A 72,089-nucleotide genomic window follows, 5' to 3' on the forward strand; every position below is an offset into this window, starting at 1 on the left:
GAAAGGTGCGGCCATGTTCCATCTCACGGGCGAGCCGATGCTACCGCCGAAACCGCTGGAGGCACTATCAGGGGATCACAGGAGACTGCACGACCATGTGCTGTCGACTGAGAGAAGACTACTAGCCTCGAAGGATCCAGGATATCCGACATACGCGGCTCGTGTGCTTGAGGGGAAGTGCTACATCGACACACGGCCCGCGGAGGTGTTCTTCCTGCGGTTTGTCCATATCTTTGAGATGTTTCTGATAAGGCGGCTTGATTTTACAATTGTCCGCCTTTTTGCGCTACATATGAGCTCCGTCATGAAGAGAGAAGAAGTCTCGCAAATTTGTGTGGCGGATCCGTACTACATGCACGAGTCTTTCTTGAGTCTTGGCGACTTTGAGCGTGAAACTGCTACGGACTACCTCCAAAACTTCATGGTACAAAATAAGGACCAGGAAATTGTCCTCCTGCCTTATCATCCAAAGTAGGTCAGTTCCGTACAACCCTTTCGTACATTTCAATCGTGCGTATGGTATCTTGCATTGCTATGTCATTTGCTTAGTTTAGACATGCTTTGTGTGAATGCCACCTGTTTACTGTGTAATTACCATATATGTGAATTATGCGATGCCATCTTGTTGCAAGACATTATATATGTGAGTTATGCAATGTTATCTTGTTGCAAGGCATTATATATGTGAATTATGCAATGCCATGTTGTTTAGTCAAGCATCATATATGTGAATTATATCATGCCATCCTTTTTTTGTATTTCTCGTTGCATTTGTCGACAATGTTTGTATATTCAACTGCTCTTCTTATGCATCAGCCATTTGAATTGGTGATGGAGAAATCTGGAGTGAAAAGAAGGTCTTCGAAGCAGACAATGCTACCTGAAGAAGCAGATATCTTGCTGGTTGCAGATAGCTCTTTAGATGATGATTCAGAGGCAGATGACCAGTCCTATTATCCCCCTGAGGTGTATGCTCAAACTTGGGAGGGTTATATTACTCATATCGTGCATATGTTGTATTGCAATGCTTAGTTTTTACATCATATACACAATATTGAATGCCATCTCCTTAGTTGACACATCATATATGCGATTGCCCTATGCTCACTTGCTTAGTATATAAATCATATATTTGAATTATATCATGCCAAGATGTTTACATAGACAACCTGTATCTGAATTATGGCATGCCAACCCATTTTCTAAAGAAATAATATAGTTATATCATCTCATCCTGTTTATATTGTCATCATATTTTGAATCATGTCATTCTATCCGTGAACTATATCATGCCATCATGTTCCCATCGACTACATGTTTGTGATTTATGGCATGCCAACTACTTTTATAGACACATCGTATAGTAATATCATGTCATCCTGTTTACATAGTCATCATATTTTGAAGTATGTCATTCTATCCTGTTTAGTTAGCCATCATACATGTGAAATTGTGTCATGCTATCCTGTTTAATTAGCCATTATATATGTGAAATTATGTCCTGCCATTCTGTTTGGTTAGACAACATAAATGTGAATTATTTCATGCCCTGTTTTCTTCCCTACTATCCATTGCAGCTGTATATCTTACAATGTCTGTACATCGAATTACTTTTATTGTTTATCAGCCATTTCAATTGGAGGGGGTGATGGCAGTATCTGTGGGAGTAAAAACACGGTCTTCAGAAAAGATCATGCTACCGGTCGATGCAGATAGAACCACGGTTGTACTTGCCAAGAACCAGCCCCACCACACATAATCCAGACTGACGCAGATTGTACCCCTACCCAGTTGGACCGAGAACCAGCTGCACCCCTTCTAACAGTTAACCAGTTCCAGTTGACACAACACCGTCTCCACCATAGTGCACCCAAACACGAATAGTTAGTAAGGCAACTGCAGTGCCCAAAGCACAAGGACCACCTCTCTGAACCCCAAGTCAACGCTTAAAGCAGAAGAAGAATTGTTCTTAGGTCAGGTTCCGTAGCTATGGTTCATACTACTTTGCTCTTGCATCACTGTTACTCATACTAACTAATTTCAAATTTGAAGGATGCAATTGAAACTCCAATGGCGCAACAGGTATGTTTTAACCTGTTTCTTTAACGTGTTTGCTGTTGTAACTTGCTCTATGTTGATTTCAGTTTCAATTGGATAAACAGCTATGTTCTCATGCCATGCACATTACAAGTGTTGTTATTGCTCTGTAGTTTCCCACACTTATATTCTGTCTATGCTGTTTTATCTTAAATAGATATGATTCGAACTGTATCTATCTTGATTTGGCAACATAAACTAGAATGATATAGACCATACAGTGACCATACTACATAGATATATGTTTCTTTCATGCTGTTATCCTGTCCACCTTACTACTGAACTTGTTTACCAAAATGAGTTTCATATACTACATTGTAAAACTATGATGTGTTTGTTTGTTTCTCTTTTAGAACGTGGATAAAATATTGCAGAAGAGAACCCCGTTATTCAATGGTAAAGGAAGTAATGCAGATAAGGTTCAAGATAGTGAGACATCCCTGTTGGTCTCCAAGAAAGCTGATAAAAACTATATTGAAGACACTAAGACAACCCCAAAGTCATGTCTTGATGTAGTGTTTGAGTTACTGGCTACTACTGCTGGCACCAGCTCTTCGAACTCACTGCCTGAATCAGTTCGGCTTCTTGAGTCTCAACTTCAAGTTGAATGACATCGATCAGATGTTATGCGACAGGAAGTCGAATGACTGAGGAAGTCCCTGCAGAATTCAGATGCATACTTTCTGGTGCAACAGCAAGTGCTGGAGGATTTAAGCGCCAAACAAGAGAAAGTTAATAAGCTTGCTAAGCATCTTGCCAGCATTATGGGTACCCAGGATATTGTTTCTTGAGCTCTTTTGAAGTGGTTTCAGTTCTGGACTTGTTTTGCTGTGGCGTTTATTTGCACTGGTTGCCAACTTTGTCAACCAGTGTATATGATATGTTGCTTTGTTCCCTATATTTGCACTGGTGGCGAACTTTGATGCCCAGTAGATGTAATATGTGTAATAGTCGTGATAGCCTAGCATAAGTTGCTTGCTTATTTATTTCCATGTTGTATTGTTTATTTGTTTTCTTGTATTCAGTGCAGTTCTTTTTCTGCGGTTTGCTAGTGGCCGCAATAATCTATTTTTTAAAACTAGGCCACAATAACCATGGGCTACATATTTACTGTAGTTACCATGGGCCTCCTACGGGCCATAGAAATAATGGAGCTTCTAAGGGCCGTAGAAACAATGGGCCTTCTACGGGCCGTAGCATCAATGGGCCTTCTATGTGTCGTATGATCGATAGGCCAAACATGGGCCAATAATAGACCGCATTATGGGCCGTACGGGCTAGATTTGGGATCGTCCGTTCATGGGCCGACAAAAACGGGCCATCGTTAATCGGCCGTATTTGATGACGCTATGAAAACTGCCCAACGGATTAACGGGCCGCAAACGGGCCAATTGTAACCGCGGGCAGAATTTGGCCCACAAGCAGAAAAGGCCAATAACTGGCCGTAAGTAACCGAATGCTGGAAATGAGCCTACGAATAAATGGGCCCTGAGAAGGTCGAAGGATAACACGGGTTGGAAACGGCTCAATGGAATAATGGGCAGTTAACGGGTATAAAGGGGTACACTGTTCATTGCGGGCCAGATTCACCACGGGCCGTTAATTGGACAAGAGTTACAAATGGCCTCATATGGGTCGAAAGACATCATGGGCCATACATGGGCCGGAAGTTACAACGGGCTGGAATCATATTGGACGGCCGAGATGAAGCTACTTGGCTTAATTCCGATAGGCCGTGTCATGCCGTGCCACGTATCGACGTATCATAGGCGCCTCCTGTCCAATGAATGGATTACATCTGTCCCAACGGTGAGCCAACACGTGTTTCCTCTGGCCAATGAGAATTTTACACGTGGAAAATCCTCACTGGTCCGGCCTGTTAGCGGGTTATCAGATCCAAAACCGGACCCGGTAGCTTAACGGCGACCCGTTATAGTGGATGCCACATGTCGGTCACCATTGATGAAAGCACATCCATGACGTGCGATTTATTGTCATGGAACTGGACACTTCCGTGATGATAATTTTGGTAATGTCATGGAACACTTCTAGACAGCACATGTATGACTATCTTGATTCTATCATAAAATCGTCATGGACGTACATGCATGACAGAAAACGTGACCTACTGTGACAAACACGTATCATCACGGAAGTGTCTTTTTTTGTAGTGTATGGGGCCATGAACCCCTTTTGGTTCGGCGGGGGGATGGGCACGTTGCACAAAGAGCGGAGAAGCACAACATAGCATGCTCCAGCTTCGTTCGGCCTACCGCATCCTGCTGGCCCTGGTGGCGGTGGCCAGGGGGTCGTCTTCGCCGCTCTCTTCACCATCACCTTCGCGCGCGCCCTCCCAATCTTGTCAGGCTCCTCGCCAAGGGGCCTGACGGGGTCAGGCTGAGCTTCTGCCCAGGTGCTCCTTTTGCCCTCTTCACCTCCCACCGTGCTGCCTAGGAGGAGAGGGACAAGAAAGGGATTATGGCGCACTTATATTTTTTTCATTCTAACATATGTAGGCATTTGACAAACTTTAGTCTAAATTATGTAATCTTCCATATCCATGCTTGTGTTCTGTAAGATATGTACTTGATTATCAGCATATTAATGAAAAAGACAAGCCTTGCCGGGTACTTGTGCACGTATCATATCCATGCAGAGTTGGAATGCCTCTATTCATTCATTTAAAAAAGTTTTCCCAGGTAGGCTATCTTGCCGGTGCCCTCAGTTTTTTGCCGTGGGGCTAGGCCTGCCAGGCACAAAACCAAAAAAAGGGACCAGCCCCCCGTCGAAACTTTTTCGTCAAAGGCCACTATGACCACCTTGCCGAAGCAACGTTCGGGAGCACCTATGTTTCGAAGGTGGCGAGGTCTTCATATGCACAAGTTTTCATTTCACAGAACATGTACGTATAAGAATGGACTTATCTGTTTGGCTTGCCAGGGACTGCTATGTAGGCTCATCTTCGTTCCTTCTCTTCGGGACCAAGTCTGCGGCAAGAACCCTGTAGCTTAGTGTAGATGAAAACAGAGCTACATGTGTCGTGGGATATCCATGGCCACCTATGGGACCAGGAGGCCCCTTGCTAGTTCGGCAGGGGGACGTCGCATTGGACAGAGAGCAGACCAGCGCACGGCAGCATGGCAGAGAGCACACAAGCAATTTACCCAGGGGACGTGGCGTATGGGGGTTTGGGTTCGTCAACTTTCCAACCCTTCCTACGGGTGCCATTGGCCTCCTTTTATAGATTAAGGGGTCACCACAATGGCAAAGTGGTCATTATACATTGATACGATAGCAAACAATGCTATCATACCGAACTTTGCGGGCTGACAGAGTGCATTAAATGCATAGCTTAGTGTCACATCACTGGTTGCCCAGCAAGGCTTGTCGGGTTATCTTGCCAGCTCTGCGCTTGTTCTCTTGACACGTCGTAGGACGGGTGTCATCTGTGGGTTTCTTCTATAGGAAATGGCTGCCATGTGGCAAATGGCACTACAAAAAAAAGACACATCCGTGACATTTTGGGCCGAACGAAATTTTTTCTGTCATACTAATGACACTTCTACGAAGATAATTGTGACAAAAGGCGGTATCATCATAGATGTTGTGGGCTCCTACTTCTATGACAGAAAATCATGACAGAAAAATGGGCTTTTCTTCCTAAGCGGGCCGGAGACGCAGCTGGATGACATTCTTTGGGCCGTCCATGACAGAAAAAACCGTGTTAGAAGCGAGGGCGAGGAAAATATCAGGGAGTTCCCGGTTACGGTGGCTAGTCGGGGGCCGAGCGATACACGTTTCTCTCGTACGTACGTGCGTGGGTGAGAGGCGTTGCGCTGTAACTGAACCCGAGCGAGGCGTTGGGCTCTAACTGAACCCGAGTGATTGCACTGCAGGCAACTTGTTACTGAACCTGAGCGATCGATCGATGGCTGTTAACTGAACCCGATCGAGCGATTCCTTCGCTACTGCTGCTAACTGAAGCCGATCGATGCTGCCTCTGGATGAACAGTGAGCGTTGTTGGGGGGTTTGGATGAACAGTTCTTGGTGGGGGTTGGATGAACAGGAGCCCGTGGTACTAGAGGCCGTTGCCGCTGGATGAACAGTACCCCCGATCAATCGAGCCGGTGGATGAACAGGACCCCGTGCAGTGCTGGATCAATAGGACCCCTATGGAGGGTGGTTGACCAGTAGCCTGTGGAGGGCTGGATGAACAGGAGCCCGTGGAGGGGTTGTTGAACAGGACCCCGTGGAGAGGGCTGGTTGAACAGTAGCCGGTGAGGAGTGCGCGGTGGAGGCTGGATGAATAGGAGCCCGTGGATGAATAGTCGCAGGTGGAGGCTGGAGGGGGTCGACGGTGGATGAACAGTAGCCCGTGGAGGCTGGAGGAGGTCGACGGTGGAGATGAACAGTATCCCGTGGAGTCCCGTTTTGCTGTACGCCACACCCCTCCCGATGAATAGGACCCCCGTTTCGACCGTAGCGCTCCAACACAAGTCCGTTTCCTCCATTTTGCGGTACGCCACACCCCTCTCGATCAATAGGACCCCATTTCAACCGTAGGAGGTCCGTTTCCTCCGTTTAGCGGTACGGCAGACCCCTCCCGATGAACAGGATCCCTTTTCACCGTGGCCGGTCGAACACAAGTCCGTTTCCTCCGTTCTCCGGTACGCCAGGCCTCGTTACCATCGGCTGTTCCGTCCAAGACGGTTGGCTCCCGATGAACAGCACACAATCCGTTGCCTCCCGATGAACACGACGACGATGCAGTTTGTCAGGAACCCGATCCTAAGTCACACCGATCTATCATGTAACACATCATATCACTTTGCGGCCTCACACACGGTATTCCCACGGGTTCCACCTTACCTGGCCCGGGACCATTTGCGTCTTTTGAATCACGTATATGATAGTGTCGCTTGCATCCATATGACAGAGAACCAGGGCCGACATGACTAGTCGTAAACCGAAAGTGGCACTAACTTACAGGGACAGGCATACATGACCCAACAACGAACGTGTCGGTCATCAGCGAGTGAATCCGGGTTGTAGCAGCTGGGCTAACAGCACTCCGGTAGACACCGCGTGACATTTCCCCGAAGGGACAGACACAGGAAAGAAGAAGGACACATGCCGGCCAGCCTAAGTGTTCCGGAGAAGTGGCAAGCTACCATGGCTCAGTGGAAGCACTAGGAGACATTTCCCGGTAAGAGAGGCTACCAAGGATAAACAACTAGGTTGTCGGATCCCACACATACCAAGCATTTCAAATCATACACAAAATATGCTCGATATGTGCAAATACACCATGGCATCACAACAAAACTCTACAACTCAAAGTATTTATTCATTAGGCTCTGAAGAGCCAGATATTACAAACATGGGTCTGATGACCCAGCATTCAAGTCATACAAGCAACAAGCACAAGCGGAAGCTTAACTTTTCTGAGTACAGACAACTACAAATGAAAAGGCTGAGAAGCCTGACTATCTACAACACCCTGCTGACGGCACATGATCGTAGCTGAGGTAACAAGCTAAACGTCGAAGTCCACGTGGAACTACTAGCGAGACTGAAGTCCCTCTGCAAAAACATAAATTAAGCAAACATGAGTACAAATGTACCCAGCAAGACTTACATCAGAACTAACTACATATGCATCGGTATCAACAAAGGGGGATGTGGAGTTTAACTGCAGCAAGCCAGCTTTGACTCGGTGGCTATCCTAAACTACGACTTCAAGTAACTCTTTTGAGGTGGTGCACACGAGTCCACATATTCACCAAAACAATAGACCACTATGGATCCGCTCCCGTCTCCCTACGATAACGCCATCCATAGCACTCATGCTTATCTTGCGCATTTTAGAGTATCCACCTTCACTTGTCTATGAACTGAATAGGCAACCCAGAGGTCCTTTACCGCAGACGCGGCTATTAGAATAGATGATGTTAACCCTGGAGGGGTGTACTTTTGCACACATGCTCTCGCCACTTACCGCCATGTACACGTCATGTATCTCGGCAACCTTCAAGCAGAAGCCTAGCGAGGGTGTCGGCCACGACCTGACTAACCACACAAGTCCCTAGTACAGGTTTATCGCCTATTCAGGTTCCATCTGCAGGGAGTCCGGCCGAGGTTTCCACATACGGCCCCGAACGATGTGTGCAGGGTTCTCGAGACACCAAACGGGCGCCCGGTACACCATGGCACGTGCCTACCGCATCATAGACCACCCCTTGGGTCAGCGCTGCGCATGGCCCCCAACATACTACAAACACCAGAAACTAGTTGCAACTCCTGGACAGAGGACAAGGGCGGTTAATAAGTCGAGAGAGTCAATTAAGGATCCCAATGTGTGGTAGTAGCTGTTCATGGATCACAAACACAGAACTCAGTTCCTAAGGACGGTTTCAATGAGACTACCCACCATGTACTCCTACATGGCCTCTCACCGCTACCTTTACGAAATCGTGTTCACACACTTAGCTCTCAACAGTAAGACATGTTCACCACATTCCAATTCATTCCCGATGAATCAGACCTGACTCAACTCTAAGAAGTAGTAGGCATGACAATAAGCATGAATGAGTAGGCACATCATGGCTCAAACAACTCGTACTCATGCTAGTGGGTTTCATGTATTTACTGTGGCAATGACAGGTCATGCAAAGGAAAGGGATTCAACTACCGCACCATGTAACAGTTGAATCGTTGTTGTCCTAATGTAGTAAAAGAGAGCAGGACCGAGAGAGTGGGATTGTATCGGAATGAACAAGGGGGTTTTGCTTGCCTGACACTTCCGAAGATGATAAAGCTCTTCATCGGTGTCATCGAACTCATCGTCGGAACCACGTCTACTGAGAGGGGGCAAGCACCGACAAACAAAGAAGAAACACTATCAATGCAATGCACAAATATGATGCATGATCATGACATGTTAATATGATGTGATTTGAGCTAATGCAACTAGCAACACGTTAAATGGAGTTGGTTTGAACCCAAGGTTCAAATTCAAACTCCATATGTGCTTATTTAAATGTTAATTATGCAAATTGGAATATACAGCAACCTTAGGTTGTTCAAACATGCATGCAAATGCCATAAAGAGATTCCTTGAATATTTCTGATAAATTTTCATATATAAATATTTTCAATCTGAGTTATAAATTATTTTCTATGATTTTTAGAAGTTTTAAGCATTTTTTGGAATTTCCTGGATTATTTTTAATCAAGAAAATTGTTAACTGCGTCAGCATTGTGTAAGGATGACGTCAGGAGGTCAACCGGGTCACCTAGAATCAAACGTGACAAGTGGGGTCCACTGGTCAGTGACTCATGGCTGCTTTGTGTCACAGACAGGTGAGGCTGGTCAACGGCCACGTCAGCGTAGTCAAAATTGACGCGTGGGTACCGCTGGGTTATAAGCTAATCTAAAAAGAAATAAAGCCGGGGTTAATTAGGCGTGGGGCCGATCCGTCATTGACACATGATTAGCAAATGGCATCATTAGAGCTAATTATACCGGGGTTAGGCCGGCGGCTAATCGCCCACGATGTCAGGCGCTGCGGAGGGCGTTGGAATCGTCGCTCCGGTGACCAAATGGATGGGCGAGACAATCCACGCGGAGCTGGCAGTGCCCCGCGTCTTTCTGTGCGATCGGGACGGGCTGAGACGGCCCGAGCTCGCCGGAACAAAGCCCGCGGCGGTGGCCAGAGTTCGGGTGAGGTCGGGGTTGGTGCTACGGTGCACGGGAGGGCGAGTGAGTGTGTGCATTAGGCTCCTTGTCACACCCTGATTTTCATGCCACAACACTTAAGCTAATAAATCATGATAAAATGTGGTTTGACAAAAACTTTTGAGTGTTTTGGACTTTCCTTGATTGGATTTTTGTTTGTTGTTTGCAAGTGCTCTAAAAATCAAATAAATTCTCCAACTCTTATCTACATCTCCTTGATCCAAAACCTTGCCCAATGATCATGCCATGTGTATAGGACATAAAAATAATTTCTTACAAAAATAATTTGGCCAAATAGTATTTTCAAAAATTAGTTTTCCAAAAATCCCTGAATTGAGATTTGCAAAGCAAGTACTTAATTAAGGGCAGTAAAAATCTTCCCAAAAATATATTTGACTACTATTAGATATAGGACACCCAGAAATGACAAAAATATAATTTTAAAAGTTATTTTCCTATTTTATTTAAAGGCTTTTTCTTTAGGCCAGAAATGGTCTTTAATAGGTAAGAATTATTTTAATGCTTTAAAAATATTGGGAAAAACCTAGGGAAACTCAGTGGACATATATTTTCCATATATAAGAGTTTCAACACATGGTCATGTTCAAAATATTGGTCAAATCCCTCGAAAACCCTTTCTGGATATTTCAAGCTTTTGAAATATTTACAAAGAAAATCTTCCTCAAAAATTCCATGAAAATTCTAGCATGTCACATATGACATGTTTGATGATCTTGCCAAGTCTCATGTCATGGAGAATAGTATAACTCCATGGAATCCCCTAAAAACGATTTCTGTCCATTTTGAAGTTTGAGCAACTTTACATTGCCAAACATGTCCAAATGCTCTCAAACTTAGTGCACATGCTAAAATGGTGTAGTTATGCATCTATACCAAATAGCACAAGTTGGAGAGCAGGATATCTTGATCAAATTGCCCCAAAACCCTTTCTGTCCAGAACCAAATTTGAACAACCCTACATTGCCAAGTGTGTCCTTTTGATCTGAATTTTTGTGGACCTGTTCAAATCCTCAAATGATGACACTACACCAAGTGGTGCATCAAGGAGAACAAATTTGCATGACTAAATCTTGGTATAGCCATTTCTGCTGATTTCTAGGGTTTACAAAAGTTACATTGGCCACTTTCTCCATCTGACCTCAAAACTGGTGGTCACAACTATTATGTGATGCCACTCACTCCTGGTAAATATGATGGCAAGGAGAATGCATTTGCTTGCCCAAACCACCATCAACCACCTTATGGCACAAACTTAAAATGCATGTTTTGGCCATTTCCACAAATCTCCATGAGCTGAACTTTTTCACACAGCCTCACCTGCTCCTCCTCTACCTCCTGCATGCTTTGCTGCCCAAGGAGAAATGATTAAGGGGGCCAGAGACCCATTTTTCTTCCCTAGACAGCAGTTTTCCCTCTCTCTCTCAACCCCATCGCTCCTCCAGTGGCTTCCCAGGGCATCCAATGCCACTTTCCCATTGTTTACTCCCCCATGCAGCTGCCAGACACAAGTGGACGCGCTGGTGCGCGCGAAAAGCCACGGACGCCATCCAAAGACGTGCTCTGGAGTGCGCTACCATGCTCCCGACCGTTGACACGGCGCTCCCATCCACCTCGAGCCTCCCCCTCGCGCCAGTCGACGTCCTCGACGTCCGCAACACGACAAACGTGCAGGCCCCCTCCTCTCCCCCCTCTCTCACCCCCTAATGCCCGTGGCCAATGGGCGCACGAGTTCGGGACCCTCCTGGAGCATTCCCCGCTCCCCCTTTCCTACTCCCCTGACTTGGACCACGCCCACGAGCGCCGCAGACAACCCCGAGCCTCCTCCCGTGGCCACCACTGCCATTTCCGCGGGTGCCCGTAGGCCGCGTCCATGGTGAGCCGTGGCCTCGCCATATAAGGCCGCCCCTGACCTCCCTCTAGAGCTCCTTTGCTCTCTCTCTCCCGTGCACCCCCTGGACCAACCTGCACCTCCTCTCGTGCCCTCCGTCGCTCCCCATGGCCGGAGCCGAGCCGCCGGACTCCGCCTCAATTTGCACCCACCGCTCCTCCTCCTCCCCTCTAGACCACACCAGAGCACCTCCAACATACCGAAGGGACCCTCCCGCACTTCTTTCTCTCCTCCCCGTGGTCGTGGCATCGAGCTCCATCACCACCGCCAGCCTCGCCCACCACGGCCGATGGTGCGCTCGCATCCGACCACCCCTGCGGGCATGGCGCACCTCGGCAGATGCGGGGCGGCCCCCTGAACCTGCCGGTGTGCTGGGCATCGCCGGAGGTGGACGGTGCTGCTGGGGACAACGCCGGCACCCGCTCGGCCTCGCCTCCCCTACCTCTGCTCTCTTCGAGCAGGAGGTAGGAGACATCCTGAGCACCGGGCCTCGCTCGTTAGCGACCCGGTGGGCGGGCGGGCCCGATTAAGTGGAGACGGGCCGGGAGTAAATCCGCTTCACACGCAGCGAAGGCGTACTCCGCCCTGGACGCCTTCGACGTCGCCCTGCCACCCGCGCAGCTGAGCCACTGGGCCGGCCCACTCCTATCTCCCGCCCAGTGCGCAGGATAAGGGTAAAACCCTTTCCCCTTTTCTTTTTCTTTTTCTGTAAACTTGTAAAATTCACAAATAAATCTTATGAACTCGAAATCTAGAAATTCAAATTTCTAGTGACTCCATAAATCATGATCTACCTTTTGGTGCAACATGCACATTTTTTCAGAACAACTTTCCTCACACAAATTAAATAAAATCCCATTTTCCATTTCTGTGATGAACTCTAGAAAATCACCTAGAGATCATCTTTGATCCAAATGCCATGATTCAAATTTCTAGATGCTCCTGAGTTTATAACTTAAGTTATGAATTTTTTTTATTAATACTTTCTGTGCCACACAACATAATGAGCCATTTCTTCATATTTGTCAACTTTGCCAATTCATAGGGAATTCATATGAACTCCAAATCCAGTGAAACCAACTCCTAGATGCTTATAAAATCATGATCTGTTAAATGGGTGCCTTTGCTCATTTTCCAAAAATATATTTCTATACACTTCTTGCAAATCCATAAACCCCTTGATTCCATCATATCAAAATGTTTAGAAATATCCACTGACCCAATTCCAATGATACCACTCTGGTTAATTTTCATATAACCAGAGATGTCCTAAAAAAGTCAAATTAATATTTTTAGAGCACTTTTATTTTCTGCCTTGTTGTGTTGCTTATTATGGTTGCTTTCGACGATAGTTGACGAACTAGACGAAATGCTCGGAGTTGGACCCGAGATATTGAAGACCTCGAAGACTTTGTAAAACAGGCAGGCAGCCCTTTGACCATAATGAACCATTTTACATCATAATAGCATTTTCGTTGCTTCACTGAGTGCATGATATACCTTGAGTGGCAACCTTGCTAGGCTTGCCTCCATTGCATACCCCGTTGATACTTGCATTGTTCATGACTCTATCCTTGTCTAGAGTTGTGTTGATGGGTTGTAGAAATATGCTATAGTAGTTGGCTACGCAAAATGGGTCAGGGTTATGCATGGAAAGAAGCAAGTGTGGCTTGACATACTTGCAAACAGCCCAAGTGGGTGCCACTGATGCCCTTGGAGATGATGATGAACTAGGTCACTACTTGGTGGAGAAGTAGTGTACCGAGGCTTGATAAAAGTGTTGTTTACAAAGACGGATTAGATTTAAGATTTGTCGACTGTCCCAACCTTACATGCGCTACTACTCTACCCTTATATGGGAAAGGGCATTATTGATTACCTAGGCCGATACTAGCTTGGAGCCCGCATTACTAGTGACGGGAGAGTCATTGTTGCGCTCTCTCGGGACGGGGTCGTGCCAGGTAGGGCGGCCATGACTATTTTTACAGGGCACCGGACACACCGTTGGTACCCCGTGCTTGTGGTATGTGATGAATATGGGAGCGAGGCTCCACAATTTTTAAGATGTGAAAGGTTGGGCACGGGGGTTACTACCAATCGAGTGGACTCTAAGTTAGTGTCGTCTAGGGAAAGATAGTGATCGGGTGCTTACCCCGGGTACTTGAGGTACCGCGGGTCGTGGCTGACACGGAAGTTCCCTGGATCTTCTGGGTAAAGTGTGCAACCTCTACAGAGTGTAAAACTATTCGAATAGCTGTGTCCACGGTCAAGGACAGTGGGGTGGTGCTGCTTAGACTATGTCCATATGTTTCTGACAAACAACACGGTTTGGTAATCTTGTTGATATGATTCGTGAGGAAGTGACGATGAGCTTGATAATGAGTTGTTCATAACTCTTTCTCGATGTTGATGTCTGTAACCTCCTGATACTTGTTGCAGGCATATTCATAACATTGACAAATGATGATCATACTTGCATGAGAAAAACTAGCTTTTCGCAAAAATGCCAAATTAGAAGTAGAGCCTTGCATAATTATTCTGTTATCACTCTTGGGTTGCTTGCGAGTACATTCAAAGTAATCATTGGCTTGCCACTGGTTATTTTATTGGCCAGGCATGAAAGAACATGATATAATGAAGAGTACCTTGGTGACGAACATGCGAGCTAGGACGCTTCCCAGTCAGAATGCCTGTAGGGTTAAGGCAGATGACATGGGTCCAAGTTGTCGACGAAGATTTCTGCTGCAAATTTATACTCAAGACTTGACCATAATGGTCATAATTTATACAGCTTCTGTGTGTTCATTGAGCATTGATCTCTGGGATCACTATACACGTGCATTGGGTGATCACGACTTATGAGTCGGGGTCCCCACAGAGCTGGTATCAGAGCCATCCTGACTATAGGAAGCCTTAGTTAGCATGGTCGTTAGTTAGGGTTAAAACTATTTCCAAAACAATTACCAGTTTTCAAAACTATCTATACTTCTCTTCCCTTCTAAGTTTTTCGAAAACTAAGGTATACTTTCCTTATTGATCTCTTCCCCTTCAAAACTTATGGTCGCTAGAACCCTTATGCCCCTGACCACTGGATTCCTTGTAATCCTTGTGAATAATCTAGAAGGAAGATGCCTTGTCAGACATTCACCCACATCTTCTGAACACAAGATTAGCGACACCTCGACAAGACGATACCAACAAAAGATACATCCTCAAGGAATGAGGACATGAATACCCAAAAGATGGTGACACCCTTGACACTGCCCCAAGATGATGCGACCTTAGCCTGCAATGATCAGGGCATAGGATATGCAAGATCATGATATACATCGCTAAAAGAGTAACCCTGCCACTACCGTTGTTGTATCGGCAACCACCAGTGGATGAGAACCTCGCCATTTGGTCCGCCTCACTATAGTGAGCAGGAAAATGGTTCTCTTCATCCCCCGCTCCCGGTGACGATATTGTCAACAATGTGTCTGACAGATTGGACCTCTACTATGCCTTGTTAAAGTCATTGCATAAAGGATTGCCACCTGGAACCGCCGATGCCTTAGAATGCAAAAAAGATCATCATGAATAAAAAGACAAGAGGAGACCAAGTCAACGCCAGCTACGAGGAGCCACCTTCACCCCATCACTTCAACGTGCGAGAAGTTGTTGAAGATTCTTTGGGCTCAACCCAGATCATTTCGTCAAAATAAGAGACGTAGCAACTCCTGAGGAAAACTCAGAAGACTGCACGAGGCACTAGGCACGACTACTGAGTCCGAGAAACCCTAGGGTAGGATGAGTCGTGTACCCCCTATGCGCAGTCGAGTCCGTATGATGGTTCGAATAGAACCATGATTGTGTGTTGCTTGTTTTTATTTGTTTGGGTTTTGATATAGGTCGCACTTTTTCCCTAGGCAACAAGTACGCGACTATATCACCTTCCTTACCTCGTTTCTTTTGTTTGGCCCTTTTTGGCACCCGTTTGTTTGCCCCTGCACTATAGAACCCCCTTTAGGCATTCCCCTCCTCTATGCTACTTCTCCCTCTCATCTTTGAAGACCAGCAAGACCAAATTCACCAAGGATTCCACCTTGGCAAGCAATTGGCACTGAAGACTTTTGCTACAACCTCCTTGACCAAGTACAATCCCGTATGTTTACCCATCAAGCCTAGAAACCTACCCCTAAACCCTTCGAGACTTCACGAGATACCCCAGCTCGAATTCTTAACCATGTGCTTAACCTACAAATTGCAAGGGAACTAGTGAAGCCTCAGTAACCCTTGCTTCCCACTGGGTTCATGATGGAACTAGTGGACATAGTGAACGAGCACATTATCATCCTAGGATAGCACCAGAACCGACGATGCCATTGGGAAGACCAATTTGAGGATATAGGAATAGAGGACAAGTGACTTGATGAGTTTGTATCAAGGACCTTGAGGAATTATCTGAGACTATTTGGTGGATTATGAGGCTTCCATGTTGGTAGATGAACTTGGTGGGATCATGATTATAGAGTAGCATAGCTTTCATTACCCCTGGATAAATTGGATTTAGTGGGACAATTAAGACCGCAAGCTGAATTCTTGGAAGTATGAGGATTTGACTTAGCTAGGGGATATTGATAGGAGATAGTTGGCGTTACGATAATGACTTTGGGGAAGCATGTAGGAATTCTCATTGGACATGAGATTTGGATTTAAGTAGGTGATTCTAGTTGAGTATAGATGCTGAGTATATCTACATGGTTCGGAGTAAATTGGATTTAGACTGATGATCTCGATCATGATACCATGTTTCTCGGTGGACGATAAACGAGGAGAGTGGACTAATTGTCGAAGTTGATTTAGGATTCTATATAAGCTTGACCTTGGAGTTTATCATATCACAATAACGGGAATTGGTGGACTGACTATAGTAAGGGCAACCCTTTCAAGTATTTGGGGATTATAGTGAAGGAAATATGCCCTAGAGGCAATAATAAAGTTATTATTTATTTCCTTATATCATGATAAATGTTTATTATTCATGCTAGAATTGTATTAACCGGAAACATAATACTTGTGTGAATACATAGACAAACAGAGTGTCACTAGTATGCCTGTACTTGACTAGCTCGTTGATCAAAGATGGTTATGTTTCCTAGCCATAGACATGAGTTGTCATTTGATTAACGGGATCACATCATTAGGAGAATGATGTGATTGACTTGACCCATTCCGTTAGCTTAGCACTCGATCGTTTAGTATGTTGCTATTGCTTTCTTCATGACTTATACATGTTCCTATGACTATGAGATTATGCAACCCCCGTTTACCGGAGGAACACTTTGCGTGCTACCAAACGTCACAACGTAACTGGGTGATTATAAAGGTGCTCTACAGGTGTCTCCAAAGGTACTTGTTGGGTTGTCGTATTTCAAGATTAGGATTTGTCACTCCGATTGTCGGAGAGGTATCTCTGGGCCCACTCAGTAATACACATCACTATAAGCCTTGCAAGCATTGTAACTAATGAGTTAGTTGCGGGATGATGTATTACGGAACGAGTAAAGAGACTTGCCGGTAACGAGATTGAACTAGGTATTAAGATACCGACGATCGAATCTCGGGCAAGTAACATACCGATGACAAAGGGAATAACGTATGTTGTTATGCGGTTTGACCGATAAAGATCTTCATAGAATATGTGGGAACCAATATGAGCATCCAGGTTCCGCTATTGGTTATTGACCGGAGAGGTGTCTCAGTCATGTCTACATAGTTCTCGAACCCGTAGGGTCCGCACACTTAACGTTACGATGATAGTTATATTATGAGTTTATATGTTCTGATGTACCGAAGGTTGTTTGGAGTCCCGGATGTGATCACGGACATAACGAGGAGTCTCGAAATGGTCGAGACATAAAGATTGATATATTGGAAGCCTATGTTTGGATATCGGAAGTGTTCCGGGTGAAATCGGGATTTTTCCGTAGTACCGGGAGGTTACCGGAACCCCCCAGTAACTTAATGGGCCTTAGTGGGCCTAGGTGGAAGAGAGGAGAGGAGGCCAGGGCAGGGCCGCATGCCCCTCCCCCCAGTCCGAATAGGACAATGAGAGGGGGGCGGCGCCCCCCATTTCCTTCCTCCCCTCCGCCTCTGCCCCCTCTCTCTCCTAGTCCAACATGGAAAAGGGGGGAGTCCTACTCCCGGTAGGAGTAGGACTCCTCCTGGCGCGCCTCTCCCCTTGGCCGGCCGAACCCCCCCTTGCTCCTTTATATACGGGGGCAGGGTGGCACCTCTATACACACAACTGATCATTGATCTCTTAGCCGTGTGCGGTGCCCCCCTCCACCATATTACACCTCGATAATATCATAGCGGTGCTTAGGCGAAGCCCTGCGTCGGTAGAACATCATCATTGTCACCACGCCATCGTGCTGACGAAACTCTCCCTCAACACTCGGCTGGATCGGAGTTCGAAGGACGTCATCGAGCTGAACGTGTGCTGAACTCGGAGGTGCCGTGCGTTCGGTACTTGATCGGTCGGATCGTGAAGACGTACGACTACATCAACCGCATTGTGTTAAATGCTTCCGCTTCCGGTCTACGAGGGTACGTGGACAACACTCTCCCCTCTCGTTGCTATACATCACTATGATCTTGCGTGTGCGTAGGAAATTTTTTGAAATTACTACGTTCCCCAACAGTGGTATCAGAGCCTGGTTTTATGCGTTGATGTTATATGCACGAGTAGAACACAAGTGAGTTGTGGGCGATATAAGTCATATTGCTTACCAGCATGTCATATTTTGGTTCAACGGTATTGTGAGATGAAGCGGCCCGGACCGACATTACGCGTACGCTTACGCGAGACTGGTTTCACCGTTGTGAGCACTCGTTGCTTAAAGGTGACTGGCGGGTGTCTGTCTCTCTCACTTTAGTTGAACCGAGTGTGGCTACGCCCGGTCCTTGCGAAGGTTAAAACAGCACCAACTTGACAAACTATCGTTGTGGTTTTGATGCGTAGGTAACAACGGTTCTTGCTAAGCCCGTAGCAGCCACGTAAAACTTGCAACAACAAAGTAGAGGACGTCTAACTTGTTTTTGCAGGGCATGTTGTGATGTGATATGGTCAAGACATGATGCTGAATTTTATTGTATGAGATGATCATGTTTTGTAACCGAGTTATCGGCAACTGGCAGGAGCCATATGGTTGTCGCTTTATTGTATGCAATGCAATCGCCATGTAATTGTTTTACTCTATCACTAAGCAGTAGCGATAGTCGTAGAAGCGATAGTTGGCGAGACGACAATGATGCTACGATGGAGATCAAGGTGTCGCGCCGGTGACGATGGTGATCATGACGGTGCTTCGGAGATGGAGATCACAAGCACAAGATGATGATGGCCATATCATATCACTTATATTGATTGCATGTGATGTTTATCTTTTATGCATCTTATCTTGCTTTGATTGACGGTAGCATTATAAGATGATCTCTCACGAAATTTCAAGATAAAAGTGTTCTCCCTGAGTATGCACCATTGCCAAAGTTCGTCATGCCCAGACACCAGGTGATGATCGGGTGTGATAAGCTCTACGTCCATCTACAACGGGTGCAAGCCAGTTTTGCACACGCAGAATACTCAGGTTAAACTTGACGAGCCTAGCATATGCAGATATGGCCTCGGAACACTGAGACCGAAAGGTCGAGCATGAATCATATAGTAGATATGATCAACATAGTGATGTTCACCACTGAAAACTACTCCATTTCACGTGATGATCGGTTATGGTTTAGTTGATTTGGATCACGTAATCACTTAGATGATTAGAGGGATGTCTATCTAAGTGGGAGTTCTTAAGTAATATGATTAATAGAACTTAAATTTATCATGAACTTAGTACCTGATAGTATCTTGCTAGTCTATGTCAATTGTAGATAGATGGCCCGTGCTGTTGTTCCGTTGAATTTTAATGCGTTCCTTGAGAAAGCAAAGTTGAAAGATGATGGTAGCAATTATACGGACTGGGTCCGTAACTTGAGGATTATCCTCATTGCTGCATAGAAGAATTACGTCCTGGAAGCACCGCTGGGTGCCAGGCCTGCTGCAAGAGCAACACCAGAGGTTATGAACGTCTGGTAGAGCAAAGCTGATGACTACTCGATAGTTCAGTGTGCCATGCTTTATGGCTTAGAACCGGGTCTTCAACGACGTTTTGAACGTCATGGAGCATATGAGATGTTCCAGGAGTTCAAGTTAATATTTCAAGCAAATGCCCGGATTGAGAGATATGAAGTCTCCAATAAGTTCTACAGCTGCAAGATGGAAGAGAATAGTTCCGTCAGTGAGCATATACTCAAAATGTCTGGGTATAACAATCACTTGATTCAACTGGGAGTTAGTCTTCCGGATGATAGCGTCATTGAAAGAATTCTTCAATCACTGCCACCAAGCTACAAGAGCTTCGTGATGAACTATAACATGCAAGGGATGAATAAGACAATTCCCGAGCTCTTCGTAATGCTAAAGGCAGCGGAGGTAGAAATCAAAAACGAGCATCAAGTGTTGATGGTCAATAAGACCACTAGTTTCAAGAAAAAGGGCAAAGGGAAGAAGAAGGGGAACTTCAAGAAGCACAGCAAGCAAGTTGCTGTTCAGGAGAACAAACCCAAATCTGGACCTAAGCCTGAAACTGAGTGCTTCTACTGCAAGCAGACTGGTCACTGGAAGCGGAACTGCCCCAAGTATTTGGTGGATAAGAAGGATGGCAAGGTCAACAAAGGTATATGTGATATACATGTTATTGATGTGTACCTTACCAGAGCTCGTAGTAGCACCTGGGTATTTGATACTGGTTCTGCTGCTAATATTTGCAACTCGAAACAGGGACTACGGATTAAGCGAACACTGGCCAAGGACGAGGTGACGATGCGCGTGGGAAACGGTTCCAAAGTCGATGTGATCGCCGTTGGCACGCTACCTCTACATCTACCTTCGGGATTAGTATTAGACCTAAATAATTGTTATTTGGTGCCAGCGTTAAGCATGAACATTATATCTGGATCTTGTTTGATGTGAGACGGTTATTCATTTAAATCAGAGAATAATGGTTGTTCTATTTATATGAGTAATATCTTTTATGGTCATGCACCCTTGAAGAGTGGTCTATTTTTAATGAATCTCGGTAGTAGTGACACACATATTCATAATGTCGAAGCCAAAAGATGCAGAGTTGATAATGATAGTGCAACTTATTTGTGGCACTGCCGTTTAGGTCATATCGGTGTAAAGCGCATGAAGAAACTCCATAATGATGGACTTTTGGAATCACTTGGTACTTGCGAACCGTGTCTCATGGGCAAGATGACTAAAACACCGTTCTCCGGAACTATGGAGAGAGCAACTAATTTGTTGGAAATCATACATACAGATGTATGTGGTCCGATGAATATTGAGGCTCGTGGCGAATATCGTTATTTTCTCACCGTCACAAATGATTTGAGCAGATATGGGTATATCTACTTGATGAAACATAAGTCTGAAACATTTGAAAAGTTCAAAGAATTTCAGAGCGAAGTTGAAAATCATCGTAACAAGAAAATAAAGTTTCTACGATCAGATCGTGGAGGAGAATATTTGAGTTACGAGTTTGGCCTACATTTGAAACAATGCGGAATAGTTTCGCAACTCACGCCACCCGGAACACCACAACGTAATGGTGTGTCCGAATGTCGTAATCATAATTTACTAGATATGGTGCGATCTATGATGTCTCTTACTGATTTACCGCTATCGTTTTGGGGTTATGCTTTAGAGACGGCTGCATTCACTCTAAATAGGGCACCATCGAAATCCGTTGAGACGACGCCTTATGAACTATGGTTTGGCAAGAAACCAAAGTTGTCGTTTCTTAAAGTTTGGGGTTGCGATGCTTATGTGAAGAAACTTCAACCCGATAAGCTCGAACCTATATCGGAGAAATGTGTCTTCATAGGATACCCAAAGGAGACTATTGGGTACACCTTCTATCACAGATCCGAAGGCAAGATATTTGTTGCTAAGAATGGATCCTTTCTAGAGAAGGAGTTTCTCCCGAAAGAAGTGAGTGGGAGGAAAGTAGAACTTGATGAGGTAACTGTACCTGCTCCCTTATTGGAAAGTAGATCATCACAGAAACCAGTTTCTGCGACACCTACGCCAATTATCGGGGAAGTTAATGATAATGATCATGAAACTTCAGATCAAGTTATTACTGAACCTCGTAGGTCAACCAGATTAGCATCCGCACCAGAGTGGTACGGTAATCCTGTTCTGGAGGTTATGTTACTTGACCATGACGAACCTACGAACTATGAAGAAGCGATGGTGAGCCCAGATTCCGCAAAATGGCTTGAAGCCATGAAATCCGAGATGGGATCCATGTATGAGAACAAAGTATGGACTTTGGTTGACTTGCCTGATGATCGGCAAGCCATTGAAAATAAATGGATCTTCAAGAAGAAGAATGACGCTGACGGTAAAGGTTTTCGACAAGTTCAAGGGATTGACTACGATGAGACTTTCTCACCCGTAGCGATGCTCAAGTCTGTCCGAATCATGTTAGCAATTGCCGCATTTTATGATTATGAAATTTGGGAAATGGATGTCAAAACTGCATTCCTGAATGGATTTCTGGAAGAAGAGTTGTATATGATGCAACCGGAAGGTTTTGTCGATCCAAAGGGAGCTAACAAAGTGTGCAAGCTCCAGCGATCCATTTATGGACTGGTGCAAGCCTCTCGGAGTTGGAATAAACGCTTTGATAGTGTGATCAAAGCATTTGGTTTTATAAAGACTTTTGGAGAAGCCTGTATTTACAAGAAAGTGAGTGGGAGCTCAGTAGCATTTCTGATATTATATGTGGATGACATATTGCTAATTGGAAATGATATAGAATTTCTGGATAGCATAAAGGGATACTTGAATAAGAGTTTTTCAATGAAAGACCTTGGTGAAGCTGCATATATATTGGGCATCAAGATCTATAGAGATAGATCAAGACGCTTAATTGGACTTTCACAAAACACATACCTTGACAATGTTTTGAAGAAGTTCAAAATGCATCAAGCAAAGAAAGGGTTCTTGCCTGTATTACAAGGTGTGAGATTGAGTAAGACTCAATGCCCAACCACTGCAGAAGATAGAGAGAAGATGAAAGATGCTCCCTATGCTTCAGCCATAGGCTCTATCATGTATGCAATGCTGTGTACCAGACCTGATGTGTGCCTTGCTATAAGTTAAGCAGGGAGGTACCAAAGTAATCCAGGAGTGGATCACTGGACAGCGGTCAAGAACATCCTGAAATACCTGAAAAGGACTAAGGATATGTTTCTCGTTTATGGAGCAAGCTTTAACACTGATCCGGACGATTCTAAATCGCAAACCGGATACGTGTTTACATTGAATGGTGGAGCTGCCAGTTGGTGCAGTTCTAAGCAAAGTGTCATGGCGGGATCTATGTGTGAAGCGGAGTACATAGCTGCTTCGGAAGCAGCAAATGAAGGAGTCTGGATGAAGGAGTTCATATCCGATCTAGGTGTCATACCTAGTGCATCGGGTCCAATGAAAATCTTTTGTGACAATACTGGTGCAATTGCCTTAGCAAAGGAATCCAGATTTCACAAAAGAACCAAGCACATCAAAAGACGCTTCAATTCCATCCGGGATTTAGTCCAGGTGGGAGACATAGAAATTTGCAAGATACATACGGATCTGAATGTTGTAGACCCGTTGACTAAGCCTCTTCCACCAGCAAAACATGATCAGCACCAAGACTCCAGGGGTGTAAGAATCATTACTATGTAATCTAGATTATTGACTCTAGTGCAAGTGGGAGACTGAGGAAATATGCCCTAGAGGCAATAATAAAGTTATTATTTATTTCCTTATATCATGATAAATGTTTATTATTCATGCTAGAATTGTATTAACCAGAAACATAATACTTGTGTGAATACATAGGCAAACAGAGTGTCACTAGTATGCCTCTACTTGACTAGCTCGTTGATCAAAGATGGTTATGTTTCCTAGCCATAGACATGAGTTGTCATTTGATTAACGGGATCACATCATTAGTAGAATGATGTGATTGACTTGACCCATTCCGTTAGCTTAGTACTCGATCGTTTAGTATGTTGCTATTGCTTTCTTCATGACTTATACATGTTCCTATGACTATGAGATTATGCAACTCCCGTTTACCGGAGGAACACTTTGTGTGCTACCAAACGTCACAACATAACTGGGTGATTATAAAGGTGCTCTACAGGTGTCTCCAAAGGTATTTGTTGGGTTGGCGTATTTCGAGATTAGGATTTGTCACTCCGATTGTCGGAGAGGTATCTCTGGGCCCACTCAGTAATACACATCACTATAAGCCTTGCAAGCATTGTGACTAATGAGTTAGTTGCAGGATGATGTATTACGGAACGAGTAAAGAGACTTGCCGGTAATGAGATTGAACTAGGTATCGAGATACCGACGATCGAATCTCGGGCAAGTAACATACCGATGACAAAGGGAATAACGTATGTTGTTATGCGGTCTGACCGATAAAGATCTTCGTAGAATATGTGGGAACCAATATGAGCATCCAGGTTCCGCTATTGGTTATTGACCGGAGAGGTGTCTCGGTCATGTCTACATAGTTCTCGAACCCGTAGGGTCCGCACGCTTAACGTTACGATGACAGTTATATTATGAGTTTATATGTTTTGATGTACCGAAGGTTGTTCGGAGTCCCGGATGTGATCACGGACATAACGAGGAGTCTCGAAATGGTCGAGACATAAAGATTGATATATTGGAAGCCTATGTTTGGATATCGGAAGTGTTCCGAGTGAAATCGGGATTTTTCCGGAGTACCGGGAGGTTACCGGAACCCCCCGGTAACTTAGTGGGCCTTAGTGGGCCTAGGTGGAAGAGAGGAGAGCAGGCCAGGGCAGGGCCGCACGCCCCTCCCCCCTAGTCCGAATAGGACAAGGAGAGGGGGGCGGCGCCCCCCCTTTCCTTCCTCCCCTCCACCTCTTCCCCCTCTCTCTCCTAGTCCAACATGGAAAAGGGGGGAGAGTCCTACTCCCGGTAGGAGTAGGACTCCTCCTGGCGCGCCTCTCCCCTTGGCCGGCTGAACCCCCCCTTGCTCCTTTATATACGGGGGCATGGGGGCACCTCTATACACACAATTGATCATTGATCTCTTAGCCGGTGCCCCCCTCCACCATATTACACCTCGATAATATCGTAGCGGTGCTTAGGCGAAGCCCTGCGTCGGTAGAACATCATCATTGTCACCACGTCGTCGTGCTGACGAAACTCTCCCTCAACACTCGGCTGGATCGGAGTTCGAGGGACGTCATCGAGCTGAACGTGTGCTGAACTCGGAGGTGCCGTGCGTTCGGTACTTGATCGGTCGGATTGTGAAGACGTACGACTACATCAACCACGTTGTGTTAAACGCTTCCGCTTCCGGTCTACGAGGGTACGTGGACAACACTCTCCCCTCTCGTTGCTATACATCACGATGATCTTGCGTGTGCGTAGGATTTTTTTTGAAATTACTACGTTCCCCAACATATAGGACATTAGAAGATCGGGTAGAACACCATAGACATTGGATTTATGGAACCAATGGATCATGTAGTTATTGGTCCAGTTAATGGATTGTTGGAGTTGATTCATAGGAAGGAAACAAGGTCTTGGAGTGGTATACGACCTGTTTCCTTAGGATAGACATGCATTACCATTAACCTTGGGAGAATAGGCTGAGCATTTGGATTGTGATGTTTAATTCAAACTTAGCAGCTTGTACGTCTGCCCATGGATTATTTTTGCATAACTATGGGTTTGGGGATAGTTGACATGTATAGTTTTGTGAGACCTCCTCTTGGGAGTCATGAGGATATGAATAGCATGTCTGATGATTGGAGTTGACCTATAGGGGATGATTCTTTCGGTAATATGATGTGATTTTTTGGAAGACTAGATAGGACAGTTGGCGTCTCAAAATCCGTGCTTAAAGATAAGATGATAAATGTTCACTCGCACACTAGAATCCTTGAAACCCTTGAGCCCTACCAAGCCACAACATGGTTGGATCATGACCACGGACTTTGGCTCTAGGTCAAGAAGACCTTGGCCAATACTCAACCACCACCAATACCCCAGCCTACTTTACGTACCCCATAGACTTCATGGAGTACTAGGACAAATTGATTGTCATCTTTTGATGGCAAACTTGTCTACCCGAAGACGGAAGAAGGGCCACAAGTCAGAGAACATCTGAAGACCGCCATGTGAAGGAGGAAGAACTATATCAACCACCATCGTCAAGAAGTAAACTCCTGCGTCGAAGACCATGTGTACCAACGGGTCACTCCTCTCAGAAGAACGAAGCATTTCCATGTCAAAGAGAATCTCACACCAAGATTATCGACCCCATTTTGAGGTCACTATAAGGCGAAGAGAAGGCGGTTGCCAGATGGAGTTGCCACCTGTGTTACCCACTATGCACAACATTTTTCGACACAACACAACTTCGGAAGTGTTTTTGACTTCCTAGCTAGCCCGATCACTAACAAGGACGTCGATCACCAAGCCATCGACCCCCAACCCAACCTGACCTATGTGAGAAACCCCTTAGCAACCGGGAAGAAGAAGAATGTCATACACGAAGCCACACGATCATGACCTTCAAGGATCAATGGAGATCCACACAAAAGCGGAAGCAACATGAGGACATGAGGACTACCCCAGATTTAAGTTTCGTATTCCTTCCCGCGCCTAGTTTGGGAATCTCAAGGGGACGAGATTCTTGTAAGGGGGGTAGGTCTGTCACACCCTGATTTTCATGCCACAACACTTAAGCTAATAAATCATGATAAAATGTGGTTTGACAAAAACTTTTGAGTGTTTTGGACTTTGCTTGATTGGATTTTTGTTTGCTGTTTGCAAGTGCTCTAAAAATCAAATAAATTCTCCAACTCTTATACTACATCTCCTTGATCCAAAACCTTGCCCAATGATCATGCCATGTGTATAGGAAATAAAAATTATTTCTTACAAAAATAATTTAGCCAAATAGTATTTTCAAAAATTAGTTTTCCAAAAACCCCTGAATTGAGATTTGCACTGCAAGTACTTAATTAAGGGCAGTAAAAACCTTTCCAAAAATATATTTAACTCCTATTATATATAGGACACCCAGAAATGACAAAAATATAATTTTAAAAGTTATTTTCCTATTTTATTTAAAGGCTTTTTCTTTAGGCCATAAATGGTCTTTAATAGGTTCAAATTATTTTAATGCTTTAAAAATATTGGGAAAAACCTAAGGAAACTCACTGGACATATATTGTCCATATATAAGAGTTTCAACACATGGTCATGTTCAAAATATTGGTCAAATCCCTCAAAAACCCTTTCTGGATATTTCAAGCTTTTGAAATATTTACAAAGGAAATATTCCTCAAAAATTACAAGAACATTCTAGCATGTCACATATGACATGTTTGATGATCTTGCCAAGTCTCATGTCATGGAGAATAGTATAACCCCATGAAATCCCCTCAAAACCATTTCTGTCCATTTTGAAGTTTGAGCAACTTTACATTAACAAACATGTCCAAATGCTCTCAAACTTGGTGCCCATGCTAAAATGGTGTAATTATGCATCTATACCAAATAGCACAAGTTGGAGAGAAGGATATCTTGATCAAATTGCCCCAAAACCCTTTCTGTCCAGAACCAAATTTGAACAACTCTACATTGCCAAGTGTGTCCTTTTGATCTGAATTTTTGTGGACCTGTTCAAGTCCTCAAATGATGACACTACACCAAGTGGTGCATCAAGGAGAATAGATTTGCATGACTAAATCTTGGTAAAGCCATTTCTGCTGATTTCTAGGGTTTACAAAAGTTGCATTGGCCACTTTCTCCATCTGACCTCAAAACTGGTGGTCACTACTATTATGTGATGCCACTCACTCCTGGTAAATATGATGGCAAGGAGAATGCATTTGCTCCCGAAACCACCATCAAACACCTTCTGGCAGAAACATAAAATGCATGTTTTGGCCATTTCCACAAATCTCCATGAGCTGAAATTTTTCCCACGGCCTCACCTGCTCCTCCTCTACCTCCTGCATGCTTTCCTGCCCAAGGAGAAATGATTAAAGGGGGCAGAGACCCATTTTTCTTCCCTAGACAGCAGTTTTCCCTCTCTCTCTCTCTCAACCCCACCACTCCTCCAGTGGCTTCCCAGGGCATCCAATGCCACTTTCCCATTGTTTACTCCCCCATGCAGCTGCCAGACACAAGTGCACGCGCTGGTGCGCGCGAAAAGCCGTGGACGCCGGCCAAAGACACGCTCTGGAGCGCGCTACCGTGCTCCCAACCATTGACACGGCGCTCCCGTCCACCTCGAGCCCCCCCGACGCCTGTTGAGGTCCTCGTCGTCCGCAACACGACAGACATGCAGGTCCCCTCCTCTCCCCCTCTCTCTCACCCCCGCTGCCGGTGACCTTGACCACGCCCACGAGCGACACAGACAACCCCGAGCCTCCTCCCGTGGCCACCACAGCCATTTCCGCGGGTGCCCATAGGCCGCGTCCATGGTGAGCCTTGGCCTCGCCATATAAGGCCGCCCCTGACCTCCCTCTGGAGCTCCTTTGCTCTCTCTCTCTCTCTCCCGTGCACCCCCTGGACCAACCTGCACCTCATCTTGTGCCCTCCGTCGCACCCCATGGTCGGGGCCGAGCCGCAGGACTCAGCCTAAATTTGCACCCACCGCTCCTCCTCCTCCCCTCTAGACCACACCAGAGCACCTCCAACATCCCGAAGGGACCCTCCCGCACTTCTTTCTCTCCTCCCTGTGGCCATTCCATCGAGCTCCATCACCACCGCCAGCCTCGCCTGCCATGGCCGATGGTGCGCTCGCATCCGACCACCCCTGCGGGCATGGCGCACCTCGGCGGATGCGGGGCGGCCCCTGAACCCGCCGGTGTGCTGGGCATCGCCGGAGGTGGACGGTGCTGCTGGGGAGAATGCCAGCACCCGCTCGGCCTCGCCTCCCCTGCCTCTGCTCTCTTCTAGCGGGAGGTAGGAGACGGCCTGAGCACCGGGCCCCGCTCGTCAGCGACCCAGTGGGCGGGCTCGCGTGTTTAAGTGGAGACGGGCCGAGAGTAAACCCGCTTCACGCGCAGCGAAGGCGTACTTCGCCCTGGACGCCTTCGACATCGCCCTGCCACCCACGCAGCTAAGCCGCTGGGTTGGCCCACTGCTATCTCCCGCCCAGTGCGCAGGATAAGGGTAAAACCCTTTCCCCTTTTCTTGTTCTTTTTCTGTAAACTTGTAAAATTCACAAATAAATATTATGAACTCGAAATCTAGAAATTCAAATTTGTAGTGACTCCATAAATCATGATCTACCTTTTGGTGCAACATGCACATTTTTCCAGAACAACTTTCCTCACACAAATTAAATAAAATCCCATTTTCCATTTCTGTGATGAACTCTAGAAAATCACCTAGAGATCATCTTTGATCCAAATGCCATGATTCAAATTTCTAGATGCTCCTGAGTTTATAACTTAAGTTATGAATTTTTTTTATTAATACTTTCTGTGCCACACAACATAATGAGCCATTTCTTCATATTTGTCAACTTTGCCAATTCATAGGGAATTCATATGAACTCCAAATCCAGTGAAACCAACTCCTAGATGCTTATAAAATCATGATCTGTTAAATGGGTGCCTTTGCTCATTTTCCAAAAATATATTTCCGTACACTTCTTGCAAATCCATAAACCCCTTGATTCCATCATATCAAAATGTTTAGAAATATCCACTGACCCAATTCCAATGAAACCACTCTAGTTAATTTTCATATAACCAGAGATGTCCTAGAAAAGTCAAATTAATATTTTTAGAGCACTTTTATTTTCTGCCTTGTTGTGTTGCTTATTATGGTTGCTTTCGGCGATAGTTGACGAACTAGACGAAATGCTCGGAGTTGGACCAGAGATATTGAAGACCTCGAAGACTTTGTAAAACAGGCAAGCAACCCTTTGACCATAATGAACCATTTTACATCATAATAGCATTTTTGTTGCTTCACTGAGTGCATGATATACCTTGAGTGGCAACCTTGCTAGGCTTGCCTCCATTGCATACCCCGTTGGTACTTGCATTGTTCATGACTCTATCCTTGTCTAGAGTTGTGTTGATGGGTTGTAGAAATATGCTATAGTAGTTGGCTACGCAAAATGGGTCAGGGTTATGCATGGAAAGAAACAAGTGTGGTTTGACATACTTGCAAACAGCCCCAGTGGGTGCCACTGATTCCCTTAGAGATGATGATGAACTAGGTCACTACATGGTGGAGAAGTAGTGTACCGAGGCTTGATAAAAGTGTTATTTACAGAGACGGATTAGATTTAAGATTTGTCGACTTTCCCAACCTTACATGCGCAACCACTCTACCCTTATATGGGAAAGGGCATTATTGATTACCTAGGACGATACTAGCTTCGAGCCCGCATTACTAGTGACGGGAGAGTCATTGTTGCGCTCTCTCGGGACGGGGTCGTGCTAGGTAGGGCGGCCATGACTGTTTTTACAGGGCATCGGACACACATTGGTACCCCGTGCTTGTGGTATGTGATGAATATGGGAGCGAGGCTCCACAATTTTTAAGATGTGAAATGTTGGGCACGGGGGTTACTACCAATCGAGTGGACTCTAAGTTAGTGTCGTCTAGGGAAAGATAGTGATCGGGTGCTTACCCCGGGTACTTGAGGTACTGCAGGTCGTGGCTGACACAGAAGTTCCCCGGATCTTGTGGGTAAAGTGTGCAACCTCTGCAGAGTGTAAAAATATTCGAATAGCCATGTCCACGGTCAAGGACAGTTGGGTGGTGCTGCTTAGACTATGTCCATATGTTTCTGACAAACAACACGGTTTGGTAAGCTTGATAATGAGTTGTTCATAACTCTTTCTCGATGTTGATGTCTGTAACCTCCTGATACTTGTTGCAGACACATTCATGACCTTGACAAATGATGATCATACTTGCATGAGAAAAACTAGCTTTCCGCAAAAATGCCAAATTAGCAGTAGAGCCTTGCATAATTATTCTGTTATCACTCTTGGGTTGCTTGCGAGTACAATCAAAGTACTCATTGGCTTGCCACTGGTTATTTTATTGGCCAGGCATGAAAGAACACGATATAATGAAGAGTACCTTGGTGACGAACATGCGAGCTAGGACGCTTCCCAGTCAGAATGCCTGTAGGGTTAAGGCAGATGACATGGGTCCAAGTTGTCGACGAAGATTTCCGCTGCAAAGTTATACTCAAGACTTGATCATAATGGTCATAATTTATGTAAGACGGTATGTATGGATGTAGGACCCTTGTTATACAGCTTCTGTGTGTTCAGTGAGCATTGATCTCTGGGATCACTCTACACGTGCATTCGGTGATCACGACTTATGAGTCGGGGTCCCCACACTGCTGGGGCTTCCTGAGCATGGTGACGCGCTCCGTAGTGAGCTTGCGCGGCTGTGGCCATGGCTACGCCATGGCCGGCGGCGAGATGCTCTTGGCTGCGGTGGGAAATGGAGCTAGGGGACGAGCGCAAGCACGAGAGAGGAGGGGAAAGGAAGAGGGGATCACGGCGAGTGCAGAGGGCGTCGAAACGGGCTTGGGGAAGGATTGGAGTTGGCGGGACGGCGAAGTCGATCTCGCCGTCGGGAGGTTGAAGACGAGCTCGGTGAGGACGTTTGGGGGCTTTCGGCGAGGCATGGCTCAGTGAGGGGGTAGAGGATGAACTGGCGGAGCTTCTAGGCTGCTCGGGAGGATGAGGGAGAGGCGTTGGCCGCGGTGGTGTTCGTCGGTGGCGGCAGGCGTGCTCGGTGAGGTGGGGGAACGGCGAGGGAGAGAGCAGGGGGAAGAGTGAGCGAGCTGGAGGGATTGGGATGACACCGAGGGAGTCGGCCACGCGTCCAGGGGCTCGTCGGCAAGCAGGAGGAGGCGCGGAGCGTGCTCGCGTGCGGTGGCCACACGCCTCTCATCCTCTTGGCAAGAGGTTGAGGGTGACAGGTACTGCGCTGTGGGCTAGGCCGCACAGTAGCAGGCCGGCCAGGCGGGACAGGTAAGCGCCAGGTCAGTTCTCTCTCTCTTTTTTGCTATTTTAGTTTCTGGTTTTATTTTCTATTTATCTCCCTTTTTTGATTTAGTAAAAGGACTAAACCATTTCTAAACCCAAAATAAATTGTGGGCACTTTTGAAATATTTTCCAACAGCCCTCAACCATTTTTAGAATTATTTGGGCAATTAAAATATTTATAAGAATTAAATGCCCAAATGCAAATAGTTTATGGATTAAATCAAAAATCTAGATTGACCTAGGAAAATGTGCACCATTTTTGGTAGAGGTTCTCGACCAATACAAAAATGATGAAATTTTCTGAAGGGCACTTTGGGTTCATTGAAATGATTTAAACTTGAACCGAGTTGAAATTATTATCTGCTAGGGTTTGAACAATCCCCAATTCAAATTTCAAACAAATATAGACATGATACATGGATGCTTATGCAACTAGTTGCAATCAAGTTTTGGGGTTGTGACAACTCCCCCCCACTAAACAAGAATCTCGTCCCGAGATTCAAGACGTGAGGTAAGAATACAGATTGGACACAAAACTATCACAATCTTCTCGATCCAATTGTCCTCATTGAAGATATTGATTCATTGCATCATCTTGAACTTGACATCCTTGCTTTCGAGATCTTCACCCAACATGAGGACAGAAGAGCGAGATAACTCTACAGGGATGGATCATCTTAATGATCATAGGATCAACTCACGGAACGAGACGTAGAAACATCTCCTGAGCTGAGGGACAAAACACATATGAGGACCGATGGAAAGAAGCAGGTGACGAAGGTTCAGATTAGTAGGGAACAATTCCATGCTTAGAAGATGGTGCATGGTTTCAAAGTAGCGAGGAATAATTGCCATGACTCCATAACGGGGCACCTTAGCAGACGTGACTCGTAGAATTATTCCCTTAAGTGGCAAAAAGAATTACTTTTGATACAGAGGTCATTGAACCTGTCTATACTAGCCTAAGGAAAATCACAAACGATCGTTTGAAGGAGTTCGAAGAAATGGCATACTCAGATCGGAAAGGAAACTATGGTTATAGAATAACTCGGCAAATGGGAGGCACATCCCAATCGATGCCGAGGATATAACCTAGTGACTGATTGTGCTCTCAACAACTTGAGCATTTCCATACACATCAAGGTCTTACCAACATCTGTGCCGAGGATCCTGGCAACACATCATACTACCATGATGAATAGTGATGGACAATGCAGATGCAAAGGAAGACAACACTTTCTCAGATTTCACCTTAGCGAGGCCAAGGGAACGAAATTTGGATGATCGACCTAGAGACATTTAGCACTCCACTTCCAATGTTCCCCTTGATGTACCAGCTTAACCCAATACCATTTGGTGTCTGGAACATCAAGTAAAGGTATGACTTCAGGAGCTCAAAGGATCCATAAGGAACAACTATTGGAGTAAATCCTATGAAATCCTTATGGGGAAGTGGCCAACTTCCACAATCAAGATACTACAATAATAGGTCTTCTGGCTGGGTGTGTTGGCCACCACATCCACTTTACCGATTATAGAGAGACCAATATTATAGTTCTTGGAATATGTTCCAACCATCATATCTTCCTGAGATTCAGATCCGATTGGTGATAGGATACTTTAGACTCAGCATGTCTGAAAAGAGAGTTTGCAACACAAATCAACGAGATGACGTTGCGAGAATCTCGGGAAATGAGCTATGATAGCAAGCTCCAAAACATGAGTTGGTTCTGCTACATACATGTGAGCATGTTGTCCAAGACAAGAATGACCACATAGTAGTCTTATAATAAAACACTATCGAGTTCTGGTTGGGAACCATCATCAAGGATATCAAAGTCTTTATGCAAGTCCATGGATTAGATCCCAAGCATAGACTTCTCTTCCTTGAACAAATCAATTAGTGGCTTGGTGTGCTAGGGATACATATAGAATGAAAGTTGCAAGTCTCCAAACCACAGAATACTTCGCACGTATGCATGACCGATTTGGGATGATTCCAGAGGAAGCAACATTGACTTTCTCGTATTCACGGCAGCAACTTGCATCAAATGCACATGAATTAGAGGAAGTCACTTCTTTCATCCAACATATGCTTCATGAATGAGACATGAAGATAATACTCTTAGAAGTTTCCAACACTAGCTAGATGTTCCACATGAATCATGGAGGAGATAAAAATGTTGCCGATGGGCTCAACAACAATTCTTCCAGGTTTCCATATAAGTGGAATTCCAAAATTATGAACAAGATGATAGCATTGGTCAGACCCAAAAGATATAATGGTGTATTCTCGAGGGACAACCGCGAGTAAGACAACATTATGAGCATCGTTGGTTCTGATTTGATTTGAGGATAGCCCACACCCAAATCAAAGTTTTGACAAGATGATAAACCCAACAACTGATCCCGAGGACCAATCGATAAAGATATCATCTTTCTTCAACAACTATTCAAACACAAGGATATCCCTTTGGGATGAACTAAGTCGGACAAGCTATCATCTTCCAACTCTCCAAGTTGTCATTTAGCTTAACCAACTATTTCAGGGTATCCAACAAAGATTCTTGGAGAAAGAGTGGTTTATAGAAAAATCAACTTGATCACGAACTCAACATAGCGGTCAGGTGACAACCAGGTAATACCTCTGAGAAGATATTCTGAAAATCATGAACCACCGATATGTCACTAAGCTCGAGAACAATCTTTCTTTTCAGGGCAAGACGATATGATCAAATAAGCCAGGATTGACACTATCCTAACTCATTGATTGAAAAGTGCACCGGAAATAAGGACTAGGTAGCACGATCAACCTTAGGGTGATGATTCAATAATCAACACACTAAGGATAAGATTATTGTCCATTAACTACAAAGCAACATAGTTGCTAGGAGTATTGATTTCACACATCACGGTTCACTTGTCGACATTCCGGTTGCGACAACACGGGACCGAGGAATGAATAATGATGGCAAGAGGTATCACTGCATCAAGAATTCATAAGAGGTTGTGCAATTCCCATGACATTCTTGACATAAGACGGTAATACTCCAGGTAGAACAGAACAAAAGCTGGACTGGCATTTTGATCTGTGGAGCACAACTGCTTTGACCCAATCCTAGATATGGATGAGGTGTTGGAGTTTGTTTCTCCTAGTCATTCCGGAATAGAATGGCTCAACGGACCCCAAGAGTAAAAGGCAACGATGAGCATGAATGCACATCTACTCCTGACTATCAATTGATAGACGAGGGTCGGATAACAACTAAAGAGGGACAACTCAAAGGAACATATAACTTTCTGAGTTGTGGATGCATAGACTAGTATGTCGAACCAATTTCAACATGTTGCTTCCGGATAACCCATGCAAAAAAGGAAGGACTGGCAGATTCACAATGTAGAATGGAGAACTCATTAGGAGCGCTCTAGTTGTGATCCTTTGGTTCAAGAGAACTCCTTCCATATTGGTTCATGGTATTGGAAGAACAATGTACCACGGACCTCGAGGACTATCGCAAAGGTTACTAATATCCTAAAGGAACTAGCAAACACTATCAACACGAGGTAAGTAGAGTGAATCTCGGGTTAAAAAACCCAGGAATAGAATTCCTACTAACTAAATGGCATCACGGGATGCTTTCAAGAATAATGGCCAGAATCATCACACTGAGAATACAAAACATTGCTAGATTACTAGGTGATTTTCCAGGATTCCTAGGGTCATAATACTAGCTCCATCTTATATGTCGAGGCAGTAGAGTACCTCAATAGACCGTTTAGTATGCTTAATCTGGCCCCAAAGGACATCGGGAATGGAAAGAAGGGATTTGCAAATGCATCAGACTATTTAGAAACCTTTGATGACTCGGAGAGCATAACGGCTGTAAATGCTCAAAAAAAGATTTGAGACATTCACAAGGATTTGCGCAGTCACTTAACAACATCATATCAAGGTTCTCGTTCAACTGACAACATACTAAAAGTAGTAGAAACTGAACTGAGGCTTGGAACCAACAATCCTAAGATTCTTCAGATTAGTAACAGTGAACCTGATAGAGAGATGAGATCCTAGTCCTTAACCCACGTAGGAAAGAAAAGGATGACTCTGATCAGAAGGCATAAGGTAAAGAAGTAAAAAGAGCCTTACATTCCCTTCCACAATCAATTCCCTTATATAACTAAAGCAGTTCTAGACTCGACTTCGACCAGTTTGGCTTGGTAATCCTACAGGAAGTCAGGCTCTCATACCAAAGCTGTCAGGACCCCGATCCTAAGTCACACTGATCTAGCATGTAACACATCATATCACTTTGCGGCCTCACGCACGGTATTCCCATGGGTGCCACCTTACCTGGCCCGGGACCGTATGCGCCTTTTGGCTCACGTATATGATAGTGTCGCTAGCATCCATATGACAGAGAACCCAGGCTGACATGACTAGTCGTAAACCCAAAGTGGCACTAACTTACAGAGACAAGTATACATGACCCAGCAACAAACGTGTCGGTCATCAGCGAGTGAATCCGGGCTATAACAGCTAGGCTAACAGGACTCCGGTAGACACCGCGTGTCATTTCCTCGAAGGGACAGACACAAGAACAAAGAAGGACACATGCCGGCCAGCCTATGTGTTCCGGAGCAGTAGCAAGCTACCATGGCTCAGTGAAAGCACTAGGAGACATTTCCCGGTAAGAGAGGCTACCAAGGATAAACAACTAGGTTGTCGGACCCCACACATACCAAGCATTTCAAATCATACACACAATATGCTCGATATGTGCAAATACAACATGGCATCACAACAAAACTCTACAACTCAAAGTATTTATTGATTAGGCTCCGAAGAGCCAGATATTACAAACATGGGTCTGATGACCCAACATTCAAGTCATACAAGTAACAAGCACAAGCGGAAGCTTAACTTGTCTGAGTACAGACAACTACAAATGAAAAGGCTGAGAAGCCCGACTATCTACAAGACCTTGCTGAGGGCACATGATCGTAGCTGAGGTAACAAGCTAAATGTTGAAGTCCACGCGGAACTACTAGCGAGACTGATGTCTCTTAGCAAAAATATAAATTAAGCAAACGTGAGTACAAATGTACCCAGCAAGACTTACATCAGAACTAACTACATATGCATCGATATCAACAAAGGGGGAGGTGGAGTTTAACTGCATCAAGCCAGCTTTGACTCGGTGGCTATCCTAAACTACGACTGCAAGTAACTCTTTTGAGGTGGCGCACACGAGTCCACATATTCACCAAAACAATACACCACTAGGGATCCGCTCCCGTCTCCCTACGAGAACGCCATCCATAGCACTCACGCTCATCTTGCGTATTTTAGAGTATCCACCTTCACTTGTCTATGAACTGTATAGGCAACCCAGAGGTCCTCTACCGTAGATGTGGCTATTCGAATAGATGATGTTAACCCTACAGGGGTGTACTTTTGCACACACGCTCTCACCACTTACCGCCATGTACACGTCATGTATATCGGCAACCTTCAAGCGGAAGCCTAGCGAGGGTGTCGGCCACCACCTGACTAACCACACAAGTCCCTAGTCCAGGTTTATCTCCTATTCAGGTTCCATCCGCATGGAGTCCGGCCGAGGTTTCCACATACGGCCCCCAGCATACTACAAACACCAGAAACTACTTGCAACTCCTGGAAAGAGGATAGTGGCGGTTAATAAGTCGATAGAGTCAATTAAGGATCCCAATGTGTGGTAGTAGCTGTTCATGGATCACGAACACAGAACTCAGTTCCTGAGGACGGTTTCAATGAGACAACCCACCATGTACTCCTACATGGCCTCTCACCTCTACCTTTACCAAATCGTGTTCACACACTTAGCTCTCAACAATAAGACATGTTCACCACATTCCAATTCATTCCCGATGAATCAGACCTGACTCAACTCTAGGAAGTAGCAGGCATGACAACAAGCATGAATGAGTAGGTACATCAGGGCTCAACTACCGCAGCATGTAACAGTTGAATCGTTGTTGTCCTAATGCAGTAAAAGAGAGCAGGAGCGAGAGAGTGGGATTGTATCAGAATGAACAAGGGGGTTTTGCTTTCCTGACACTTCCGAAGATGATAAAGCTCTTCATCGGTGTCATCGAACTCATCGTCGGAACCACGTCTACTGAGAGGGGGCAAGCACCGACAAACAAAGAAGAAACACTATCAATGCAATGCACAATATGATGCATGATCGTGACATGTCAATATGATGTCATTTGAGCTAATGCAACTAGCAACAGGTTAAATGGAGTTGGTTTGAACCCAAGGTTCAAATTCAAACTCCATATGTGCTTATTTAAATGTCAATTATGCAAATGCCATAAACAGATTCCTTGAATTTTTCTGATATTTTTCCATATATAAATCTTTTCAATCTAAGTTATAGATTATTTTCAATGATTTTTAGAAGTTTTAACAATTTTCTGGAATTTCCTGGATTATTTTTAATGCAGAAAATTGTTAACTGCGTCAGCATTGTGTAAGCATGACGTCAGGAGGTCAACCGTGTCACCTAGAGTCAAACCTGACCGGTGGGGTCCACTGGTCAGTGACTCATGGCTGGTTTGTGTCATAGATAGGTGGGCCTGGTCAACGGCCACGTCAGCGTAGTCAAAACTGACTCGTGGGTCCCGCTGGGTTATAAGCTAATCTAAAAAGAAATAAAGCCAGGGTTAATTAGGTGTGGGGCCCATCCGTCATTGACACATGATTAGCTAATGGCGTCATTAGTGCTAATTATACCGGGGTTAGGCCTGTAGCTAATCGCCGACGATGCCAGGCACGGAGGGGGGCGCCGGAATCGCCGCTCCGGCGACCAAATGGATGGCCCCGTGTCTTTTTGTGCGATCGGGACGGGCTGAGATGGCCCGAGCTCGCCGGAACGAAGCTCGCAGCGGTGGTCGGAGTTCGGGCAAGGTCGGGGTTGGTGCTACGTTGCACGGGAGGGCGAGTGAGTGTGTGCACTAAGCTCCTGGGGCTTCCTGAGCATGGTGACGCATTCCGTTGTGAGCTTGCACGGCTGTGGCCACGGCTACGCCATGGTCGGCGGCAAGATGCTCTCGGCCGCGGTGGGAAATGGAGCTAGGGGACGAGCGCGAGCATGAGAGAGGAGGGGAAAGGAAGAGGGGCTCACGGCGAGTGTAGAGGGCGTCGAAACGGGCTCGGGGAAGGATTGGAGTTGGCGGGTCGGCGAAGTTGATCTCGCCGTCGGGAGGTTGAAGACGAGCTCGGTGAGGACGTTCGGGGGCTTCCGGCGGGGCGTGGCTCGGTGAGGGGGTCGAGGACAAAGTGGCGGACCTTCTGGGCTGCTCGGGAGGACGAGGGAGAGGCGTTGGCCGCGGTGGTGTTCATCGGCGGCGGCGGGCTTGCTCGATGAGGTTGGGGAACGGCGAGGGAGAGAGCAGGGGGAAGAGTGAGCGAGCTAGAGGGATTGGGACGACATCGAGGGAGTCGGCCACGCGTCCAGGGGCTCGACGACAAGCAGGAGGTGGCGCAGAACGTGCTCGCGTGCGGTGGCCACGCGCCTCTCATCCTCCTGGTGGGAGGTTGAGGGTCACTGGCACTACGCTGTGGGCTGGGCCGCACAGTAGCAGGCCGGCCAGGCGGGACAAGTAAGCGCCAGGTCAGTTCTCTCTCTCTCTTTTTTGCTATTTTAGTTTCTGGTTTTCTTTTCTATTTATGTTCCTTTGTTTTGATTTAGTAAAAAGACTAAACCATTTCTAAAAATCCTGAAATAAATTGTGTGCACTGTTGAAATATTTTCCAACAGCCCTCAAACTTTTTCAGAATTATTTGGCAATTAAAATATTTATAGGAATTAAATACCCAAATGCAAATATTTTATGGATTAAATAAAAAATCCAGATTGACCTAGGAAAATGTGCACCATTTTTGCAGAGGTTCTGGACCAATACAAAAATGATGAACTTTTCTGAAGGGCACTTTGGGTTCATTGAAATGATTTAAACTTGAACCTAGTTGAAATTATTATCTGCTAGGGTTTGAACAATCCCCAATTCAAATTTCAAACAAATATAGACATGATACATGGATGATTATGTAACTAGTTGCAATCAAGTTCTAGGGTTGTGACAAATGATTTATTTAAAATCCAGAAATAGTTTACTATGTCAGTGTGACATTAGCATGGCGTAAGCAGGTCAACACAGTCAGCCAGGGTCAAACCCGACGGCCGGGACCCACATGTCAGCTGTACAGTGAACTAACAGAGCTTAATTAACCTAATTATTTCACTAGCTGACTTAACTAATTAACAGGGCCCACTTGTCATTGACTCTAAGTGTGGGTTAATAGGGTGGTTAGGCCCTAATGACCGGCTACGCCGGTGGTTAGCCGCCGGTGGCCACTGGGCACGGCGGAGACGCACTGGAAGGCCACGGGAGCGGCGGAAAAGGGAACCGGGGTGTAACCCATGGTCCCGCACATCCAGGGGATGCCACAGGAGGGCACGGGGAGGCCTGAGCTCGCCGGATGCGAGCTCGCGGCGGCGGCCAGAGTTCGGCTTCGACGGCGGGCTAGCTGGCGGACGCAAAATACGGCGGGGTTAGGGGAGGAATGTGGCAGAGCTCACAGCGGGCCGGTAGAGAAGCTTAGTGGGCTCGGGGACACGCTTACGACGGCGTACGGTCGCTGGAGATCTTCACGGCCGAGGGTTGAAGAAGCGGGCGAGGACGATGGTACGGGGCTCCCGGCGTCGTGCGTCTCGGCGATGAGGAAGAGGACGGCGAGGTGGATTTCTCACACGAGGTGGGGAGGCGAGGGGAGGCCAGTGACCACGTCGGCGGCGAGCTGCACGCTGTGATGTGCTCAGGCGGCTGCGGAAGAGAGAGCAGAGAAGGGGAGGAGGTCCAGAGAGAGGGGAGTGGACGAGGGAGGATCGAGGGCGTGTCCCAGGCACTTCGGGTAGGCTCGAGGAAAAGGGGGAAGCAGGCAGGGAGGAGGTTGTGTCGACGCACGCATGTCCAGCACGCAGCTGCTCCTACTGGCAGGAGGTAGAAGACCCTCTGCCCCTGCTGGACTGGGCTGCTACAGTGCTGGGCCTCTGGTTTGTAGGTAAGCCATGTTAGTTCTCTCTCTCTTTCTATTTTTCTACTGTTTTGTTTCTATTTTCAAATTTGCAACTCTGTTTGAATTTGGTTTTCAAAACCAAACTATTATATATACTTCTGGAAGTTCATATGTGGTCTGTTAGGATATATTTAGAGCCACTCGCAAGTTTCCAGAATTATTGGACTTTTAATTCTTTTATAGAAGAATTAAATCCAACTCAAATATTTATTGAGGTAAATCCAAATGTCCAAAATAATTCCTCAAAAATGTTCCATATTTTTGGTTTCGATCAAAACCCTTTCCAAAATTATCGAACATCATTGAGGAACATTTTGGAAACATTGGATGCATTTTCCAGGGTTATTTGCCCTTCTTTTGATTGAATTTTTTAGGCTTTCAAATTTCCTTAGTTCAACTTTCAGAATTTACACATGAAGCAAGGATGCAATGCCACTAATTACAAGCATTATTCTAGGGCTGTGACAACTCACCCCCACTAAACAAGAATCTCGTCCCGAGATTGAAGATGTGAGGTAAGAAGACAGAGGGGATACAAAGCTAACACAATCTTCTCGATTCAATTGCCCTTCATAGGAACATTGCTTCCTTGCTTCATGTTGATATTGATATCCTTGCTCTTGAGATCTTCATTCAACTCGATGACGACGAAAAGAGATTCTTCAGGAAACGATCTCCTCGAAGATCGAGCAACTCACGATCAACTCACGGGATGAGACATAGTAACATCCCATGAGTTGAGACACAAAACACCCATCAGGTGCAAGGAAAAGAAGCAGATGACAAGGGTTCAATTTGGTAGGCAACAATTCCACGCTTGAGTACGATGGTGCATTGGTTTCAAAGTAGCGAGGAGATAATTGCCATGATTCCATGACAGGGCACCTTAGGGGAGGTGGCTCATAGAACAAAAGTGGTGCACATTTCTGAAGGGCACTTTGGGTTCATTGAAATGATTTAAACTTGAACCTAGTTGAAATTATTATCTGCTAGGGTTTGAATAATCCCCAATTCAAATTTCAAAAAAATATAGACATGATACATGGATGCTTATGCAACTAGTTGCAATCAAGTTCTAGGGCTGTGACACAGTTTCTCCGTTCCGACCCAGCCACAGCCATGTACACGAGCCCTGGCCGTACGTATGCGCGAGTAGGCGTTCGAGACCCAGCTCGTATATACGTACATGGCCGTATTTATTTTCTTGCACCCTGGCCATTGTACATACGTGTACATGCTACGTGCGCGCCTCCACTACCACACGTGCGCGCCTCTACTACCACACGTGCCCTTCCTTACACGGCCACGGTTCATTGCTGCAGCCTGCAGACCCATCGACCAGTGTGTACGGACACATTCGCGACCAGAATGACAACGCTACGTACGCTTCGACCGGGTGGGTCCCGACTGTCACGCACTACCTTGTGTGCGAAGATGTAGCTGGTTGGTCCCAGCAGTCAGGGCATCGAATCATTTTTTTTGCCCGTAATATGGATGCACTTCCTTGCGTGCGAAGATGTAGCTGCTGGTCCCAGCAGTTAGGGGGAAACATTTTTTTGCGAAATACAGTGGCGCGTTCGGTGTGTCCCTGCTGTGAGGTGGAGGAATCATTATTTTGCGCGTAATAAGGAGGCATTTCCTTGCAACGGCCATGGACCCAGCTGTGAGCCTCTCGATGTACAGTACTCTTCCGATGGAAGTCGTTCGTTGACCACATTGACCATGCCACGCCGAGAGCACCAGGGCGGTGGACGACAGCGAGGCCTAGGAAGGGGACGACGCGGAGCCGGGGAAGACGCGACAGTGGATGCCCACGCAGAGGGGAGTACATGGGTTGACGACTTCGGCTGCGGTGTGAGGCTGCCGTCGCCGGAGAACAACAGGAGGTGTGGGTGAGTATAGAGGGATGGCATGGCCAGCGGGGGCAGCACAGCCGGACACGGGAGGCAGGAGCAAGCGGCACGACCGACCCTTGTTTGGGTGGCTGGAGCAAGAAGACGAGAGTTGAAGAAGCACTACGGCCGTTGGATGGACATCGTACGGTCACTGGAGCTAGAATCGTTCATATTTAATAAGTTGACAAAGCCCTTCGTCCCCGTCATCTTAGTAGGCCCACAAGTCAGCTTCCCATATAGTGGGTCCCAGCTAGCAGGGGGGTATTCATTTTTGTGTGTGTAATAAGGAAGCACTTCCTTGCGTGCGAAGATATAGCTGGTGGGTCCGAGCTGTCAGCGGCAGGAACTTTTTTTTGCCAAATACAGAGGCCCTTTCGGTTGGTCCTAGATGTCAGGTGGAGGAATCATTATTTTGCGTGCAATAAGGAGGCATTTCCTTGTGTGCGGCCGCGGACCCAGCTGTCAGCCTCTCCACGTACAGTCCACGTCCGATGGATGTTGTTCGTTGACCACGTTGACCACGCCGCGTCGAGAGCACCAGGGCGGTGGACGACGGTGAGGCCTAGGAAGGGGACGGCGCGGAGCCGGGGAAGACGCAGCAGTGGATGCCCACACGAAGAGGAGTATGAGGGTTCACTGGTTCGGCTGCGGTGTGAGGATGCCGTCGCCGTAGAATAACAGGGGGTGTGGGTGAGTAGAGGGATGGCCTGGCCAACGGTGGGAGTAGTAGGGGCGGTGAGGCCTCTGCGGCAGCACAGCCGGCCACGGGAGGCAGGAGAAGGCGGCACAACCAGTGCTGCTTTGGGCGGCTGGAGCAAGAAGACCAGAGGTTGAAGAAGCACGATGACTGTTGGATGGACATCGTACGGTCACTGCAGCTAGAATCGTTTATAATGACTAAGTTGACAAAGCCCTTGGTACGTGTCAACTTAGTAGGCCCACAGGTCAGCCTCCAAAATGGTGCGCCCTAGATGTCAGGGGGAGGAATCATATTTTGGGCGGCTGAAGGTAGAATATCCGAGACTGAAGAAGAAGCACGACATCCGTTGGATGGACATCCAACGTCCACTTCTGCTAGAACCATGTGTTTACTATAAGTTGGCAAAGCCTTCCATATGCGTCAACTTGCTTTTTTAGGGGACGCGTCAACTTAGTATGCCCACAAGTGTGTGCAGAGAACTTATATCCCATTTGTGATTTGTAAGAATGTACAGCCCATTTTTGAATTCTAATGGAATTTACTAGAGCCCATTTACAGTTTGTTAAAAGTACAACCCATTTTCTAGCAAGGACAACAATTAATAATCTCAACCAACCGTTCAAAACAGAATTCGAACAAAATTCCCACATTTTGATGGGATACAAAATATTTTTATCCCGAAATTTCTAGTCAGATTAAATACAAATTTCAATATAAATTTGGATTACGTAAAGTTCCCACGAAACATTGCGCGCGCAACAATTAATGAAATTAAAATTTTCAAATTCCAAAAAATAATATTTATAAACTAATTACGTGTTTGGTGCATTTTTTTAGTTACTGCCAAGTTTTTATAATTACATCCCATCTAATATTTATTAAAGCTCATTTTCCCGTTAAGCCTAATGCATCCCTCATTGGAAAGATTTGCTGCCTAGCGGTGCGGAGAATAACAAGTTGACCTTGCCTGGGTATTCCTAAAAAAATAGTATAGCTAGGCTAGCCATTTTTAGCTTAAAAAACTAGTATCTGGGCTGGATATCTGGCCTGGGCTAGACGGGCCACAACCCGCCCAGTTAATACCCTGCTCTCCTCTGAAAAACAACGAAAACATCGCTCAAGAAAAACTCTGCAGTGCTCTCACCTCAAAAACACAAATACTAGTCGAGCTGCTTGGTCCCAGCTGTCGGCCGTTCCTTGTGCAATTCTCTCGTTTATTGGCTACATAGGTTGACAATGGTGTGGGACCGTGATGTCAGGAAACCAGGACGAAGCAAAAAAAATAGAGGCACTTGCGTACGTATGGCTATGGCCCTAGTGGGTCCCTACTGTCATCCAGTCAAAATAAAGTCATCTCCTGAATCCTCATGACCATGTTGACATTGCTCGGTGCCACGGCGAGCGCAACAACTCGAAGGACGATGGAGAGGGCCTCGCGGGCCCTACGGATGTCTGATACAGCGTCCGCTGCTCATTCAGGAAGCCAGGATCATCGGACACCTATGAGCACCTTCGAGAGACTGAGACGGCATGAAACGGTAAGGCCGTGCTTGGGAGCTCTGGTTTATTTCACACCTGTATTAAGATACAAGTGTAATTTACTCGTCATCAGAAACAACGCGTAAAATACAGGCGTAATGAAACAGAGGGCCCGAGGTCTGTAAGTAAAACCGGTGGGTTACGCGTGTAATTTGAGAGACCAGAGTATATTTTATTAGTCAAAATCGACCAACCAAGCGCTTCGCCCGAGACCATCTGCTTTTATTTACAAGCGTCAGTTTTACAAGCGGTTTTGGTTGGAAAACGACGATCCAATCACGGCCTAAGATGATGAGTTTGTCGGAAGATCATATTGTTTCACCTCTAACCTACCCGAGTTGTCGTATAGGCTATGAATGAAACATAAGACAATGAACTTCTTAAGCACATAAACAACAGAAGAGGATGATCTTCTTAACATGCAAATCATGGGCATTAGATCAACATGGAAAACAATATGAAGCATTATTCTCAGGAGGCACGGTGAACAGCTTGTGATGCCGCATGCCACAACATTCCAAGCTCAACTTTGCAATCAAACTCACAAGGCCTAGCATTACATAGAAAACATTCAGAACAAACTCTTAAAATACCTTACATAAGTCAACTTTCATGTGACTATGCATCTCAGCAGAGTAAATATTTACTTCTGAAGTGAAGACAGGAATACGAAAAATTGATCGACGTTGCTCATAGCAAAGGGCGTCCCACTCAAAAATATCAAATGCATGTCTTCTGGCTAACATCAATGATAAAAAATTGACAAGGTTTTCCAATTCCAATATATTAAACTAATGTCAACTTTGACAAGCTTTTCCCATTAAAAATATGTAATGCCTATGATTCTGGAACGGGCAGGGTTTGTCATCAGTTTTTCATCTGATAGTCCGGTGGCTCAAGGTGATGACGAATGATTAGAAAACCATTTGATGTATTGTGCATGATGAAGTATAATGGACGACATGAACCATCTGAACATCTTGGGCAGTTCCACTAAAATCAAGCTGAGCATCCCTGTGAATTTTGTATTTATATGCTGCCAGAAAACAAAGACACATCAGCACACACATGAATATTGGCCCCAGTGTCAACCCACCAATCGGTGGACTAACAAACTGAAAGTACGGTAAACAGATTACCATACCCAGATGCCCCATCATTGTTGCTTAGAGTGACATTGACAGACTTGGAGTCCTGTCCCGGCTTCTTGGTACTTCTTATGGCACTTGTTTGCCCAGTGTTCCTCCGAACCACAAGTAAAGCAGCCATCTCTCTTTTTGTCTTTCTTCTTACCCTTATTAATGCCGACGCTAGCAGCACCATTCAAACATATAGTCCGGTGGCTTAAGGTGACGACGAATGATTAGAGAACCGTTCGATGTATTGTGCATGATGAAGTATTATGGAGGACACAAACCATCTGGAAATTTTGTGCAGTTCCACTAAAATCAAGCTGAGCATCCATGTGGATCTCGTATTTATATGATGCAAGAAAACAAAGACACAACAGCACACACATGAATATTGGCCCCAGTGTCAACCCACCAATCGGTGGACAAACAAACTGAAAGTACGGTAAATAGATTACCATACCCAGATGCCCCATCATTGTTGCTCAGAATGACATTAACAGATTTGGAGTCCTGTCCTGGCTTCTTGTACTTGTTTGGGCACTTTTTGCCCAGTGCACTCCACGTGTTGTAGAGTTTCCTATGCTCTTTGCAGACTAGTCATGTCACCAGTGTCTACTAATACTCTGTAAAGTTTCTCGATCATTCCTTGTGTAATGTAGCGCAAACAGTGACTGCTTCTTTCTGCAAAGTGGTAGGACCAACTGGACCCACTAATGCAGCAGTTTTCCTTAGACACATTGGCTCCTTTTGTGCAGTTGAACTAAAATTATAGTCGGAATAAAACCGAGCTTTAATTTTGATATCCCGTTAAGCAACAATAGGTATAAGGGAAACAATTACTAAGAAATAACGGTTGATGACTTGGACTCCTAGAAGAAAAATATCTATTGATCTACCTTATCTTAATGGGAAACAAAGCAGGAGAGTAGCAATTCTCAATCAGTGTGATTCATTCATATTAACTGAGACATTATCTTAACAATTCCTTGTTTCAACATGTATAAAGAACGACAAAGCAGTAAAGTATCATTCCTAAAAAAATGCGACTGATTCATTTTAACAGAGACATTGTCTTAACAATACCTTGGCTAAACATGTAGAACGAACTAGAAAGCAGGATAGTACCATTTGTAAAACACTGTAACTGATATATAATAACAAAGACATTATCTGAACAATACATTTCTTAAACATGTACTCTAGCCGATCTCTAACAGAAATGGTACTCCCGCCGATCCCTAACAAGTGTTGCAGTTTTGAACTAAGATTCAGTAGTTAATTCTGAGGAATGTCGGTACTGACCTTTCAAGACCAAGATTTGAAACAAATCGTGAGGAAGATCTCAAAGAGATCTCAACACATATATGGAAATCCGGTCTCATTTTGTGCAGTTCGACCAAAATTAAGTGAAGCAAAATGTCGCAATAGCAAATAGTTGAATAGATATCCCTGTTTTAACAGAGGCAAAAAAGGAAACAATTACTGGCCAATAAAGGAGGATGAAACATGCGGCCACAAAAAGAAGCATCTACCTTATCTTGATGGAAAACAAAGTATAGGACAGTAGCATTTCTAAAACGGTTGCATTGATTCGTATTAACAGAGCAATTCTCTTAAAACAGTTCAGTAGTTAATTCTGAGAGTGGCATTGCTTAATTTTACCAGCGGCATTAGATTAAGAAAAAGCATAAACAGTTCCAGGGGAGAGTGGGCGCAACAACACCATGTGCTTCCATCTACTTATAAAGGGGTGATGCAGAGTTTGTTGTAACAAAGCAACAAGCATCATGTCTGGGTTGGTACCATTTTTATTCACTACTTAATGGGAAAAGAGAGCAATACAATAGCTTCGGTTCAACATTTATTTAAAACAGTACCAATACAAGTAGCACAACATCTCAAAGCACACTGCACAATCATGTGGATGAAGGCCTGTACTGACCTTTCATGAGACGACAAAGATAAAATAAGGATCTGCCAACACGAATAGGAAATCCAATCTCGTTTTATGCAGTTGCACCGAAATCAAGCAAAGTCGCCGGTGTGACATTTAAGTTCGCTATAGCAACAAGTTGAATAGATATCCCTGTTTTAACAGAGGCAAAAAAGGAAACAATTACTGGCCAATAAAGGAGGATGAAACATGCGGCCACAAAAAGAAGCATCTACCTTATCTTGATGGAAAACAAAGTATAGGACAGTAGCATTTCTAAAACGGTTGCATTGATTCGTATTAACAGAGAAATTCTCTTAAAACAGTTCAGTAGTTAATTCTGAGAGTGGCATTGCTTAATTTTACCAGCGGCATTAGATTAAGAAAAAGCATAAACAGTTCCAGGGAGAGTGGGCGCAACAACACCATGTGCTTCCATCTACTTATAAAGGGGGTGATGCAGAGTTTGTTGTAACAAAGCAACAAGCATCATGTCTGGGTTGGTACCATTTTTGTTCACTACTTAATGGGAAAAGAGAGCAATACAATAGCTTCAGTTCAACATTTATTTAAAACAGTACCAATACAAGTAGCACAACATCTCAAAGCACACTGCACAATCATGTGGATGAAGGCCTGTACTGACCTTTCATGAGACGACAAAGATAAAATAAGGATCTGCCAACACGAATAGGAAATCCAATCTCGTTTTATGCAGTTGCACCGAAATCAAGCAAAGTCGCCGGTGTGACATTTAAGTTCGCTATAGCAACAAGTTGAATAGATATCCCTGTTTTAACAGAGGCAAAAAAGGAAACAATTACTGGCCAATAAAGGAGGATGAAACATGCGGCCACAAAAAGAAGCATCTACCTTATCTTGATGGAAAACAAAGTATAGGACAGTAGCATTTCTAAAACGGTTGCATTGATTCGTATTAACAGAGCAATTCTCTTAAAACAGTTCAGTAGTTAATTCTGAGAGTGGCATTGCTTAATTTTACCAGCGGCATTAGATTAAGAAAAAGCATAAACAGTTCCAGGGGAGAGTGGGCGCAACAACACCATGTGCTTCCATCTACTTATAAAGGGGGTGATGCAGAGTTTGTTGTAACAAAGCAACAAGCATCATGTCTGGGTTGGTACCATTTTTATTCACTACTTAATGGGAAAAGAGAGCAATACAATAGCTTCAGTTCAACATTTATTTAAAACAGTACCAATACAAGTAGCACAACATCTCAAAGCACACTGCACAATCATGTGGATGAAGGCCTGTACTGACCTTTCATGAGACGACAAAGATAAAATAAGGATCTGCCAACACGAATAGGAAATCCAATCTCGTTTTATGCAGTTGCACCGAAATCAAGCAAAGTCGCCGGTGTGACATTTAAGTTCGCTATAGCAACAAGTTGAATAGATATCCCTGTTTTAACAGAGGCAAAAAAGGAAACAATTACTGGCCAATAAAGGAGGATGAAACATGCGGCCACAAAAAGAAGCATCTACCTTATCTTGATGGAAAACAAAGTATAGGACAGTAGCATTTCTAAAACGGTTGCATTGATTCGTATTAACAGAGAAATTCTCTTAAAACAGTTCAGTAGTTAATTCTGAGAGTGGCATTGCTTAATTTTACCAGCGGCATTAGATTAAGAAAAAGCATAAACAGTTCCAGGGGAGAGTGGGCGCAACAACACCATGTGCTTCCATCTACTTATAAAGGGGGTGATGCAGAGTTTGTTGTAACAAAGCAACAAGCATCATGTCTGGGTTGGTACCATTTTTATTCACTACTTAATGGGAAAAGAGAGCAATACAATAGCTTCGGTTCAACATTTATTTAAAACAGTACCAATACAAGTAGCACAACATCTCAAAGCACACTGCACAATCATGTGGATGAAGGCCTGTACTGACCTTTCATGAGACGACAAAGATAAAATAAGGATCTGCCAACACGAATAGGAAATCCAATCTCGTTTTATGCAGTTGCACCGAAATCAAGCAAAGTCGCCGGTGTGACATTTAAGTTCGCTATAGCAACAAGTTGAATAGATATCCCTGTTTTAACAGAGGCAAAAAAGGAAACAATTACTGGCCAATAAAGGAGGATGAAACATGCGGCCACAAAAAGAAGCATCTACCTTATCTTGATGGAAAACAAAGTATAGGACAGTAGCATTTCTAAAACGGTTGCATTGATTCGTATTAACAGAGCAATTCTCTTAAAATTCAGTAGTTAATTCTGAGAGTGGCATTGCTTAATTTTACCAGCGGCATTAGATTAAGAAAAAGCATAAACAGTTCCAGGGGAGAGTGGGCGCAACAACACCATGTGCTTCCATCTACTTATAAAGGGGGTGATGCAGAGTTTGTTGTAACAAAGCAACAAGCATCATGTCTGGGTTGGTACCATTTTTGTTCACTACTTAATGGGAAAAGAGAGCAATACAATAGCTTCAGTTCAACATTTATTTAAAACAGTACCAATACAAGTAGCACAACATCTCAAAGCACACTGCACAATCATGTGGATGAAGGCCTGTACTGACCTTTCATGAGACGACAAAGATAAAATAAGGATCTGCCAACACGAATAGGAAATCCAATCTCGTTTTATGCAGTTGCACCGAAATCAAGCAAAGTCGCCGGTGTGACATTTAAGTTCGCTATAGCAACAAGTTGAATAGATATCCCTGTTTTAACAGAGGCAAAAAAGGAAACAATTACTGGCCAATAAAGGAGGATGAAACATGCGGCCACAAAAAGAAGCATCTACCTTATCTTGATGGAAAACAAAGTATAGGACAGTAGCATTTCTAAAACGGTTGCATTGATTCGTATTAACAGAGCAATTCTCTTAAAACGGTTCAGTAGTTAATTCTGAGAGTGGCATTGCTTAATTTTACCAGCGGCATTAGATTAAGAAAAAGCATAAACAGTTCCAGGGGAGAGTGGGCGCAACAACACCATGTGCTTCCATCTACTTATAAAGGGGGTGATGCAGAGTTTGTTGTAACAAAGCAACAAGCATCATGTCTGGGTTGGTACCATTTTTATTCACTACTTAATGGGAAAAGAGAGCAATACAATAGCTTCGGTTCAACATTTATTTAAAACAGTACCAATACAAGTAGCACAACATCTCAAAGCACACTGCACAATCATGTGGATGAAGGCCTGTACTGACCTTTCATGAGACGACAAAGATAAAATAAGGATCTGCCAACACGAATAGGAAATCCAATCTCGTTTTATGCAGTTGCACCGAAATCAAGCAAAGTCGCCGGTGTGACATTTAAGTTCGCTATAGCAACAAGTTGAATAGATATCCCTGTTTTAACAGAGGCAAAAAAGGAAACAATTACTGGCCAATAAAGGAGGATGAAACATGCGGCCACAAAAAGAAGCATCTACCTTATCTTGATGGAAAACAAAGTATAGGACAGTAGCATTTCTAAAACGGTTGCATTGATTCGTATTAACAGAGAAATTCTCTTAAAACAGTTCAGTAGTTAATTCTGAGAGTGGCATTGCTTAATTTTACCAGCGGCATTAGATTAAGAAAAAGCATAAACAGTTCCAGGGGAGAGTGGGCGCAACAACACCATGTGCTTCCATCTACTTATAAAGGGGGTGATGCAGAGTTTGTTGTAACAAAGCAACAAGCATCATGTCTGGGTTGGTACCATTTTTATTCACTACTTAATGGGAAAAGAGAGCAATACAATAGCTTCGGTTCAACATTTATTTAAAACAGTACCAATACAAGTAGCACAACATCTCAAAGCACACTGCACAATCATGTGGATGAAGGCCTGTACTGACCTTTCATGAGACGACAAAGATAAAATAAGGATCTGCCAACACGAATAGGAAATCCAATCTCGTTTTATGCAGTTGCACCGAAATCAAGCAAAGTCGCCGGTGTGACATTTAAGTTCGCTATAGCAACAAGTTGAATAGATATCCCTGTTTTAACAGAGGCAAAAAAGGAAACAATTACTGGCCAATAAAGGAGGATGAAACATGCGGCCACAAAAAGAAGCATCTACCTTATCTTGATGGAAAACAAAGTATAGGACAGTAGCATTTCTAAAACGGTTGCATTGATTCGTATTAACAGAGCAATTCTCTTAAAACGGTTCAGTAGTTAATTCTGAGAGTGGCATTGCTTAATTTTACCAGCGGCATTAGATTAAGAAAAAGCATAAACAGTTCCAGGGGAGAGTGGGCGCAACAACACCATGTGCTTCCATCTACTTATAAAGGGGGTGATGCAGAGTTTGTTGTAACAAAGCAACAAGCATCATGTCTGGGTTGGTACCATTTTTATTCACTACTTAATGGGAAAAGAGAGCAATACAATAGCTTCGGTTCAACATTTATTTAAAACAGTACCAATACAAGTAGCACAACATCTCAAAGCACACTGCACAATCATGTGGATGAAGGCCTGTACTGACCTTTCATGAGACGACAAAGATAAAATAAGGATCTGCCAACACGAATAGGAAATCCAATCTCGTTTTATGCAGTTGCACCGAAATCAAGCAAAGTCGCCGGTGTGACATTTAAGTTCGCTATAGCAACAAGTTGAATAGATATCCCTGTTTTAACAGAGGCAAAAAAGGAAACAATTACTGGCCAATAAAGGAGGATGAAACATGCGGCCACAAAAAGAAGCATCTACCTTATCTTGATGGAAAACAAAGTATAGGACAGTAGCATTTCTAAAACGGTTGCATTGATTCGTATTAACAGAGCAATTCTCTTAAAACAGTTCAGTAGTTAATTCTGAGAGTGGCATTGCTTAATTTTACCAGCGGCATTAGATTAAGAAAAAGCATAAACAGTTCCAGGGGAGAGTGGGCGCAACAACACCATGTGCTTCCATCTACTTATAAAGGGGGTGATGCAGAGTTTGTTGTAACAAAGCAACAAGCATCATGTCTGGGTTGGTACCATTTTTATTCACTACTTAATGGGAAAAGAGAGCAATACAATAGCTTCAGTTCAACATTTATTTAAAACAGTACCAATACAAGTAGCACAACATCTCAAAGCACACTGCACAATCATGTGGATGAAGGCCTGTACTGACCTTTCATGAGACGACAAAGATAAAATAAGGATCTGCCAACACGAATAGGAAATCCAATCTCGTTTTATGCAGTTGCACCGAAATCAAGCAAAGTCGCCGGTGTGACATTTAAGTTCGCTATAGCAACAAGTTGAATAGATATCCCTGTTTTAACAGAGGCAAAAAAGGAAACAATTACTGGCCAATAAAGGAGGATGAAACATGCGGCCACAAAAGAAGCATCTACCTTATCTTGATGGAAAACAAAGTATAGGACAGTAGCATTTCTAAAACGGTTGCATTGATTCGTATTAACAGAGCAATTCTCTTAAAACGGTTCAGTAGTTAATTCTGAGAGTGGCATTGCTTAATTTTACCAGCGGCATTAGATTAAGAAAAAGCATAAACAGTTCCAGGGGAGAGTGGGCGCAACAACACCATGTGCTTCCATCTACTTATAAAGGGGGTGATGCAGAGTTTGTTGTAACAAAGCAACAAGCATCATGTCTGGGTTGGTACCATTTTTATTCACTACTTAATGGGAAAAGAGAGCAATACAATAGCTTCGGTTCAACATTTATTTAAAACAGTACCAATACAAGTAGCACAACATCTCAAAGCACACTGCACAATCATGTGGATGAAGGCCTGTACTGACCTTTCATGAGACGACAAAGATAAAATAAGGATCTGCCAACACGAATAGGAAATCCAATCTCGTTTTATGCAGTTGCACCGAAATCAAGCAAAGTCGCCGGTGTGACATTTAAGTTCGCTATAGCAACAAGTTGAATAGATATCCCTGTTTTAACAGAGGCAAAAAAGGAAACAATTACTGGCCAATAAAGGAGGATGAAACATGCGGCCACAAAAAGAAGCATCTACCTTATCTTGATGGAAAACAAAGTATAGGACAGTAGCATTTCTAAAACGGTTGCATTGATTCGTATTAACAGAGAAATTCTCTTAAAACAGTTCAGTAGTTAATTCTGAGAGTGGCATTGCTTAATTTTACCAGCGGCATTAGATTAAGAAAAAGCATAAACAGTTCCAGGGGAGAGTGGGCGCAACAACACCATGTGCTTCCATCTACTTATAAAGGGGGTGATGCAGAGTTTGTTGTAACAAAGCAACAAGCATCATGTCTGGGTTGGTACCATTTTTGTTCACTACTTAATGGGAAAAGAGAGCAATACAATAGCTTCAGTTCAACATTTATTTAAAACAGTACCAATACAAGTAGCACAACATCTCAAAGCACACTGCACAATCATTTGGATGAAGGCAAGTACCAACCTGTCATGACGCACACAAGATCACCTAGGAATCTGCCAACACGAATAGGAAATCCAATCTCCTTTTGTGCAGTTGCACTGAAATCAAGCAAAGTCGCCGGTGTGACGTTTAAGTTTGCTAGGCAACAAGTTGAATAGATATCCCTGTTTTAACAGAGGCAAAAAAAGGAATCAATTACTGGCCAATAAAGGAGGATGAAACATGCGGCCAGAAAAATGGTAATCCCGCCAATCCCTAACAAGTGTTGTAGTTTTGAACTAAGATTCAGTAGTTAATTGTAAGAGTGACATTGCTTAATTTTACCAGCGGCATTAGATTAACAAAAAGCATAAACAGTTCCAGGGGAGAGTGGGCTCAACAACAACATGTGCTTCCATCTACTTATAAAGTGGGTGATGCAGAGTTTGTTGGAACAAAGCAACACGCATCATGTCTGGGTTGGTCCCATTTTTGTTCACTACTTAATGGGAAAAGACAGCAATACAATAGCTTCAATTCAACATTTATTTAAAATAGTACCAATACAAGTAGCACAACATCTCAAAACACACTGCACAATCAGGTGGATGAAGGCAATTACCAACCTGTCATGACACACACAAGATCACGTACGAATCTGCCAACACGAATAGGAAAGCCAATCTCGTTTTGTGCAGTTGCACTAAAATCAAGCAAAGTCGCTGGTGTGACATTTAAGTTTGCTATAGCAACAAGTTGAATAGATATCCCTGATTTAACAGAGGCAAAAAAGGAAACAATAACTGCCAAAAAAGGAGGATGAAACATGCGGCCACAAAAAGAAGCATCTACCTTATCTTGATGGAAAACAAAGTATAGGACATTAGCATTTCTAAGATGGTTGAATTGATTCATATCAACAGAGAAATTCTCTTAAAACAATTCAGTAGTTCATTCTGAGAGTGGCATTGCTTAATTTTACCATCAACATTAGATTAGGAAAAAGCATAAACACTTCCAGGGGAGAGTGGGCGCAACAACACCATGTGCTTCCATCTACTTATAAAGGGGGTGATGCAGAGTTTGTTGTAACAAAGCAACAAGCATCATGTCTGGGTTGGTACCATTTTTGTTCACTACTTAATGGGAAAAGAGAGCAATACAATAGCTTCAGTTCAACATTTATTTAAAACAGTACCAATACAAGTAGCACAACATCTCAAACACACTGCACAATCATGTGGATGAAGGCCTGTACTGACCTTTCATGAGACGACAAAGATAAATAAGGATCTGCCAACACGAATAGGAAATCCAATCTCGTTTTATGCAGTTGCACGAAATCAAGCAAAGTCGCCGGTGTGACATTTAAGTTCGCTATAGCAACAAGTTGAATAGATATCCCTGTTTTAACAGAGGCAAAAAAGGAAACAATAACTGGCCAATAAAGGAGGATGAAACATGCGGCCACAAAAAGAAGCATCTACCTTATCTTGATGGAAAACAAAGTATAGGACATTAGCATTTCTAAGATGGTTGAATTGATTCATATCAACAGAGAAATTCTCTTAAAACAATTCAGTAGTTCATTCTGAGAGTGGCATTGCTTAATTTTACCATCAACATTAGATTAGGAAAAAGCATAAACACTTCCAGGGAGAGTGGGCGCAACAACACCATGTGCTTCCATCTACTTATAAAGGGGGTGATCCAGAGTTTGTTGTAAGAAAGCAACACGCATCATGTCTGGGTTGGTCCCATTTTTGTTCACTACTTAATGGGAAAAGACAGCAATACAATAGCTTCAATTCAATATTTATTTAAAATAGTACCAATACAAGTAGCACAACATCTCAAAACACACTGCACAATCGGGTGGATGAAGGCAATTACCAACATGTCATGACACACACAAGATCACGTACGAATCTGCCAACACGAATAGGAAAGCCAATCTCGTTTCATGCAGTTGCACTAAAATCAAGCAAAGTCGCTGGTGTGACATTTAAGTTTGCTATAGCAACAAGTTGAATAGATATCCCTGATTTAACAGAGGCAAAAAAGGAAACAATTACTGCCAAAAAAGGAGGATGAAACATGCGGCCACAAAAAGAAGCATCTACCTTATCTTGATGGAAAACAAAGTATAGGACAGTAGCATTTCTAAAACGGTTGCATTGATTCGTATTAACAGAGCAATTCTCTTAAAACAGTTCAGTAGTTAATTCTGAGAGTGGCATTGCTTAATTTTACCAGCGGCATTAGATTAAGAAAAAGCATAAACAGTTCCAGGGGAGAGTGGGCGCAACAACACCATGTGCTTCCATCTACTTATAAAGGGGGTGATGCAGAGTTTGTTGTAACAAAGCAACAAGCATCATGTCTGGGTTGGTACCATTTTTATTCACTACTTAATGGGAAAAGAGAGCAATACAATAGCTTCAGTTCAACATTTATTTAAAACAGTACCAATACAAGTAGCACAACATCTCAAAGCACACTGCACAATCATGTGGATGAAGGCAAGTACCAACCTGTCATGACGCACACAAGATCACCTAGGAATCTGCCAACACGAATAGGAAATCCAATCTCCTTTTGTGCAGTTGCACTGAAATCAAGCAAAGTCGCCGGTGTGACGTTTATGTTTGCTAGGCAACAAGTTGAATAGATATCCTTGTTTTAACAGAGGCAAAAAAAGGAATCAATTACTGGCCAATAAAGGAGGATGAAACATGCGGCCACAAAAATGGTAATCCCGCCAATCCCTAACAAGTGTTGTAGTTTTGAACTAAAATTCAGCAGTTAATTCTAAGAGTGACATTGCTTAATTTTACCAGCGGCATTAGATTAACAAAAAGCATAAACAGTTCCAGGGGAGAGTGGGCGCAACAACATGTGCTTCCATCTACTTATAAAGGGGGTGATGCAGAGTTTGTTGTAACAAAGTAACACGCATCATGTCTGGGTTGGTCCCATTTTTGTTCACTACTTAATGGGAAAAGACAGCAATACAATAGCTTCAATTCAACATTTATTTAAAATAGCACCAATACAAGTAGCACAACATCTCAAAACACACTGCACAATCAGGTTGATGAAGGCAATTACCAACCTGTCATGACACACACAAGATCACGTACGAATCTGCCAACACGAATAGGAAAGCCAATCTCGTTTTGTGCAGTTGCACCAAAATCAAGCAAAGTCGCTGGTGTGACATTTAAGTTTGCTATAGCAACAAGTTGAATAGATATCCCTGATTTAACAGAGGCAAAAAAGGAAACAATAACTGCCGAAAAAGGAGGATGAAACATGCGGCCACAAAAAGAAGCATCTACCTTATCTTGATGGAAAACAAAGTATAGGACATTAGCATTTCTAAGATGGTTGAATTGATTCATATCAACAGAGAAATTCTCTTAAAACAGTTCAGTAGTTCATTCTGCGAGTGGCATTGCTTAATTTTACCATCGGCATTAGATTAAGAAAAAGCATAAACACTTCCAGGGAGAGTGGGCGCAACAACACCATGTGCTTCCATCTACTTATAAAGGGGGTGATGCAGAGTTTGTTGTAAGAAAGCAACAAGCATCATGTCTGGGTGGTACCATTTTTGTTCACTACTTAATGGGAAAAGAGAGCAATACAATAGCTTCAATTCAACATTTATTTAAAAACAGTACCAATACAAGTAGCACAGCATCTCAAAACAAACTTCACGATCATGTGGATGAAGGCAAGTACCAACCTGTCATGACGCACACAAGATCACCTAGGAATCTGCCAACACGAATAGGAAATCCAATCTCCTTTTGTGCAGTTGCACTGAAATCAAGCAAAGTCGCCGGTGTGACGTTTAAGTTTGCTAGGCAACAAGTTGAATAGATATCCCTGTTTTAACAGAGGCAAAAAAAGGAATCAATTACTGGCCAATAAAGGAGGATGAAACATGCGGCCACAAAAATGGTAATCCCGCCAATCCCTAACAAGTGTTGTAGTTTTGAACTAAGATTCAGTAGTTAATTCTAAGAGTGACATTGCTTAATTTTACCAGCGGCATTAGATTAACAAAAAGCATAAACAGTTCCAGGGGAGAGTGGGCGCAACAACAACATGTGCTTCCATCTACTTATAAAGTGGGTGATGCAGAGTTTGTTGGAACAAAGCAACACGCATCATGTCTGGGTTGGTCCCATTTTTGTTCACTACTTAATGGGAAAAGACAGCAATACAATAGCTTCAATTCAACATTTATTTAAAATAGTAACAATAAAAGTAGCACAACATCTCAAAACACACTGCACAATCAGGTGGATGACGGCAATTACCAACCTATCATGACACACACAAGATCACGTACGAATCTGCCAACACGAATAGGAAAGCCAATCTCGTTTTGTGCAGTTGCACTAAAATCAAGCAAAGTCGCTGGTGTGACATTTAAGTTTGCTATAGCAACAAGTTGAATAGATATCCCTGATTTAACAGAGGCAAAAAAGGAAACAATAACTGCCAAAAAAGGAGGATGAAACATGCGGCCACAAAAAGAAGCATCTACCTTATCTTGATGGAAAACAAAGTATAGGACATTAGCATTTCTAAGATGGTTGAATTGATTCATATCAACAGAGAAATTCTCTTAAAACAATTCAGTAGTTCATTCTGAGAGTGGCATTGCTTAATTTTACCATCAACATTAGATTAGGAAAAAGCATAAACACTTCCAGGGAGAGTGGGCGCAACAACACCATGTGCTTCCATCTACTTATAAAGGGGGTGATGCAGAGTTTGTTGTAAGAAAGCAACACGCATCATGCCTGGGTTGGTCCCATTTTTGTTCACTACTTAATGGGAAAAGACAGCAATACAATAGCTTCAATTCAACATTTATTTAAAATAGTACCAATACAAGTAGCACAACATCTCAAAACACACTGCACAATCGGGTGGATGAAGGCAATTACCAACATGTCATGACACACACAAGATCACGTACGAATCTGCCAACACGAATAGGAAATCCAATCTCGTTTTATGCAGTTGCACGAAATCAAGCAAAGTCGCCGGTGTGACATTTAAGTTCGCTATAGCAACAAGTTGAATAGATATCCCTGTTTTAACAGAGGCAAAAAAGGAAACAATTACTGGCCAATAAAGGAGGATGAAACATGCGGCCACAAAAAGAAGCATCTACCTTATCTTGATGGAAAACAAAGTATAGGACAGTAGCATTTCTAAAACGGTTGCATTGATTCGTATTAACAGAGAAATTCTCTTAAAACAGTTCAGTAGTTAATTCTGAGAGTGGCATTGCTTAATTTTACCAGCGGCATTAGATTAAGAAAAAGCATAAACAGTTCCAGGGGAGAGTGGGCGCAACAACACCATGTGCTTCCATCTACTTATAAAGGGGGTGATGCAGAGTTTGTTGTAACAAAGCAACAAGCATCATGTCTGGGTTGGTACCATTTTTGTTCACTACTTAATGGGAAAAGAGAGCAATACAATAGCTTCAATTCAACATTTATTTAAAACAGTACCAATACAAGTAGCACAGCATCTCAAAACACACTTCATGATCATGTGGATGAAGGCAAGTACCAACCTGTCATGACGCACACAAGATCAGCTAGGAATCTGCCAATACGAATAGGAAATCCAATCGCCTTTTGTGCAGTTGCACTGAAATCAAGCAAAGTCGCCGGTGTGACGTTTAAGTTTGCTAGCAAACAAGTTGAATAGATATCCCTGTTTTAACAGAGGCAAAAAAAGAAATCAATTACTGGCCAATAAAGGAGGATGAAACATGCGGCCACAAAAATGGTAATCCCGCCAATCCCTAACAGGTGTTGTAGTTTTGAACTAAGATTTAGTAGATAATTCTAAGAGTGACATTGCTTAATTTTACCAGCGGCATTAGATTAACAAAAAGCATAAACAGTTCCAGGGGAGAGTGGGTGCAACAACAACATGTGCTTCCGTCTACTTATAAAGGGGGTGATGCAGAGTTTGTTGTAACAAAGCAACATGCATCATGTCTGGGTTGGTCCCATTTTTGTTCACTACTTAATGGGAAAAGACAGCAATACAATAGCTTCAATTCAACATTTATTTAAAATAGTACCAATACAAGTAGCACAACATCTCAAAACACACTGCACAATCAGGTGGATGAAGGCAATTTCCAACCTGTCATGACACACACAAGATCACGTACGAATCTGCCAACACGAATAGGAAAGCCAATCTCGTTTTGTGCAGTTGCACTAAAATCAAGCAAAGTCGCCGGTGTGACATATAAGTTTGCAATAGCAACAAGTTGAATAGATATCCCTGATTTAACAGAGGCAAAAAAGGAAACAATTACTGCCAAAAAGGAGGACGAAACATGCGGCCACAAAAAGAAGCATCTACCTTATCTTGATGGAAAACAAAGTATAGGACATTAGCATTTCTAACATGGTTGAATTGATTCGTATCAACAGAGAAATTCTCTTAAAACAGTTCAGTAGTTCATTCTGAGAGTGGCATTGCTTAATTTTACCATTAGCATTAGATTAAGAAAAAGCATAAACACTTCTAGGGAGAGTGGGCGCAACAACACCATGTGCTTCCGTCTATTTATAAAGGGGGTGATGCAGAGTTTGTTGTAAGAAAGCAACACGCATCATGTCTGGGCTGGTCCCATTTTTGTTCACTACTTAATGGGAAAAGACAGCAATACAATAGCTTCAATTCAACATTTATTTAAAATAGTACCAATACAAGTAGCACAACATCTCAAAACACACTTCACAATCGGGTGGATGAAGGCAATTACCAACCTGTCATGACACACACAAGATCACGTACGAATCTGCGAACACGAATAGGAAAGCCAATCTCGTTTTGTGCAGTTGCACTAAAATCAAGCAAAGTCGCTAGTGTGACATTTAAGTTTGCTATAGCAACAAGTTGAATAGATATCCCTGATTTAACAGAGGCAAAAAAGGAAACAATTACTGCCAAAAAAGGAGGATGAAACATGCGGCCACAAAAAGAAGCATCTACCTTATCTTCATGGAAAACAAAGTATAGGACATTAGCATTTCTAAGATGGTTGAATTGATTCATATCAACAGAGAAATTCTCTTAAAACAGTTCAGTAGTTCATTCTGAGAGTGGCATTGCTTAATTTTACCATCAACATTAGATTAAGAAAAAAGCATAAACACTTCCAGGGAGAGTGGGCGCAACAACACCATGTGCTTCCATCTACTTATAAAGGGGGTGATGCAGAGTTTGTTGTAAGAAAGCAACAAGATCATGTCTCGGTTGGTACCATTTTTGTTCACTACTTAATGGGAAAAGAGAGCAATACAATAGCTTTATTCAACATTTATTTAAAAACAGTACCAATACAAGTAGCACAACATCTCAAAACACACTTCACGATCATGTGGATGAAGGCAAGTACCAACCTGTCATGATGCACACAAGATCACCCAGGAATCTGCCAACACGAATAGGAAATCCAATCTCCTTTTGTGCAGTTGCACTGAAGTCAAGCAAAGTCACCGGTGTGACGTTTAAGTTTGCTAGGCAAGAAGTTGAATAGATATCCCTGTTTTAACAGAGGCAAAAAAAGGAATCAATTACTGGCCAATAAAGGAGGATGAAACATGCGGCCACAAAAATGGTAATCCCGCCAATCCCTAACAAGTGTTGTATTTTTGAACTAAGATTCAGTAGTTAATTCTAAGAGTGACATTGCTTAATTTTACCAGCGGCATTAGATTGACAAGAAGCATAAACAGTTCCAGGGGAGAGTGGGCGCAACAACAACATGTGCTTCCATCTACTTATAAAGGGGTTGATGCAGAGTTTGTTGTAACAAAGCAACACGCATCATGTCTGGGATGGTCCCATTTTTGTTCACTACTTAATGGGAAAAGACAGCAATACAATAGCTTCAATTCAACATTTATTTAAAATAGTACCAATACGAGTAGCACAACATCTCAAAACACACGGCACAATCAGGTGGATGAAGGCAATTACCAACCTGTCATGACACACACAAGATCACGTACGAATATGCCAACACGAATAGGAAAGCCAATCTCGTTTTGTGCAGTTGCACTAAAATCAAGCAAATCGCTGGTGTGACATTTAAGTTTGCTATAGCAACAAGTTGAATAGATATCCCTGATTTAACAGAGGCAAAAAAGGAAACAATTACTGCCAAAAAAGGAGGATGATACATGCAGCCACAAAAAGAAGCATCTACCTTATCTTGATGGAAAACAAAGTATAGGACATTAGCATTTCTAAGATGGTTGAATTGATTCATATCAACAGAGAAATTCTCTTAAAACAGTTCAGTAGTTCATTTTGAGAGTGGCATTGCTTAATTTTACCATTAACATTAGAGTGGGCGCAACAACACCATGTGCTTCCATCTACTTATAAAGGGGGTGATGTAGAGTTTGTTGTAAGAAAGCAACAAGCATCATGTGTGGGTTGGTACCATTTTTGTTCACTACTTAATGGGAAAAGAGAGCAATACAATAGCTTCAATTCAACATTTATTTAAAAACAGTACCAATACAAGTAGCACAGCATCTCAAAACACACTTCACGATCATGTGGATGAAGGCAAGTACCAACCTGTCATGATGCACACAAGATCACCTAGGTAAATGCCAACACGAATAGGAAATCCAATCTCCTTTTGTGCAGTTGCACTGAAGTCAAGCAAAGTCACCGGTGTGACGTTTAAGTTTGCTAGGCAAGAAGTTGAATAGATATCCCTGTTTTAACAGAGGCAAAAACGGAATCAATTACTGGCCAATAAAGGAGGATGAAACATGCGGCCACAAAAATGGTAATCCCGCCAATCCCTAACAAGTGTTGTAGTTTTGAACTAAGATTCAGTAGTTAATTCTAAGAGTGACATTGCTTAATTTTACCAGCGGCATTAGATTAATAAAAAGCATAAACAGTTCCAGGGGAGAGTGGGCGCAACAACAACATGTGCTTCCATCTACTTATAAAGGGGGTGATGCAGAGTTTGTTGTAACAAAGCAACACGCATCATGTCTGGGTTGGTCCCATTTTTGTTGACTACTTAATGGGAAAAGACAGCAATACAATAGCTTCAATTCAACATTTATTTAAAAACAGTACCAATACAAGTAGCACAGCATCTCAAAACACACTTCACGATCATGTGGATGAAGGCAAGTACCAACCTGTCATGACGCACACAAGATGACCTAGGAATCTGCCAACACGAATAGGAAATCCAACCTCCTTTTGTGCAGTTGCACTGAAATCAAGCAAAGTCACCGGTGTGACGTTTAAGTTTGCTAGGCAACAAGTTGAATAGATTTCCCCTGTTTTAACAGAGGCAAAAAAGGAAACAATTACTGGCCAATAAAGGAGGATGAAGAACGGCGACAGCATCTAACTTATCTTGATGGAAAGCAAAGTAGGACAGTAGCATTTCTAAAACGGTTGCATTGATTCATATTAACAGAGACATTCTCTTAAAACAACATTCGTTAAGAATGTAATCTACTTTTAATTGTGGTATTGCTTCAATTTTCCAGCAGCATTCTTAGATTAACAACAGCAAAATAGTTGTATGGGACATGACATGGGACATGGGACATGCCAGCACCATGTGTGTCCACACGTATAAACGGGTGTTGCAGAGTATGTAGCCAAGCAGCATATCTGCATTGGTCCCATATTTGTTCTCTTTGTAACTTTTTCCAATGTGAGGGCAGCAAATCTAGTCCTGCACAAACTACCCGACCCCCTAGTTTCTTTCCCTTTTCAACAAAGAGTTCAGTTCCTTACAGATGTGTGTACTGGGTTACCCCCTTTTTCCCTTTTCGACCAACAAAGCGGCTGGATAGCTAGTCTATACTACTTTCCCTCCCTCCTTTCCTCATTGAACCACGTCCTTGATTCATGCTCCACCTCACCACACCCTTCTTTCCTCTTTGAACCAAGACCTAGGTTCGACTACAAAATCGGAAAAGATCCACATGTAGCTAGAGCAATGACGGTTTCAAAGAAACTTATACCTTAGGGTCGTCGGGATGTGGCAAGGTGTGCGGCGGGAGGCCGGATCTGCCCACACTACATACGGCAGCGAGGAAGAAGGGGGTGGTGGCCCTCCCGCACAGGTGCTGGGTGAAAGAAAAAAGCGCAGCCGACAGTGGATTGCCTCCCTCGCTGAAGGTGATAGAGTGAACGCTGCACCTCCTCCTTTCCCCGTGCGACGGGATCCGGGCGCCTCCTTCTCCAGCTGTGAGGGGGGTGAGGAAGACAGAGGCCACAACACAATCTTGTTTAGATCTGGTGAAGAGGGTGAGAGACTGTGAATATAGCAAACCCGAGCAAAGGAACGATGAGCCTCCAGCCTGTATATATATGTAGTGCGGCGAGAGTGTGGAGAGTGCAAACCCTAGCGAACAAGCGATGAGGCTCCAGCTTATATAGTGTACTACATATATACTGTATTACGGACTGAGCTCCGGTGCCTTAACTGCACCTGCCTTTGGCTGTATGATAGGTGGGCCAGCCACATTTTGGGCCCACCTGTCATACACCCAAAGGCAGGTGCACTAAGTCAATGAAGCTGCGTCCATATAGTACTCGTGTATACTACTAATATATAGCGGAGTGGTTTTCTTATTCTCTCCATAACAATCGTTTTAAATTGTGTAAGTATGAAACGAAAATCTTTATTTATGGGCTGTTTGGTTCTAGGCCTAGGAATGCCACATTTTGCCACACAAATTTTGCCAAACTTTCCTAACGTTAGTTCTTCAAAATGAGAGCCACAAGTTGGCAAGCCTAAGGGAATCTTGCCACACTTTTTGAGTGTATGTCATGTGGGGCCCTAGTGTGGCAAAAAGTATATTTCCTAAGGTAAGGCTTGAACCAAACACCCTCCTAAGTTGGTCAAAGTTGCCTAACCGTAGGTGTGGCAACATGTGGCAACCATAGTCACAAATCAAACAGCCCCTTAACATACCAGTGAAGAAAACTACTACTTCCGATGAACTAACGGTCCACGCGTCTTGGTCGCACTTCATGTCCTTCGTGCGGTACACTACCCTCCCTTAAGTGCAACCACACATGCGCCAAATCAGAAATGTGTGAGAGTGTGTACAAATAAAGAACTTTAATTTCAATTATCGGAAAGGTTTGAGTGTACGTACAGTTTTCCCTCTCACAATAATTATGGTCTGTTGTGTTCGGCCTAAACTTGGTCAAACTTTACAAAGTATGACGTCAGTCAAATCTAATATGCAGAGTAAATAAAAATGGAGGGCTACTACGTCCATCCGGGTTTTTAGTCCACACCATTTTTTTAATCAAAGTTAATAACTGGACAAATAAAATTACATGGGAGCTGAAGACAAAGTTCTGAGAAGGCTTAGGAATCAATAAAAAAACTTATGCTCGTAGTACCAACGTCGATCCTTCTTCGAGGAAACATTTGGTTCATAGCCAATTGTGTGATAAAATTGCACCAACGTGAAAGACGACTGCGTCTCCAACGCAACCAAAGTGAACTGATGAAGGATATCATCTTTTTGGGTAACAAGCAAAGAGCACTGATGGAAAATCGATCAGCTTCACCACCCGACGCAACCATGAGCATCGATAGGTCATCGCGGTGATGCATCATCCATTTGGCATCAAGTTTGGGTGAGGAACCTATGAAGTTCGACAAATCCTCACTGTGGTCTGTTTCTTCTCATTAATCAAGCTCGCCGAAGGAAGAACCACGTGGCAGAGGAAAGTGAGGCGCAACAACAATGCCCATCCAATTTTGTGCAGTTCCACAAAAATTGAGGAAGACATGCCCGGGTATGGAGATACGCATCGTTGTTTGCAAAAATATAAAAAAGGGATATAGTGTTGTTACTTTGTTTTGGCAGTTGTACAAAATTAACAACGACATCTCAATTTTCAATAAGAATTAATGAAAAGTACACCAACAAATAGAAGCATCATGATTATCTTGATGGGAAGTAAACCAGGATACCCAAGAAAAAAAGCATTTCTTCATTTAACCAGTGATAGTATTAGATTAGTAGTAGCAATAGGAGCATATGGACAATGACCGCACAACCACCATGTACTTTTTGTCGAAACAACATGTATACCTCCACCGAGGCATAAATCAGGACAACTTTTCGAGTGGCATTTCCTCTATAATAGTAGGTGATGTTGGACCAACCGACGAACCCTAGATACTATACATGGGGAGCTAGGGATTAGTCGCATACAAGAAAACCTGCATGCAGCGACCTGGGGAGCCGGACAAGTACAAGAAGTTATACCTTAGGTGGGCGAGATGTCGCTTAGGCGGGTGGGCGGGATCTGCCCACACCACGGCAGCAAACAAGGACGCGGAGGACCTTCGTCCGCGCCAGGGCCGGCTTCGAGAGGACGGTGCACATCGGCTTCCTCCATCGCCGACGGCGACAATGTCAATGTTGCCCCTCCTCACCTCCCGCAGCGGACGGGATTCGGCCGGATCTGTGACCACCGGTGAGGAGAGAGATAGAGTGGACATTGTCATCTTGTTTTGACATGGAGAGGGTGAGAGAGCGACGCGAGAAACCCTATCAAACAAGAGGCTATATATACAATGGAGTAAAAAAATCTCTTGATAGCAGTGGTTTTAAATAGAATACGCGCGTTCCCGGAAAAAAGAAACAAAAACTGGCGGACAATTTTTTAACGTACCAAGAAAACTCGATCAAAAACACGCCCTTCTTCCAGGTCGCGAGAGTCGTCGCCCACACACACATAGACATAGACATGAATCTGAGGATGGCTGGGTAAAACTGAATACGGATGGTTCCTTCTTGCCAGAGAACGGAACTGCTGGTACATGCATGATACTAAGGGATCATGGGGTGCTATAATTTTCTCTTCATGTAGAAGCTTGTGTTATTGCGCGAATGCACTGGAAGCAGAATTGTTGGCCATCAAAGAGGGTTTTTCGCTCGCATTGCAGTGGAGTAATCTTTTTTTTGACCCACACACCGTATTTCTACGGTAAATTATATTAATATAATAAAGTACATGGGGAGTCTAAGCTCCAAATACCAATATCGAGACAGACTGCCTTGAAGCTACAAATATGATGAGGATTAGGAATGAAGGTCTTGATAGATCTTGGTTTGGTTTTTTGGTGCGTGAGATTAGATCGCTCATGGCACTCCAAAATACTTGTATTGCTCATGTTCGACGAAACAACAACATTGTCAGTCATACTTTAGCTCATTATGGTAGGACTAGTGGCCGTATCGCTGTTTGGCTAGGTTCAAGCCCTGATGGCATTGTCGAACTTTGTAACTTCGAGTGTAGCCTGGCTACGTGAGTAATACAAGTTTGTTCCCACAAAAAAAAACAAAAAGACATAGATATGCATATCCGTGTTTACATAAAATTCCATCTCCATCTCCATCTTCAATCATATTTGTCCAACTGGCACAATATTTACGTTGTTAATTATATACGCAGCAATATTAAAGTACAACATCTCTTGTCTGCGGGCGTCCGGACCGCTGCCAAGCCCGCTCCTGACCAACCCGAACCCTCTTCATCACCCGTGCGTGCTTTCCGCCCAAAACGGTCAGTGCCTCATTCAAGCCCGGCCAGAGCGGATGCGACCTCTCACAGGCGCCGGCATTGAAGCGGCGCGCCGGCCGAGAGAGCGTCGCCCGCGCCACTTCCCAGTGCACGCGACTGCTCCGCGTTCAAAGGTCGCAATAGCCGGCCACAACATGCATGTAAAAAGTTCTTGGGAGTCTGTGCTACAGCTAGCTGTCCTCCCCCAACTCGTCAATCTCTTCCAGTAGTGCTAGTACTCCATAGCGCGATCCATCGACAAGCAGGCGGGAAAGTTATCGTATAGTCGGTTTGCGGTGAGTGGCATGCCGAGCGACCGTGTGGGGTGGAGCCGTGGAGGAGGGTGAGACAAGAATGCGATAGACGTGATTTAAACGTTGGTTTTGCTCGATGGCGTGATCCAACATAACAAAACGTTGGTTTCTCCCCATTTCCATTTTTTCTCCGGAAAAATGGAAACTTTCCACCCCATTTTCATTCCTACTCCAAGGTTGCCCCTTTACAACATTCCATCAAATAAAAAGGAAAAATAACACGCATGCTGATGCATCTCAATGATTCACAGATCATAACCAATTTTTACTTCACAACTAAAGACAAAAGTTGTGAGAGCGTGTACAAAAGAAAAACTACTGATGGGGTCACTTCAACTTAATCCCTAAACCCTAAACAGGATTTAATTTCCTGGCTAGGTAGAATCTGTAGAAGGAAAGACGGTTGGCACCCTCGGGTCATACGATGCTTTTGTGTAGTTCCACTAAAATCGAGCCGAGCATCCCTGATGGCAAAGATATTGAAGAAGTGTGATTAGAATAATAGTACTGGCACTAGTTCTTGAGACATAAACTCATCACAAATAGAAGCCGGTAGAAGTAGAGAAATATCGACATGGAGATAGAGCTACGTGGGGAGCTGCGGCAGTGGAGCAAGCCGGCTCCAAAAGGAAGATGTACTACTACCTGGGACGTCGGGATGTAGCTAGAAGGGCGGTTGGAATGCACCGACTATGGGTTTTCTCCCTCGCTGATGTCGACCGCGTCTACGCAGAACATTGTTCCCTTCCCCCAGCGGCAGGTTCAGGCCGGATATGTGGCCAGCGGTGTGGCCACCGTCATTCTATTCTTGTGAAGAGAGCAACCCAAGCAAGCAGGCTTGTAGCTTAGGCTCCTGCTAGTGTATATATTGTGGTTTTCTTTTTCTCTCCATATCAACCATTTTATATTGCGTACGTGTCATTGAAGAGTGAAATGATGGTTGCTTCTTCTGACTAACTTACTGTGTGATTTGACTGCTCCATAGTGGCCCCTAGATGTACTCCCCCTACATGTATGACCGTTCCTGAGTATCACTTGTACTTATCTCTATTTTCTTGCATGACATGTGAGTAGACAGGATGCGCATAGAGGAATTTTGTTACAGCACGTTGTTACGTCGTACTGTACTACTTGTACCTACTCCCTCCTTCCAGTTCACTACTGGTACTCCCTTCGTCCTGGCTTATTGGTCCCCTCTGTACTCAATTCATGGGCTCGTTTTACTCAAGAAATTGTCTTTACCAACGTATTAATATCGGGAATGCATGCGTGAACAATGAATGATTAAACCTTGCATGCAACATTTTGACAAAAAATTGACTTATGAACATGTGAATATAAGGGACTAGAACCTCGTGCTTGCACGCAACAGTCACACGTACACACGGACGCAAAAACGCGTGCGACGCCCTAATGCATGCATGTCCGAGCACACGACGAAACACACACGGTCATGCTCAAGTGCTCAACCTACATGTGCATGCACACACATACTCAGCCAGGGTGAGCTAGTGCCGTATAAACACCGGAAAATGTATATATTGAGCGCAATGAGCGTATTATGAAGTCCACTGACCGTATTTCTACAAATATACAGTGAAAGATAGTGTGTTTATCTCGTTTGAAATTAATCCATATTAACTGGAAAGGAGGCAGTATGGACTAGCATTACTTTGCTGTGTCTCGTCAACTTGCCGAATGAGGAGAAGCTTGCAGGATGGGAGAAGCTTGAGCGCGGTGGCTCGCAGGGCATGGAGAAACTTTTAACTAATGCAAGCTCTCCCTCGCTCAGGCGGTGGACGTGCGACAGTTAATTCGGTGTCAGATTGCCAGAAGCATACACTATACTAGTACTAGTATTATTGTTCGACTTCCCGAAGAGGCGAACAGCCAAGCGCAAAGATTACTAGTACTAGTACTACTACTATAGAGGTATGTACTATACTATTCTAGGAACCGGATGGAGGAGCGTCTACGCTCTTATTATATTTTAAAAATGTGATAAAGCAATCTTCAACACATTTGGTTCTCTTCGAGGGTTCTCGCATGTGATAATGGAAGTTGATTGCATGGAACACTCGCCACAATTCTCGCTTAATTATGGCTCAAATCCTTTTACAAATAGGAGCACTCGGTAATATTTCCTCTTTTTTTTGTTATTCAGCATGTAAACAGGTTAGCAAACCTTGCGGCGCATCTTTGTGCGAACCGTGCTTGCTGCACTTTGAATGTGGCCGAGAGCTGGCTTGATGAAACACCTCGCTTCCTTCTTCTTTTTTTCCAAGGTACCTCGCTTCGTAGTGGCCAGTCTCTTGGCTGATCGTCCTAAGAATGCTTATATATGAATAAAGCTCTCTCATTTACCCACAAAAAAGATTAAGCCATATTAACCGGGAAGGAGTATGGACTAGCACTACTTTTTGGTGTGTCCCGTCAACTCGCAGAACGAGGAGAAGCTTGCAGGACAAGGTGAAGCTCGCTTACGCCTTTTGACTAATGCAACCTATCCTCGCCGAAGCGGTGGACATGCAGCAGTTCATTCGGTGTCAGATTGCCATAGGCATGCACTGTAGTACCCAACATGCGGAGTACCATCGTTGTTCGACTACACGAAGACGCGAAGAGCCAAGCGCAAGGTTTATAGTTGTACGAGTAGTACTACTGCTAGAACTGCATGGTGGAGCGTCTGTACTCTTATTTTATTTTAATCTCTGATAAAGTACACATTTATTCGGGAGAAGGGCGGAAAACGGCAGCCCAATGGTAGTGTTAAAAACATCGAACATGTAATGATGATATCGAAAAACCATGCTCAAATATATCTTGGTCTCCGTGCGAGCCCGTCTGTGTGAGCTCGCTCCTCATCTCTCTCAAGGAACAGCGGGTTGGCAATTTTGCCGTCAATTGAGATCGGTTTGCTCACACTCCTGTCACACAAATATTCAGGAACGGATGAAGTATAATTTTGTGCATGGCACATGTACCCGTATGCTGAAGAGGGTTCTGGCAATGCTATCAAGATTCCAGCATTTGTTTACATAATTGACGTACTATAGAAATAATTTTCCAGGGACATGAAATTGTACAATGCTCTGAGCTTTCAGCTTTTGTTTTGTGTGTCTTGCCATCGATGCTCTTTCGGAAACAATAAAAAACTAACTTCCTTGCTAACACATCTCAATGATTAGCAGATTATAGCTAATATTTACATCACAACTGAAGAAAAAGTTGTGAGAAGGTGTTAAATTAAAATTGATCCATGTTTTCCTTGGCAGGAACGTCCCCCCAGCTCTGTCCAAATTAATAGAAAATGTTGGGAAAAAAGTAGCTGTCTGGAGCATGCAACATTCCGATCATTTTGTGCAGTTCCACTAAAATAGAGCTGAGCGTCCCTGTTCCAAAGATATTAAGTGTGATTACGATAATAGAGGACTGCTGATGAAACAATAAACACACAAATAGAAGCCGGTCACCTTTGTAGTCTCCCTTAAGACTAACTATTTGGAGAAGATTAAGAAAAT

The sequence above is a fragment of the Triticum aestivum genome, chromosome 4D, assembly GCF_018294505.1.
Source record: "Triticum aestivum cultivar Chinese Spring chromosome 4D, IWGSC CS RefSeq v2.1, whole genome shotgun sequence".
NCBI lineage: Eukaryota > Viridiplantae > Streptophyta > Magnoliopsida > Poales > Poaceae > Triticum > Triticum aestivum.